This window comes from Arachis ipaensis, chromosome B5 (assembly GCF_059453495.1).
Source record: "Arachis ipaensis isolate K30076 ecotype BB chromosome B5, ASM5945349v1, whole genome shotgun sequence".
In the NCBI taxonomy this organism is placed as follows: domain Eukaryota; kingdom Viridiplantae; phylum Streptophyta; class Magnoliopsida; order Fabales; family Fabaceae; genus Arachis; species Arachis ipaensis.
In genome coordinates this window covers 134,642,654-134,714,035 of record NC_142440.1, presented here as the reverse complement: position 1 = coordinate 134,714,035, position 71,382 = coordinate 134,642,654, and the positions used below count along the sequence as shown (strand labels likewise).

At 33.7% G+C, this 71,382-nt stretch overlaps 8 protein-coding genes and 1 long non-coding RNA gene across 13 annotated transcripts in view; 6 read left to right on the top strand and 3 right to left on the bottom strand.

Moving 5' to 3' along the window:
* The window catches only part of LOC107644027 (uncharacterized), a 7,942-nt gene extending 2,904 nt beyond the window's left edge, over positions 1-5,038 (top strand). Inside the window, exons 4-19 of one of the 5 annotated variants that reach the window (XM_016347798.3) lie at positions 724-830; positions 922-973; positions 1,075-1,159; positions 1,344-1,434; positions 1,812-1,850; positions 1,982-2,049; positions 2,186-2,248; positions 2,367-2,422; positions 2,517-2,590; positions 2,750-2,842; positions 2,936-3,037; positions 3,265-3,345; positions 3,449-3,537; positions 3,647-3,662; positions 4,467-4,577; positions 4,667-5,038. In XM_016347798.3, the coding sequence (XP_016203284.1) occupies positions 724-830; positions 922-973; positions 1,075-1,159; positions 1,344-1,434; positions 1,812-1,850; positions 1,982-2,049; positions 2,186-2,248; positions 2,367-2,422; positions 2,517-2,590; positions 2,750-2,842; positions 2,936-3,037; positions 3,265-3,345; positions 3,449-3,537; positions 3,647-3,662; positions 4,467-4,577; positions 4,667-4,780 (1,241 nt within the window). In that variant the 3' untranslated portion in view covers positions 4,781-5,038. Of the gene's footprint in view, positions 1-723; positions 831-921; positions 974-1,074; positions 1,160-1,343; positions 1,435-1,811; positions 1,851-1,981; positions 2,050-2,185; positions 2,249-2,366; positions 2,423-2,516; positions 2,591-2,749; positions 2,843-2,935; positions 3,038-3,264; positions 3,346-3,445; positions 3,538-3,646; positions 3,663-4,438; positions 4,578-4,666 lie in introns of all 5 variants that reach the window. The other 4 variants (XM_016347796.3, XR_015883418.1, XR_015883417.1 and 1 more) reach the window with 4 other exon arrangements.
* A 6,406-nt stretch (positions 5,039-11,444) lies between these two features.
* On the bottom strand, positions 11,445-12,580 carry LOC107642043 (uncharacterized). The gene is made up of 3 exons (XR_001620587.3): positions 12,441-12,580; positions 11,671-11,748; positions 11,445-11,565 (listed from the first exon to the last, which is right to left on the bottom strand). It is a non-coding gene; the product is annotated as an uncharacterized LOC107642043 (long non-coding RNA).
* Positions 12,581-18,000: 5,420 nt separating this feature from the next.
* LOC107644026 (protein WHAT'S THIS FACTOR 9, mitochondrial) lies at positions 18,001-22,792 on the top strand. Its single transcript, XM_088488691.1, has 3 exons — positions 18,001-18,483; positions 19,469-20,196; positions 21,142-22,792. Exon 3 carries the CDS (start codon positions 21,300-21,302, stop codon positions 22,563-22,565), a length of 1,266 nt encoding a protein of 421 aa, XP_088344817.1. The 5' UTR covers positions 18,001-18,483; positions 19,469-20,196; positions 21,142-21,299; the 3' UTR covers positions 22,566-22,792.
* A 1,330-nt stretch (positions 22,793-24,122) lies between these two features.
* On the top strand, positions 24,123-28,904 carry LOC107644025 (serine/threonine-protein kinase 54). The gene is made up of 6 exons (XM_016347794.3): positions 24,123-24,818; positions 26,297-26,418; positions 27,145-27,341; positions 27,435-27,609; positions 27,932-28,066; positions 28,396-28,904. Exons 1-6 carry the CDS (start codon positions 24,515-24,517, stop codon positions 28,600-28,602), a joined length of 1,140 nt encoding a protein of 379 aa, XP_016203280.1. The 5' UTR covers positions 24,123-24,514; the 3' UTR covers positions 28,603-28,904.
* Positions 28,905-30,830: 1,926 nt separating this feature from the next.
* On the top strand, positions 30,831-32,078 carry LOC148565862 (uncharacterized). The gene has a single exon (XM_088486197.1). It carries the CDS (start codon positions 30,852-30,854, stop codon positions 32,022-32,024), a length of 1,173 nt encoding a protein of 390 aa, XP_088342323.1. The 5' UTR covers positions 30,831-30,851; the 3' UTR covers positions 32,025-32,078.
* An 833-nt stretch (positions 32,079-32,911) lies between these two features.
* Positions 32,912-33,691, bottom strand: LOC107641034 (uncharacterized). Its single transcript, XM_016344542.3, has one exon. The coding sequence runs from the start codon at positions 33,689-33,691 to the stop codon at positions 32,912-32,914; it is 780 nt and encodes a 259-aa protein (XP_016200028.1).
* Positions 33,692-37,501: 3,810 nt separating this feature from the next.
* Positions 37,502-42,340, bottom strand: CYP38 (cyclophilin 38). Its single transcript, XM_016347793.3, has 7 exons — positions 41,969-42,340; positions 40,926-41,216; positions 40,609-40,808; positions 39,580-39,815; positions 38,836-38,978; positions 38,069-38,140; positions 37,502-37,983 (listed from the first exon to the last, which is right to left on the bottom strand). The coding sequence occupies exons 1-7, from the start codon at positions 42,308-42,310 to the stop codon at positions 37,756-37,758; spliced, it is 1,512 nt and encodes a 503-aa protein (XP_016203279.2). The 5' UTR covers positions 42,311-42,340; the 3' UTR covers positions 37,502-37,755.
* Positions 42,341-59,566: 17,226 nt separating this feature from the next.
* On the top strand, positions 59,567-60,883 carry LOC107641033 (uncharacterized). Its single transcript, XM_016344541.1, has 2 exons — positions 59,567-59,587; positions 60,497-60,883. The coding sequence occupies exons 1-2, from the start codon at positions 59,567-59,569 to the stop codon at positions 60,881-60,883; spliced, it is 408 nt and encodes a 135-aa protein (XP_016200027.1).
* Positions 60,884-63,152: 2,269 nt separating this feature from the next.
* LOC107641032 (putative F-box protein At1g67623) lies at positions 63,153-67,349 on the top strand. Its single transcript, XM_016344539.1, has 2 exons — positions 63,153-63,302; positions 66,951-67,349. Exons 1-2 carry the CDS (start codon positions 63,153-63,155, stop codon positions 67,347-67,349), a joined length of 549 nt encoding a protein of 182 aa, XP_016200025.1.
* The last annotated feature ends 4,033 nt before the right edge of the window (positions 67,350-71,382 follow it).

Sequence of the window (71,382 nt, the reverse complement as noted above, 5' to 3'; positions counted from 1 at the left end):
TTGTATTAGGAATATTGCATTAGAGAAAAAAACCTAGTTAGTGTCTTTTATGGAAAAGGTGGTAGAAAATTTTGTTGAAGCCATAGTACAGAACGTAACTAAGATGGAGGGTGTTTAGTAGCTAGAAGCGGACAGAGATCTAGATGGAATAAAGGAAATTATTGAAAATTATTAAATATGTATAAATGGTCTCACCCTAAGTATGATATATGATAGGGCACAATGGGATAAGTCTTTCTTCTTGTTGTTACTAACTATTAACACTAATTAACATATCTCTATCAATAGGAAAAGGACGGACATTGGCGTCTGTGATTAGATAAGAAAAGGATCTTTAGAAGTATTTAATAGGTCTCTCATGAGAGACTGTCAGCAAAGTGCTTTCTTATACTTTTCCTGTTACCACTAAAAGGAGGACTGTTGGAGTAAGCTAATGTTTGAAACTTCCACCTGGTTTGATATCAGTTTTTCAAATTTTAAGTAATGCAGAATCGAAAAGACAGAGAAGTAGAGAGAGAAAAAGAGAAGAGATTGTTTTTTTTTTCTTTCTCCTGACTTTTGTAATATGAAGCTGAAGTCCATAATTGAGTGACTTCTCTGTTTATATACTAGCAGAAGGTAGTTACTGCTGCTAGTTCTCAAAGCCTAGCTGAGACTTTCTAGCTTATTCTATTATTAAGTTTGTATGAACTCTTCAATAGATCAATTTGTTTTGTGTTTCAGGTTTGGCAAATATGGTCTATCCAGGTGCTGTCCATTCTAGATTTGAGCATTCTCTTGGCGTGTATTGGCTTGCTGGTCAATCCATTGAAATGCTTAAAAATTTTCAAGTATAAATTTTATTTTCACTGATTTTTGAGAGTATAAATAGGAATTTTTGAGAGCATACTCATAAAGGCATGTGTATTGTGATCTTTTCAGGGCTTGGAACTTGGTATTAATAGATTTGATATGCAAACAGTTAAACTAGCAGGTATGCAGTGGTTCTTAGGACTGTTTATGATTCTTATCCAATATTTAGTTTTAAGTGATCTCGTAATCTTTTTTTCTTGTTTTCTTGTTTGTTTTTTTTAGGACTTCTGCATGATATTGGGCATGGGCCTTTCAGTCACTTATTTGAACGTGAATTTCTTCCCAAAGTTACTAATGGTTCTCACTGGTACTCTTATTTCTCTCATGTTTATAATTATATGTTCTTGAATACAATAGGCTAATTTAGAGATATGTATTTTTATTTGTCTGAAATCCTTAAAAAAGTTATCTGCATTTCATCTGGTTTTTCTTGATTTCATTTCATGATCATCATTATTCACTCAATATGTTCTATATTTTGTATGTTCTAGGTCACATGAACAAATGTCAGTCAATATGGTAGATTATATTGTTAATGAACATCACATTGATGTTGATCCTGAGATGATAAAAAGAGTCAAGGTATGCCAAATGCCAATATTTACAACGGCCATTTTCTTGTTTTATTAGGTGTCTTTGAATTATTATTTCCAAAGCATCATTACATAAACTAGTATATATAGTTATCTGTATAAGATTTAGTGCTACTTGAAGTAGACTTGGAAGCTTTGCTTTGTACATTTTCGAGACATCTTTAGGGTGTTTTTGATGCCATTCTCCAATGTCCATTCTCTGTGCATGAGATTCTAAGTTGACAGAGCTTCACTTGTGCATGTATTGTTTTTCTTAAATATCTTGTTATCAGCATGAGAACATAGTGCATCACTCATTCACTCCAACAAATAAAAGTTTGGAATAGATTTCTGTCTTTTTCCTTGATGGGTTGTTACTATTGACAGGAGATGATACTAGCAAGCTCTGAATTTACTCTTCCCCGAGTAAGATTTTTTATTGTTGTATTTTAAAATATCTATTCTCAATACATATTGACTGATTTGTTTCTTATAATAGGTGTTAATTGTGAATCTTTCTCTTTTTCTTGTTATCTTTCCTGTTTTGGGTTATCTAGAGCTCAACTGAGAAAGGTTTCTTGTATGATATTGTTGCAAATGGTCGAAATGGAATTGATGTTGACAAGTAAGTACACAGAAAAGTTATAATTATTATTGTTATGTGGTATATATACTTTTTTCTATCCTTCCTCTTTAATGCAGTGACTGTGTGTGTAATGGTTTTTCTTTTTTTTTTTTTAATATATATTATTGACTTGCAGATTTGATTATATTGCCCGTGATTGTCGAGCTTGTGGTCTGGGTTGCAACTTTGAATTTCAGAGGTTTCATGAATTTATTGAAAACAACTTTCATGTCACTTATTAGATAATTTTCCTAGCAAGAAAGTAAACTGAGGTTACATATCATTTCTGGTATCTTAAATTATAATTTGACTTTCAGATTATTGGAGACCATGCGGGTTTTGGATGATGAGATTTGCTATCGTGCAAAGGAATGTTAGTGTATATCAAACATTGTTTTAGTGCCTTTGTTCCTAATTTAATTATATTGTTCTAATTGTTCTGGTCTTTTGGTTGTGTAATTTTGTAGATTTGAGCATCCATAAGTTATTTTCCACTCGAGCTGATCTGTACAGAACAGTTTATACTCATCCAAAAGTAAAGGTATGATATTTTAAGAGGAAGCCAACAGCTATATTTCTTTGTTATGGCAGATATTCTTGCTTTTCTTTGATTTCTCTTGTCCAAGTCTTTAATATCCATAAACATAACTGTATTGGCTTTTACTGTTTCTAATCTCGTCTTGATATTTTCACTTTTCAGGCAATAGAACTTATGGTGGTTGATGCACTTGTTCAAGCAAATGATTATTTGGAGATCTCATCTCACATTCTAAATCCTTCTGAGTACTGGAAGGTGAATAAGCCTGTTTTAAAAACATGCATATAAAATCTTTGATCGAGCCATAAAATATACTTAAATTTATTTGGGAATAAAAACAAAATGCAGCTGGATGACACAATAATTAAAACAATTGAGACAGCACCTAGTCAGGAACTAAAGGAATCTAGAGAGTTGATCCTGCGCATTCGAAGAAGGAATCTGTACCAGGCATGTTTTTACTAGTTAGTTTTCTGTGTTTAAAATTCCATGCAATAATGATCCATTGACGAGTATCTTTTCACATATGTTTTGCACAAACTATGCTAAGTCTTCTGTGTCTGTATCTAAACTTGCATACAGCCTGAAGAGTTAGTGTGGATCATCTATTTCTGTCTATTCAATTGTAGTTACGTGTTGTTGTTGAAGATCAGGAGCTTATCTTGTTCTTTTTGTAGTTCTGTAATGAGTATGCTGTACCAAAGGATATGGTGGAAAACTTTAAGGTGGTCACTGCCCAAGATATTGTTTGTTCCCAGGTACCTAATCTGTTTCAAACTTTCTCATTGGCATATACTTTTGCTTGTTTCTAAATTTCAATCAGTGGACTAGATTGTTTTCGTGTAAATACCATGACAGAAGAGTGGCGGAGGTACACTCAGAGAGGAGGACGTCGCTGTTTCTAATGTAAAAATTGATTTAACTCGTGGGAAACATAATCCTCTTGAAAGGTATTCAATGATCAGCAACAACACTTGTCGAAATACAGTTTTTTGTTTAACTTCCTTTTAGCATCAACTAATCTTCGTCTCTACCTTTTGTTGTGTGTTTCTCTTGCAGCATTAACTTCTTCAAGGTACAGCAATGAACCTTATTTTATTTTACCGACACATTTCATCAATAAGCTTAATATATTTTATTTGGGTTTGGTGGTGCCAAGATCTTTGGACTTGTAAACCCCTTGCCTGAAGGCTATTTGACATTTATAATTTATATTTTCTTTTAGTTTTCTTGCTAGCTAATTAGGTCTACTTTGTATGTATTACTAAATCTGTTGGGATATACACCAATTTAGTTATCCAGCTTCTACTTTGCTCTTGGATGCATTTCTTTTAAATAAATAATTGAAAAAGTAACTTCTGCACAAGTGTCCACATACAAATGTTGCTGTGAGAGCTCAAAAATGTATTTAGTTGCATAATCAGCTTATACTGAATAAGAAGGCTGGACGGACACTTTCATTGTTCAAAGTTGTTTAGCACACTCCTCCCTGAAAGCATACAACTATATGATTTAAAGTCTCTGATTGAGCAAGTTAAGTTGCATATCAAAGCAGTAGGATGGTAGGTGGTGTTTCAGGATTCTTCACATTAATATATTCTTGTACATAGTTTCATGAATGTTTTGTGGGAAAACTTTTCAAGCTTCTGCCAGGACAGAATTGTATTAAATAGTTTGGCAATATACTGGATTTCGGCAAACTCTGTTTTTATTATCATTCAATTCTTTTTTTTTTTAAGTTTTTGGAGATGAGCAATAGTGTTGTTTAATTGAAAGTTTGAAACTACACTTTCAAGTATGGAAATCCTGAAGGTGTATTTTGTCTTTTGCCACCTGCTATATTACATTTAGTCATTAACTTGTTAAGTAATCCATTCAGGATTATGATAGTGATGAGAAATTTACAATTTCCAATGACCGCGTAAGCCACCTGCTGCCAACAACTTATCAAGATATGATAGTTCGGGTGTACGCCAAAAAGCCAGAATTGGTCAGTGGAATCAAATCCATTTATACTCTGATCTTCTTTACCTGTTCAAATCGGCTGTCACTTATGCTCTGCTTTGTGCAATCCTGTAGGTTGAAGCTATTTCAGATGCTTTTGAAAACTTTCAGTTAAAAACATATGGGATCAAAGCACAAGTACACTCAACACCAGAGAAGAAGAAACGTCGATACACTGCATGTATATGAGGTCTATCCACTTTTTTGGCCTTTCATTTTCCCCCTTTATTTTTGTGAGTAAACTGCTGCTTCTCTTCCTTATTTAAGTTTACAAGTACTTACATTTTTCCACAATCAAAATATAGCTGAGTCAATAGGGTCACTGTATTGTTTGAAAGATGATTTTTAATGTTATTTTCATACAAGAAACGTGTGCTACACTCTGGAGACTCTAATTGAGTTTACAAATTAAAGTGTTAATTAATGTATAGCAGGAAATTTCTTCAATGGTTTTTAGTGTAACAATTTTCTTTAGCTGTGAATGTCAGTGGGAGCAATCTTTTCTTGTGTTTGTTAGTTGGCAGTTGCAACTTGCAAATGTTACCAACCTTTGTTCCTGAAAATGGCTCCAATTTTAATGAGTGAGAATGACCAAAAAATATCTGATGACCAATGCAGATATGCATCACTACCAGCTTAGGTGCTAAGACTAATTTACAATTATGTCTAGTTGACAAACTTTCCTGTGATGCTATTACTAGGGTTTAAGTGTCAGATTTATTTCCTTAGCCAATCACGTCATTTCAATTCACAAAACAAAATTATGAATTTGATTCTAATGCACTTAATAGGTCAGTTTTTTTGTTTCATTCATTTAGTTTTATACATAGAGTAAATTATACTAATCGCTAACACCTCTTTATTTGTATTTAATAAAATTTGAACACTAATTGTTCCTATAAACATGACATGATCCCCCATCTTCTAGAGAGCTTAGTGTATGCATGAGAAAACAAAGGGCACTGTATAGAATATAACCTATTATAGGATAGAATTTTGCGTAATTCATCCTATATTTTATATTAGAAAAAGTGTTTCACCTTTATCTCTGAGTGAGTGCATTGACAGTTTAAAACATTTTACACAGTTGTCTAATCACATTCATTTTTTTGAGTGACCATTCACTCAATGTAAAAGGTAGTTATTTTTGTTGATGTGGCGTTATATAATTAGATGCATGTGTAAAACTGTTCTACATTGACAGTGCACTAAAATTAGATTCTTATCTCTATTATCTCATATAGTATAGTATAATAAAATATAATATTACATGACATTACAAAAAAAATTTTCATTGTATTGCATTGCATCGTTGACTTGTTAAGGCAGATAATCCAATTGCATGTGCGTCCTGTGACCGTGAAAATTGTGGTGCTGAAGCTAGACCACAATGCATATCTTACCATATTTGATGTCTGCATACATCACATATGATCTTACGTGAATTTTTTTTGTTTTAATTATACGAAGGTTACTTTTTCCTCCATCACTCTTCTGGAGGCGCCATTGTGTGTTTTGTTGTGAAGGGTTTTTTTGCTAGTGTTTGTATTTTTTGAGATCACGGATGTTAAGTGTAAATAAAAATCGCTAGTGTTTTTCCTTCTATTCAGTTGAAACTTAGCATCGTGATTCATGAGTATGTCGAGGCATCTTTTTGTGGCACATTAAGTCATAAAGTAGGATTTCACGGGCAAGCAAGATCATACCAACCTAGAAATAATAAGCGTTGCCTCTATTTTATCTTAATTTATTTGCACTATTAATGTCTAAATCTTATGATTTACCCACAAACCTATTTTGGTCGACCTTTAAACAAGAGATCGATAAAGACATGAGGCATGCATGATAGATGAACAAATGCAGAACCTGTTTTTCTAAAATATCTTGTTAAAATTTGAAACTCAGTTTTCTGTTTAACAGGATTGTTGACTTCATATTCAAGTTATTAATTTAAGATTGCTTAAATCTTAACCAACTTGTGCATAACTGCATACCACGTATTTTTTATAATGTTATTCTGCATATGTATTTTCTTATACTGTATGTTTGCATAAATTTATATAAAAAAAAAAAGAAGTGACAATATCCATTTCCCAAATTTATTATCGATAATTCATTTGGTGATGTACGAAGTGAATATTAGATTTGAGAATTTCTTTGCTAAAGAATGCTAAATTTGTTAGAAAAATGTGCATTACATATGATATCTCTATTCTTGGGCAATTTACACCTTTAAAATAATTGGAGCTTAAATTTACACAAATATAACATTTTTAAATAGTTTATAATTTGGTTCTAATTCTAATCTATATAAATCGTTATAAGCTAGAGAGTTATTATAATATATTCTTAAAGTAAATACATAAGTTTACCCACATTACTTTTAAAATATATTTTTCTTTCTATTAATGCCATGTCAGCAACATTGCTTACTTGGCAAAATATTAAAATCGACCACTCAATTTTTGCCAAATTAACTATTATTTCCAAATCAGCAAAAATATATATATATATACAAAAATTTGTAATCAAATTTGTAACCTACAAAAATATTAAATTCATATTCATATATTTATTATATCTTACCGTTATAAACAATACAATAAATTTATAACTCCAATAATTAATTTATTAATTTCTATAAATAGCTCATTAAATATAATAAACATTCATATTACAAATGTAATAAGAATATTATTAATCATAATAAATTTTACGTTATAAATATTTAAATTTCATATTTTTTGAACTACTTATATAAGTCTCTTATCACTATTCCTTCAAATGATATCAAATTTAGCACAAGAAATTTATTTTCGAACTACACAACATCTTAAACTTACTCAATGGAGTATCATTCTTTGGACAATATCACCAAACAAAAAGACAATTAGTTTATCAAAGTTCGCATGGTTCATCTATGGGAAACATTAACATCCACAAATGAAAAAGAGTCTCTTTACTTAGAAATGATTATATTAGATGAAAATGTACAAAACAAACATATTTATTATATTTTTAAATTAAATTTACGAAAAAAATACTTTAATTATTTTTGTTTTTTATACTTTTTATATTATTTTATAATACTTTATATATAATTGTATTTTAATATCGTTAAAATTATACTATTTTTAATATGCTATTTATTATTCTTTTTTAACTAATTATGAACTATGATTTACTAGCATTGCAGGGATGAAAAAGTCTATACTATAAAAAATATAAAAATAGAAGATACAAATGATTTGTATAGGCCAATTAAAGGTATAATGAAAACAAACCTTTTACTCAAAATTTTGCATCACTTGAGACATTACCTGACAGAGTGGGTCAAAGAAAAATACTAACAGGTAATTTTATTTTATACTATTTCAATTATTCTTATTAAAAATAATTTATTCAAAAAAAAATCTACACATTTTTGTTCTTTTATTGTAGATGTCATTAGAAAACTACATTAAGAGATTAAGAAGAAAGAAAACCATACAAATTCAAGATACATCTTCAGAAGAAAAACATACATGCAAAGATGGAACAAACAATATAATAGAAAGTGCATACAACTCAACAATTCATAAAGAACATGCTTCACAAAAACCTCGACAGAAAGAAGAAAACAACAATTATAACAATAACTATTAAAGAAAGAGGAGGACGAGCGCCACATAAGAAGACTAAATCTATCAACTAAAACAAATGCAAAAATCAACCTACCAAATAAAAATGTCACTTTGTACAATTCTAACATTTAAATCTTTTGTACTACAAATTATTTTAAACAAAACACCTTTTAAATTTAACTTTAGTTTACACATTCAATTTAATTCCACAAAATATAGCCATTTTTAATATTTATTATATATTATCATTAATTTACCATCCGCACATTCGCGCGGGTCTCATTCTAATTTTTATGTAAACCGTTATATCCTATCGCGGATTACGTGGGAGCATTTTACGTAGCTTATAGTGAATTACATATTGAATATTTTTTGGATAAATTAAATTTTTTAAGTTAAATAATTTCATATTTTTATATTAAATTTTTATCGTAAAAGGTTTAAAATTTAATTTTTGTTATCTAAATAAAATTTAAGATAAATAAAAATAAAAATAAAAAATTTATACATGATTTATGTAGAATAACATATAATTTTGATATATATATATATATCATGTTGAATTAGCAATAAATCATATTTAAATAACTTGATTTAAATTTATTTAATCTAAATATCATACACATGCCTGATCCATTTTTTAAAAAAATGTTAAGATGATTCTTTAAAAATAATTATTTAATAACTTATTTTAAATATAATTATTTAATGTTACAAAATTATTATTGTATTATATTATTCTTTATTTTTTTTTTTAGAGTACATTATACAACTATCAAATTTTTAAGTGTACGATAAATATTTTTATAAATATTTAGAGTAGTAGCATACGGCCTAAAGCTTTTCCTTAATAGAATATACATAATAACGTACTCCAACTCGTACGAGATTTAATGTATTCTACAAAAAAAAAATGATATAATATAATAATGACAGTAACTTTAAATAATTATATAAAAAATAAGTCACAATTATTTTTAAAGAATGATCCTAACATTTTTCTAAAATGGATAAAACATGTGTATGGATTTTCCGATTATTTACATCAAGCTATCTAAATAGGATTTATAGCTTATTCAACCTTGTTTATATATTTCAATAGTATTATTCTAGGTAAATTATGTATAAATTTTTTATTTTTATTTAATCTTAAATTTTATTTAAATAATAAAAATTAAATTTTAAATTTTTAATTATAAAAATTTAATATAAGATTATAAAATTATTTAATTTAAAATTTTAATTTATTAAAAAAATTCAATACGTAATCCACTGCAAACTACATCACTAACTTTCTCATAATCCGCAATATCTTATAGTGTTTTTGTATTCCAGTTATTGTGCATAATCTTTCTTAGGCCTCGCTAGTAATCCGCAATAGAACACGGTAGTTTATATAGATTAGAGTTAGCACTGAAATATATTGGTGTAAATTTGAGCTTTAATTATTTTAATGGTGTAAATTGTCTTTTATTTTTTTTTTTTATTATAAAAAGGATAATATTTATTTTTCGTTGAAAAACATTCTTCATTGTAGCATCCCTCGTTAGATCTATATAGTAAGAAATTCGAAAATAATAAAAGTGAGTTAAGACTTAAAATAGTTCCTCAAGTTACACTCGAGTTTTATAGTAGTCCCTGAAATTAATAGTTATTCATATGTATTTCTGGAGTTGTACTCCGGGACTCAGAGTCATCAGTATTTGTCGTTAACTAGGCTCCACCAGAAAGTTGAGGTGGACTCCCTTTTAACACGTTGGTAAAGTAAGGGATAGATGACGTGGACGAGAAAATATTTTATGAGTAATTTAGTCCATGAATCAATTTTAAAAAACCCTAATCCCCAAAATTAAAGACCCTATTTACATCCCTTTTGCTTCTCTTCTCTAACCTCACATATGTTCTCCTATCCATCTTCAAAGTTATATAGTTATGGCCGGCGCGAGCTCAAAGCCTCAACCTTTTCTATTGTTGTCTCTCGCCGGCCTCCATCTCGTCGCCGCACTGCTCGCTAACCTCTCCGCATCATTGTGTAGTCTCGTTTCTCGTCCTCAATATTGATGCTGTCACTGTTGCCATTCTGGATGCAACAACTTCAACCAGTTGACCTAAATGCTTCTAAAAAAAATATTAATAACTGTGTCCTTTTGCTAGATAAAACTGAAACAATCAATAAAACAAGTTCAGTAATACATATGTTATTATTAACCTAGAAAAGGACTTCCATCTTATATGAAAGAGAAGTTTTTTCCAACAATTCAGAGGATGTTTAATAAATTCTACTCAACGTCCAAACTTATCTTTTTAACAAGTAGACTTCAAATGCAAAATAAAACTACTAACTGACATCTCCAATAATTAGAAGATACACAATTTAGAATCCGAACTAACAAGAATAAATTCAACTACATCAGTTCTAGACAGTGATTTTTTTGGTATATGATAGCAACAACAACCCTGGACAAACTACATTACCAACTAAGAAGATCAAAATTTTACTTTAGCAGAGAGAATTACAATCTAAAACTAAATACACCCATACTATAAAAATTGTATGGAGCTTCTCTCTCAACCCCTCCATTTTAAACTTAAAAATCAAGAATAGTCATGTCATGTTAGAATAATGAATAAATAAATAAATTGTTAATCCAACACAAGATTTCTGATACACTCAAGACAAAATTAAAACCTCAACCTACTACAAATATAAATAATTTTCTTGTACCAATACACTTTAGTTATTTGTGGCTGAAGGCTAAAAATCAATCATGTATTAACTCAGATTACTATATTTTCATATCTATAAAACTTATAATCAAATAAAAAAGTTCACCTCACTATTAATTTATAAGTAAATTAAAAAAAATCCAAAAAATTTATCCAAAAACATTCATAATCCTTAAATATTGATTATTGAAAAGGTAATAATACCCTGTATAAACAAGGGTACCAAAGAAAACCTTGAAAATAAATATGTCATATATAACAATTATTATCATATCCATAGCAATCAAATACGGCTAAACAATTGAAATTAAAGAAAATATCATTACCAGGTGGTACCTATGGTCTAGATAATGTACATGAATCCAATAGACTGTGAAGGATCTCAAGAAACTGGCAATACATGTTGTCCCTAAAATTTGTTATCATTCCTTTAACCGGTATAGGATAATATGTCTAATAAATGCCTTATGAGTAATTTTATACATTCATGTCATAAGAAAAATGTGACCTCATTCACATACAAAGCATACCAAAAGTCCAAGAAATGTTATTCCTTCCTGCTGAACAATATAGGATCGCAAAATATTAAGAACTTGATTCAAAAAGAGAATCAAGATATCTGTTCTGCAACCATCATAATAAGTTCACATTAGAAATTAAACACAGAAAATGCATGAACACCCAAAACTGAATCATAAACAGATCAAGGTGATAAAAGGAAATCAATACCCAATTAACACCAACTTCTTATCTTGACTTTGCAAAGCCTGGGTGATGACATCAAAGACGCCTTCATTCATTAAAACCCTAAAAACATACATAAAAATTAAAAGCTAAGAACCAACAGGGTTCATAAAACCTGCAAACCTAGCTAGAATAAATCAAATAAAAAATAATTAAGAGTTAAACATCAGTGCTACAAGTCAAAAAAGTATTATAAGCGAGTATAATACCTTACTATAGTTGCACATTATTACAATGTGAAAGATTACATAATATCAGTGCTATAATCTTGGTCGAAAAACTCTAATTAGTTACATGATCACAATATCACATGTAATTACCTAAAGAGCCGAAACTGCTGGACCATCTGTAAGCTCTTGCTTAAGGACAAAATTTGTGCAGAAAATATATCTATTTATCCCATAAATGATGCATATCAAGTTTAAAATAAAAATCAGCACCAAAAAAGACAACAATTATTAAGCAATATAGCTTTAAAAAATTTAGGAGCTATAATAATACAAGTTAGGATAATATCCTCACTAATGTAGCATATCAATATATGATAAAATTCAAATATTCATTTAGAAAGAGAAACATCACCCTGATGTTAATATCAATATATTACAAGAAGTAAAACATAAATCCTATAGTCAAACAATAAATGAATTTCAACCCTAAACCATATTATCACTAACACAATAAAAAAAATTGAAACAGGAATCAATCAAATAATCCTAGTAACTACTAAAGAAAAATAAAATAACAAGATTTACCACAAACAGAGCATCTTCTATGGCTAGACAGATCCCTTTTGTGTATCTCTGTTAAAGAAATTCTTTTTTGAAAACACTCTCATAAATGACGACGAAAAAGCCAACTGTGGAGACCAGTCGAGTTTTGAAGGAAGACACTGTAGCAGCCTCACTCAGAGCAGCGCCATTAAAGATAGGTTTTGAAGGAAGACGTTTGTATCTGTTTTGGAAGGAAGAGGAAACATTGAGTTATGCTTCTACCCATGAAAACGACGTCGTTTGGCCCAAATTAGGCACCAAACCAACACTGTGTCGTTTTGGGCTTGCCAACATGTTAAAAGAGAGTCCACCTCAGCTTTCCGGTGAAGCCTAATTGATGGAAAATGCTTGAAGGACGGCTCTGAGTTTCGAAGTGTAACTTCAGGGATGCATATGAGTATCTATTAATTTCAGAGACTATTATAAGATTCGAATGTAACTTTAGGGACCATTTTGAATCTTAACTCAAAGTTGTATGTAATGTTAAGTCATGTTCTCAAAAAAGTTAAAATTTGAGGTTTTTATACTGTGAAGTAATTATCATAATCAAACAACAATATTGTTGTCATCATAAAAGTAATTCTCATAATCAAATACCTAAAATTTTGTTGGCAAGCACTAAGCAGTACACGAATTACTACTTTCTCTTGGAAATAAATATCATTTTTCCATTTAGTATATTGAAAAATTAATGTTGGTTTCTTAAGGGCATTTGTTCTCCCTATTAGTAAAGAAAACAGCTAAGCTTTTATGCATTATTGAATTTTATCACTCAATTAGTGTTATATTCAAAAGTAAAATTCAAATTCTCTTTCCTAATGTGCTTTTTGTTAAAAAAGGTGGTTTTATAACTAAAAGAAATGAGCCATTATTAATTTTTTTATACATGTTGAATCATTTTTTTTAAACAAATAATCATCTATTCAAATCGTTAAATTTATTACTATACAACTCTTTTCAGCTACCTTTATTTTTCAACAATTGATTCTTCTGATACGTTTTAATAAATGCCAATTTATCGTGAGATTTGAAATGGATACACTATTGAGTGCAATTTATGTAAACTATCGTTGAAGCATAATCCAGTACAGGCTTTATTCAAGTTCCTGATACCTTTTACTCACCCATGATTCCAGTGTGTAAGACACCGACTTAAGTGATCATTTTAAAATTGAAAGCATCTTTAGGGGAAAAGGGGAGATCAATTTTTAAAGTAATCATTGGTTATGGTCCATCCACATAAGCATTTCAGTTTTCAAATCAATCATGATGATGATGATGATCTAATGTTCTGTAACCAACTCTTCTATCAATGCCATAAAAGTTAGTTTGATTCTTGCAATTGCAACAACCTATTTCTTTTGAGACCTTGAACTTTATCGTATGTGATTTCACAAGAATAACCTTCCTTATTACCAGTATATGATTTTCTATTTCTTAAGCTAACATAGAATAACACATTTAGTGGCTACAATTTACAAAGTACTTAAGATGCAACCTTCCCCAGATGATTTTTTTTTTAATCTTGTCATTGAAATTCTATTCACCCAAAATAAGTTTTTTCTGTTAATCAAGGATCAGGTGCCATGTTTCTCTTAAATTAAGCCAGTGCTAGAGAGACATTTGGCATGTGAAGCCAATGCAGCATGATGAATAAAACACTGAAGAAACTAAAATTGAAATGTACAATAGGAGAAAATGAAATTATGAATAAACAATAATAAGTAAAATAAAAATAAAAAAAAAATACGAATCTGCATATGTCACCTGAATGGAATCATTATTGTCTGAGAACTGAGGACATTTATATTAGCAAGTGGACTTTTATTGAAAAATCAATATTAGCAAGTGTACAAGTATATATGTTACTATTTTGTTTTCTACAGATGAATATCATTGATATTCTATTGTTTATTTTATCTATGGTCAGAAACTTGAATGTCTCAGTCAGCAATTGCCCATAGTTTAATGGTGTGATGCCCCATACATATTCCTGAAAGTAATGATCTCATTTTAAAAATAGGTACTACTATAAAGACACTAAAAATACTTTTTTTAAACATTTATATGGGTTATGATATTATTAAAAATTTTTATTAAATTAATTAATAATTTATTTTTTAATAAATCATAACAAAATCAATTTATTATAACAACAATAATAAACTCAATTATCTGTATTATAATTATTAGATCAGATTTGGTCCGATCGATTTACACAATATAAATCAAATCATGTTTAAATTTTTTGATAAAAAAATAAATATATCCTTGATTTTTGTTTTTTAAAAAAAAAAACCTATAATTCAATGAGTTATATAAATTAATCAGTTTGACCGGATCTAATTTTTTTATTGTTATAAAAAATTCGGTTTTATTCTAATTTATTAAAAAACTAAAAAATTACCAATTTATTAATACGTCTAATAATAATGCAATACATAAGTATCTTAATAAAAAGGCGTTTTACTTTATGGGAGCATCTTCCTTTCAAAATAGCTCGTCACTGATTTTCTTTTTTCAAAATAGCTCGAACAGTGCAATATATACCGAGAAATATCTTAATATGTATTTTTGTAAATGTGTTTCTTTAAAAAAAAATCTAATAATAGTAGCGCAACGAGTTTTATTGTGAGGGTTTCCTTATTTGTTAAGAATATAAAAGTAAAATGTTTTTTTTTTAATATAAGATTTTAGAATATATAAGGATTTTAATACACTAAAATTATCTTTTACATAAAATTTATATTTATATTCTTAATAAGTACCTTGGTAAAATCCTTTTTATTATTCCTTTAAAAACGTACCAGTTTCATAACTACGATTTCTCCTCACCAAGTGATACAAATGAGTAGCTGACACTAACTTGTGGTTTATTCTTTACTTCTTTAACCTTTAAGTAGGCTTTTTTAAATGCATTATTGTGTTATAATTTTTTGGTATTATTGCAATTAAGACAATATTTCGATATATATTCTAATTCCATTTAATTGGCCAAGCAAAACCGATGGTCATAACAAGATAAATATGGGAGTGACACCAACAGTAGCAATGATATTTGTATAAAATTTAATTTTGTTAAATAAATAAAGTGATTACTTTAACCCAGATATCTTTATATAAAAAATAATATTATGAATTGTTAAATAATTTAATATATTTTATTAAATTATATAATAATTCATAATATTATCTAAATAAATATGTTGAACTATTTAATAGTTCATAATATTATTTTTATGTAAAAATATTATCATAAAAATAACCACACTTAAATAATATTATTTCCAATCACGTATTATATTATACTTACTATAAAATGAAGTGGGGTATTTATATTTTAGTAATTACTTGTAAAATTTATTGTAAATAGTGTAAAATTTAAAAGTATTAATTTTTTAACTAACTAGTTATCTATGAAAATAACTTCTCATTGTTCGTATCTTCATATTCAATTCTCCAACCTTCGTAGGGTATTTTATATTTTAATAAATAAAATAAAGGTAATATTTACCGAAATAAATATTTTTATGGAAATTTATCGATTTAAATTTTTTTATTATACCTCGTTTATATTGTAAATAAGATGATTTTTTACGTATCTCGTTTACAGTATGAAAAAAAATCAAATTGATATGTATATATCTTGTTTACACTATAAACGAAATATATATCTATATCTCGTTTACACTATACATGTATTTACAGTGTAAACGAGATACATGTATTTTTTTTAAAAAAAATTGAAAATAATAAAAAATATTAATAATATCAATAATCTAAACTTTTGGCATGCAATTAGTATATAAAAAGATTGGTAGAAGAGATTAAAATAGATATGTTTCATCAATTTTAATTCATTTTAAATGATAAGGATTAACACCAGTTTAATTGGAAATCATTAAACTCCTTACTATTAATATGGTTACCTCTTTTTTAACTATCAACTGTTTAAAAATTTAAAATATAATTTAAATACACTTAATTTATTTAATGACCTAGTTAATGCATGTTACTATTTATTGGTATATAATATGAAATATTTTAAATTAATTATATAATTATTTTTACTTTTAAATTGTGGATGTTTTAAAATATGTTATAAAATATTTGAATGAATTTATTTTTAATGTATTGATAATATAAAAATAATTATACGATTATCTAAAGATTAGAAGCAATAAGTAATTATTTAATGCTTAATATGATATTGGTCATTATGATAACTACGTGAGAATTGAAACGGCTCACGTAGTTATCATCATGACCAATATTATTGTTTCTTGTTAGATAATTTCTCTTTTTGAATACTAATCAATCAAACATATTTATTTTCATCTCTTCTACCAACTTTTTTATGTACTAATTGCATGCCAAAAGTTTAGATTATTGATATTATTAATATTTTTATTATTTTTAAATTTTTCTTTTTTAAAAAATTACTCTGTAAACGAGATACATGAAAAATCATCTCGTTTACACAGTAAACAAAATATGGCAAAAGAATTTAAATTGATAAATTTCCATAAAAATATTTATTTCGATAATTATATTTATTTTATTTATTAAAATAAAAATTCCACCTTCGTGGGCATGTCCAGATTCTTTATTATGGAATTGAAATCCAATATTCAATTAGATTTATTACGCATTTTTTCCGTTCTTTTAGAATTAATGTGTACTTTTTTGGGGGTTGTTTTGTTTTTTTTAGTTAATTTGTGTCTTTTATGACATGTTTGTGTCCTTTATGGGATGTTTTTTTACCTTATTAGATTAACACTAATTGCACCTTTTGTATAATGTTTTGTACTCTTTTACCCTAATTTGTGTCCTTTCTGAAATGATTTTGTAGGTGATTGCAAGCTATATTCACTCTACAAACACGAAGAACAAGAAAAAGAAAAGGTAAAAAACAAGAAAAAAAGATTTAAAGTTTTATAAATATTAATTTTCTATAAATTTATATTTTTTTTCTCTGTGAGATTTAAGATTTTGATATTGGTTATATTTTAATTTTATTGGAGAATTTTAGCTTCTTATGTTGCTGATCTTGACGTCTTCTTATTTTAATAAATACATCTTATCTTTAATTAAAAATTATTATTTTTATGTTTATTGTGTTAAATAAAAAAAAACAATTTTCATGGATGTTGGTCTGCTAGTTATATTAAAGAGAAAATTAAAAAATAAAAAAAATTATTTATATAACAATTTTTAACATTTTACAAATATTTTACCCAAACAAAGTCCTTGCTCTCTCCACGTCCGCATAGTAATATGGTCAAAGAGAGCGTTAAACTAACGTATGAGTCTGATACCAAACCAAAATGAATTTGATTATGTGAAGTGTTGGAAGTTGGAACCATTGTTCTAAAAATCGGACCGAATTGACCGATTTAACCGATTTAATTGTGAATCGAAAGTAAACGGTTCGGTTTATTCCTAAACCGTTTTTCTACGTCGAAGCGACCGGTTTTTGGCCGGTTGAATCGGATAGAAAACCGACCGGTTTAAAAGAAACGGCGTCGTTTTTGCCAAATTTGCTTACTTTCACTCTTGGTTCTGAAGCTCCTTCGTTTCTTTCTCCCTTTCTCCCTCCCTTTCTTTCATTCACAGAAACTCAGCCAAAAAACCCTAGCACTGTAAGCCTACACCACCGCCGCCGCAAGGAGTGGCATACTGCCGCCGTCCGTCCGTATCTAGCTTCCCTCGTGCTCCAAGTCTTCAACCCCCGTTCGCTGTCACCGATCGCAGCTGCTTCCTCGAGCTCGGCGTCCGTCGTCTTTGTCTGCTCAGCCGCGCTTCCGCCGCCGTTGGTTGCCGTTAACGTTCGCGTCTTCGTTCAGCCGTCGTCTTCGTTCGCGTTCTTCGCCGTTCAAGTTTGCTCGGGGTTCACCGTTCGCGTTCACTCGCCGTTCACCGTTTGGGTTCGCGTTCGTCTGGAAGCCACGTTGCCCTGCTTCAAACTCTGCGACCAACCCGCGCGCTCCACCTAGCCGTCGAACTGCTCTCTTTTGTCGCCGCCGTGAGTTCCCTAAACCCACCACCAGACAATACACTCACACAACACCAATACTCTGCTTCAAACTCTGCAACTTATTTCTATTACAATAAGTAACTATTTGATTTGGCAGTGGTTTGGATTTTTTTCATAGACTGAATTAAAGTATACAATAGTTATGTTCTCTTCTCTATCACATTGATACTAAGCTTTGAATTCTCTTATTTAGTTTCAAGTTTACCGCACTCAACATGTTTGATGAAATGCTTTAACCATATTTCGGGTTGGTTTTTATCATTTCTAGCTTTTAGAAACTTAGTAAGTTGATTGCATGTGAAATTAGAATAATTGGATCTTAGTAATTAGGAAATTTTAGCTGCACAAATAGCATCTTTGTAGAAAATATATTAGCATCATGATTCCACTTGCATTAATGTTCTTCAGGTAAATTTTAACTGTTAGTGTGAACTTGTTAATTTGCTAATTGTTCTTGTGTTGTTGTTCTGTTGTTCTTCTGTTATTTTTATTTTATTTTTTTTTGTTGTTGTGATTTTTTGTTCTTGAACTTGTTAAGTTGATAATTTGCTAAATTGTTGGGCTGCTGTTGTTTTAATTTGCTAAATTGTTAGGTTTCTGTGATTTAATTTGTTGGATTTTCTATTTAGGTCTTGTTCTTGTTTATTTGCTAAATTGTTGTTGTGTATTTACACGTTGTCTTTGCTTGTAAATTTTATTGTATCAAATGATTGAATGAGAGTAAATTGTGGAATCTGAGGCTGGTTTGGTGTCCATTTTCATTTTAGTGTTGATTAAGTTTTCTTTTAACTTTGGACAATTTCATTTTGCGATCACCCGATTTACATAACAGAGCATTTTAATCTTGGCAGAACTTTGTCACATAAATTGATTGCTATCCAATTTAGCTTGTCGGATAAGTTTGGATTAGTTTGTGTTAATTTTAATATGTTTGGCATCAAATTTTGAGTTATATACCTTACTTTATATGCAGAGCAAGATGATTGATAACTGTAATATTGAAGCAGCAGAGATGTCTGCTACTGCTAGTTTAAAAAGACTTTAGTATTAATTTTACTTTTAAAAAAATATGATTTGAAAATTGAATTTCTAAAAACTGATTTTAAAATTGGATTTTTGGTTAAAAAATCTGGTTTTGAGATTAAAAAATCTGGTTTGAAAATTGGATTTCTAAAAACTGGTTTTAAAACTAGATTTTTGGTTAAAAAAATATGGTTTTGAGGTTAAAAATCTGATTTTAAAATTGAATTTACAAAAAAACCCGGATTCAAAACCGGTTTGTATATAAAACCGAATTTAAATATTAAAACCAGTTTTTATTTTTCCAAACCGGTTTCCTTTTTTAATCTGATTCCAATTTGGTTTTATAAAACACAAAACTGGTTCTAAAGTGAATGCAGTTTGGATTTTTAAAAATTCAAACCATGCCCACTCCATATAACATAAAGGAGTATTTTTGGTCACGGAATGGGCCGGACGAACCCGACCCATAACAGAAACAGAGATCCGGATCAACCCAACAAACTCTAACACTAAGCACAGTAACTGAAAACCCCTCCAAAGAAACCACCGAATTGAGAAAACTCTCTGTTCTTGACGTCGTTGCTGTAGTCGACGCCGTCACTGTCGCCGTTGTGGCAGCAGGTGGCTGCGATGTCCCTCTTCTCAAATCGTCACTGCTACGCTATGTGTCATCCCTCCGTAAGTCTCTCTCTGTCTCAGTTTTATTTTCAACTACTGCTAATGCGCTTGAAGTATTATATTTGTTCAATGAAATGGAATTCCCAAGAGAAGAACTTATTTGTAAAAAGAATCATGTTGCACTCTTTGTGAGAATTTCTTTTGGCTTTCAGCTTGTTGCATATTTAATTGTGATTCACTGAATTAAGATAAATAGGATAGCTAGATATGATGCACTATGATATATAAGTGGTGACTATTTTTGCTTTGTTACTCATAAGAATAAGGTACTCTGAAATTCATGTATAAGGGATGATAGATATAGGGTTAGGTTGCATTGATCCGTCTTACTTTTACGAGTGGATCCTTAACTCTAGAGGATTGGCTTTATCTAGTTGTACCATCAATTCTTTTTTTCTTTTTTTTTTGTCTAGTTATGATATAAATGAATATGATAAAGGAGTGTTAAATCATATGTATATCTAGTTGACTTTTGTACTTTGGTTTGTTGTATGTTCTATATACTATAATATAATGCTCTTAAGTCTTACCTGTGATGTATTTTGTAATATGATGGCCAAATATTTTTAGTTAAGGCAAATAGTGCATGATCTTCTTCTGGTATTTTCTAAATTTATATGATTTCCTGATATTTGATGACTTATACGTAAATCTCTTTGTTTGGGTGATTGTATGAAACAATAGAGGTACAAATGTTGTTGGTGTTTTTGAATGTTGCAGGAATGTGCTTTATTGTCTTCTTTGTTATTGTAACCAATGTTGACAAGTTAGAAATATTATCAACCATCAATGGATAATAGGTCTTGGCATCATGTTAGTTTTGGTGAATGGCTAATTTAGATGCTTTTTTTGCTTAAGCTTTAGATTCACGATTTCATTAATTTTTTGAATACTTATTCTTTACATTTCTGGCTGAATCATTTTCCTTGCTTTTATGATAAACAGGTTAAACACACTCTTTCTCTCTGTCGTTGTAGTTGGTTGGCTCAATACCAAGCTTCCTTAGAAAGATATTATCAATCAAAAGTTTGAAACCAAGAGTTCCCTTTTTCTCCTGGTTCATTTACTGGCAAGTACTCCTGCTGCTAATAAGCTTTCAATCAATGTTCTTTGTCTTTAACAAACCTGCAGTCAAAACAATCAAAAAGTTGCTTGGGCGCTTTGGAGAATCAATTATCTCCTTTGATGGCAAGGTTTCTGTTAATAGTTTTTTACATATCCAGAGGTATAGTTATGTCAATGTGTACATGAAATGGAAGAATGATTCATACTATGACTCGATTGAGGACATTCACCAGTCCATTCTGCTCAAGCCAATAATTGCCCTAAAAAACTGCATTGCTCGGAATCCCAATGAGTGCATCCCTATCTCCGATGTGTCGAAGAGGGGATTACAATTGGATGTGCCCATGAAGGTTGCCAGATTTATGAGACAGTATCCATCCATCTTTGAGGAGTTTACAGGTCCTCAATACAATCTTCCTTGGTTCAGGTTGACACCAGAAGCAGCCGAGATTGACAAGGATGAGAAGAGAGTATACAAAGATTGCAGGGAGGATTTGCAATCCAGGTTGAAGAAGATGATATTGATGACCAGAGAGAACGTTCTTCCTTTAAAGATAATTCAAGGGATGCAGTGGTATTTGGGCTTGCCTGATGACTTTTTGCAGTATCCAGAACGAAATCTTGATGACTCTTTCAAGTTTGTGGAGATGGAAGGTGGATTGAAGGCATTGGCTGTTGAAAGAAGAGAAAAGATTTTCTCTGTAATGGAAGAGAATGCGATGAAAAAAGGTTTGATCTTTGGGGGAACAATGGAGGCCATTGAATTTCCCTTATTCCCATCAAAAGGTTTGAGGTTGAGGACAAAGATTCAGAATTGGCTAGATGAGTTTCAAAAGCTTCCTTATATTTCACCTTATGATGATTTCTCAAACTTGGATCCAAACAGTGACATAGCTGAGAAACGACTTATTGGGGTTCTTCATGAATTGCTTTCGCTTTTTGTTGAACATTCTGCAGAGAGGAAGAAGCTCTTTTGCCTCAAAAAGTATTTTGGGTTGCCACAGAAAATGCACAGAGCATTTGAGCGGCATCCTCATATGTTTTATCTATCTTTTAGGAACAACACTTGTTCAGTTATTCTTAAGGAAGCCTATAGTTTCGATAGATCAGCTTTTCAGAAGCATCCTTTGTTGGGTGTTAGGAAGAAGTATATCAAGTTGATGAAGAAATCACAAGTGATTTTAAAGAACAGGAGGGTGAATAATCGATTTTCTAAGAGTAGTTCAAAACAGGATTTAGATTCAGATAATGTTGATAAAGAGGAGCATGAGATTGCAGCATGCTCTGCGGAACAGGTTGTATGAAAATTTAAAAATTTATTATGGGAAAAAGAAAAACAGATCAAACGCCACACTGTTCTTCACTGAATGAGAATGAAATGGCCTATTAGCTATTTCAATATGGATTGGTGGCAGATTTAGTTGTATTATTATTGTCCTAAGATATTTTCAGTTCCGTATCTATTTATTAGAAAAAATATTATCACTCATGTGATTAGTGTTAAGTGACAATCTGATTAACTATATTTGATTCTTTAGCATTGTACTTTGGGATCTCAAATGTTTTACACAGCATCTCAGTTATTGGTGAGCAAAACCCAATTTGCAGTCCAAGTTACTTTGTCATCACCTTATAATATTAATGAAGAAAATAAACCTTGAATATTAGTAGGTTTTTTTTTAATTAAAATGAAAATTTCAACAGCAAATGAAATATAAAATATTCACGAGTCTGGGTTAGGTTTTTGGCCCGGGTCCGGAACGGCCGGTTTGACGTTCTCCTCCGGTTTTTAGAGAAACGGTTTTGGGGGCAAATAGGACTGTGTTTGCTTCCGGTTCAAGGTTAAACCGGTTGAACCAGTTGATTCGGTCCGATTTTCAGAACATTGGTTGGAATACTCTCAGGGGCAGTTTGTCCAAGTCACTAATCATATACTCATATGATTACAGTTTATGTATTTATTTATTTGTTTGTTTGTTTTTGAGCCTTTAACTGTTTGCATGATCACCCATTGATGAAGCCAAAGCTTCTTTGAAAGAGATGGTATTGTGCAAAAAAGGTACAATGACCGTGAATCCCATAAATGTCACTTTTAATTAAAAAATGGAAACTAAAAAGAAAATAGGAATAGAACCACAAAACAATACCCTAAAAAGGGAAGAGCCACATACACAGAAAAGAGAGATGTTTGGTTTCAATAAATTAAAAACAAGAGATAGCAAGTGGAGGCGAGATAGGTGGAAAAAACCCAGCATATTTTTAAAGTAAATTTAATTTTTTTAAAGAATTTTTTCAGTAGATGATAGTAAATTTTAGTTGAATCTTGGATATGCATATAAATTTTAGAATAATATCTCAAATTAATTTTTAAAAGAACTTTATTCAAATACTTTAATTTTTTGTAAATTTTAAGGACTAAATTAATTTATAAATTTTATTATATTAAAAAATTAGTATTTACATTAGATTTTTCTATCTAGTAAATTTAACCGAAATAAAAAATGCTAAATAAATACGAAAAATAAATCACTATTATATATATTATTTATATATTTTTATTGTATATTTTATATTAACATATATTTTATATAAATAATTAATTTAATAAATAATTTTTATATACTACTAACACTTTATAATAAATTTTAAAATTAAAAAAACAAAAAATATTAAAATTTATTATTTTTAATTAATAATTTAATTATTTTAATTTAATAATCTAACAGCATATTTTACATCATATTTTTAAACAATTCACATTAAATATTAATAATTAATTAATCACTAGAAATAATAAATTCTCACTGTGCTATAATATTTTTGTAAATTCTTATATATATGTAAAAGAAGAGAGAAAGAGAGAGCAAAGTGGGTCAGAAAACACACGTCGTGTTCAGGCAAAATCCATGTGCCCACATGGATGATTGAGAGAGAGAGAGAGAGACTGTGGTACATGTCTTTGTACACAACACACAGCCCCCATTATTTATATTTATGACCTCAACATCAGCACAACAACAAAGAAGCCAAAGAAAGAGAAGCAGCAGTGGCAGCAAGCACCATTACAACACAACATTCACAAACACACATATATAGACCCAACAAGGAAACACTGCTCAAAAACTGAACTTGATGCCAAAGTTTGTAACTTTTCATTTTTCCTAAGCAACTTTACCATTAAAAACGGTAACGGGTGTGTTGTGATTCTTGCTTTTGTGAGCACTAGTGAAGAGAAGAACTGATAGAGAGAGAGATGAAGAAGAATGAGAGTGGTGGTTATGTAAGAGCGGATCAGATAGATCTGAAGAGCTTGGATGAGCAACTACAAAGGCACCTGAGCAGAGCATGGACGATGGAAAAGAACAAAGAAAAGCAGCAGCAAGAAGATGATGCTGCCATGGCTGCTGCTGCTGCTGCTGCTGAAGGAGCAAGGTCATCATCAAGAACAAGGCAAGAATGGGAGATTGACCCTTCCAAGCTCCTAATCAAGTCTGTCATTGCTCGTGGAACTTTTGGCACTGTTCATCGTGGTGTTTATGATGGCCAAGATGTTGCAGGTAAAAAAAAAAGAAAGCAGTGTCTTTCTTAGGCCGTGTTTGGCAAGTGTCTCAAGAGTCATGACAGTAAATGCAAAAACAATGGTATAATATAGGCAGAAAAAGTTTGTGTTTTTGTTTATGTCTTCATTGTCTGCAGTTTTTATATGAACAGAAAATCAGGCTAATTTTGTTAAGAGAGAGATTTTGCTAATTTTTTTAATATCGGTATCCTCATTAAAAAACAGTTTCGTGTTTCTCATTATTGCTGTGTTTCTGTTCTAAGACAACTGCACAGGAGAATCTGAAGTTGTAATGTTTGTTCTCATAGTTAACTGTTTCAAGGTAGAATCATGCACAGCTTAGTTCATTACCCTTTTCTGCGTGTTTGTTTTTTTTTTTGGGAGTGGCAATTTCGGTATTTGACTTGGAGAAACCTGATGTTTTTTTCAGCTGACAATGTTGCATGTGTTGTTCTAATGTCATCAACCTTCCCTCTCCCTTTTAATGAAAATGTTTTAGTAGGTTGATGAGTTGCTAAGCTCTTCTTTCATGTAAAATGCCAAGATTCCTTACACATGTTTTAAAAACAAAAAGAAAAAAAAAGGGGGAAATGTACTAATACCTTTCATCAAATTTATGCAGTTTCTAGCTCTAAATTTTATATGAAGTTTTGTTGAACATGATGTTTCAGTTCAAAGTGTGACACCTATGTTACTTAGCCAACAGATCCATTGATTTTAAGCTTTTCTGGTTCCTCAAACTTTTTTCTTTATACTTATTATTTCATCAGTTTGTAACTTAATAAAAGTGTTGGACATGAGTCCATATTTCGTTTCTTTTTTTATTTCCCTGAGTTCGTTTTTTAACGAGCAATGGAACTTTGTAGATCTAGATTTACTGAATCCGTGATTCACAAGATTGTGTATCTTTTACTTCTTTTTTTATTATTATTTTTGTTATCTAGAATTCACAAGATCCAGTTGACTTGGTAGTTATGTGCATGAACTTTAATATTCTTCTTATCTTTTTTTAAAACTTTCATGTGTTCTTTCTTGTTTGTTTCTGATATGCACCTAATTTTACTACTTTGAGTCAATGTAAGGCTGAGAACAAAAGTAATAATAATAATAACAATAATAATAATAATAATAATAACTGAAACTTGTGGATGGTAATGGCCGGTTATTATGCTGCCACATAATAAATTTCTCTGATTAGAATAATAAGAATAATACATTTTTTTCTCCTTGGAGTTAGCTACAAGTACTCTTCAAGTTAAAGTCATCATTAATGTTAGTGCCCTTGTTTTAGTTTTTCAAATGTTATATTTTAATATGGTGAATATTTTATCCTTAATGATTCATGTGTGCTGAACTCAACCCTGTAACTTTCATCTGAATTTGAATAAAGAAAAATTCAAAGTAAGTAGTGAAGACAGTTCTCCAACTGATGTAATAACGAGCAATTTATCCATAATTTTCATTTTGTTTTGTCAGTTAAGCTTCTTGATTGGGGGGAAGAGGGCCATCGTTCCGAAGCGGAAATAGCTTCTTTGAGGGCAGCTTTTACACAAGAAGTTGCTGTTTGGCATAAGCTTGACCATCCTAATGTGACCAAGGTAATGTTTAGGTCCTCAATCCTCGTTATGTTCTTTTATGTAAACCGATTCCCGGTTGCTTCCCATTATAGGTTTCTAAAACCATGCCATTTTCTACTATGAATCAAATGAGATAAGAGAGATCAAACAAAGAAACATAACTAAATGGGAAAGATAGTTGATGCATAATGGCATAAGAATTGGATGTTCTAGGAGACGAATATCATCTTAAACTCGGACTATTTGCTCTCGCCATGAATGTATGTGATATCAAAACGATTTTGGATCACATTTTTGCTTAATGAGTTTCATTAATGCTTTTTTTTTTTTCTGTTGCTTTTTCTATTATTTTGGGGGTTGGGAGCGGGATTGGCCAGTAGTTGGGTGGGCGAGGACAACATTATGATCCAAACTGTGGAAAAATACACAGGGCTAAAGAGTGATCCAATCTATGGTACATTAAGTTTTTGCCATAGTTAGAGATACAGAATAAAATTTTCTGTACTTGTATATTCTTCTTCATGGACATTGTTGTTAGTGTAATTACTCATGCATTTTTGATCCCTTAATTGCTTACATCATTTGATTACATCCTACTTAGCATTGTATTGTATTATGGAAGTTAATTGTGTAAAGTGCTTAAGGCCGGAGGAAATTGCTGTCATTGGTTTTTCCTTCTAGAATAGATTTCAAATAAAAAGCATGGGATTTCTCTTACTTATTCCTCATGTCACATCCATTTTGCAGTTCATTGGGGCGACAATGGGAACATCAGATCTACAGATACAAACAGAGAATGGTCACATAGGCATGCCGAGCAACCTCTGTTGTGTTGTGGTTGAGTATTGTCCCGGAGGTGCGCTGAAGTCTTATCTCATTAAAAATCGGCGAAGGAAGTTGGCTTTTAAAGTGGTTGTCCAACTGGCACTTGACCTTGCAAGAGGGTTTAATCCCTATGCCTAATCTTTGTTATAATATTAGACTGTTTTATAAACTTTCTTTCTGAGCTGGCAACTTTTTTTCATTTTACTTTTTAGGTTGAGTTATCTCCACATGAAGAAGATTGTTCACCGAGATGTTAAAACGGAAAATATGCTTCTGGACAAGACGCGAACCTTGAAGATAGCTGATTTTGGTGTAGCTCGCATCGAGGCTTCCAATCCTCATGACATGACTGGTGAAACCGGAACTCTTGGTTATATGGCTCCTGAGGTATATACTTAAAAACGTTTCCCACGTGTGTTAAAGGTGCATTTGAAGTATCTGATAGTTGAAAATTGTTAGATGATTTGATATGTTACTAAATTGTCATTTAACATTTCTCAACTATGAACTTCACATTAAAACAACTATATGTGATTCTAACTTTGAAGCTACCAAGAATTATATCATTAAAAAATGTGTATATTCAACTTGGAGTTTAGATACATGATCCTCAGCAAATATATCCTGCTATATTTCTAGAATCAATTAACATGTATCATAATTGGTTCATGTTGAGCTTAAACATATCTGAAGAAACTCTATTGTGCAGGTTCTAAATGGTAATCCATACAATAGAAAGTGCGACGTGTACAGTTTCGGTATATGCTTATGGGAGATCTACTGCTGTGACATGCCATATCCTGACCTTAGTTTCTCGGAAGTAACATCGGCCGTCGTACGACAGGTATATCGAGCATACTAAGTGTGGGCTTTTTTACCAATGTGCCACTTTTTTCCGAAACTTATTACTAAAATGTCATTCTCTTGAAACTAATTACTCAGATGTTACTCTTTCTATATTTACTATAAACAACCATGAAATGAAATATCAAATCAGTTGTCACTGGTAAAAGGGTAATAATTAGTTACAAAAAAGTCACATTTTGATAACAAATTTCGAAAAATGTGACACATGGGTAAAAATTCAACTAAGTGTCTCTACTGCACAAATTTGGTGTTTCCCCTTTTGTTCCCAATTGACCATGCGTAGTGGTGGACTCTATAAAACTGCAGAACCTGAGGCCGGAGATTCCGCGTTGTTGTCCAAGCTCTCTGGCAAATGTGATGAAGAGGTGCTGGGATGCCAATCCCGATAAGCGGCCGGAGATGGACGAAGTGGTGTCGATGCTGGAAGCTATTGACACCTCGAAAGGCGGAGGTATGATCCCTCTTGATCAACCTCAGGGTTGTTTATGTTTCCGGAGGTATCGAGGACCTTGAACAAGATTTTTCATACTATCAAGGAATCTAATCGATTGCAAGAAAGGGAAGCTATACAAAATCAGTTTGTAATTTGATTTTCATTCAAAGGATAGGAGAAGAAGAAGAAGAAGAGAGTGAAGAAGAGTGTGAAAGGCATAGGTAAATGAAGAAGAGCTCTAATATATACTTTTTGTAAAGCTAATTTGTGCTCTCCTCATTGCATCCATTTTTATGATATATTTTCTATGTAAGTTCCTCTCATACACTCTTGGAAGTAGTAGCACTCCAACACCAATATCAAGGATGGTTGGTTCAGTTCATGATTTTTCTTTTGCTTGCAAAGTGATTTTCGTTTAGTTTTCTTATGTTTTTCTCATGAACAAATGAGTGTGACATGTGATAATGGTAATTAAATTAGTATTAAATAATAGAAAATAGAACAGTTTATACATAGCCAAATGCTTAAAGGGAATATATACAATTACTTTTATAAACTTATTGTTAGCAAGATAAGGACGTGAGCTTTTAAGAAAATATTTTTTTAAAGTTATTTCTTTTAAAAGAATTTATAAAAAAATAAAAGTAATTTATATTTAGATATTTTATGTCAAAAATATTTTTATTTATCAATTATGTTTAGTTATAATTATATAAAAATATTTATTTATTTATTTATTACATAATTTTTTTTTTTAAAAAAAATTAACAAAAATAAATTATAATTTCTCAAAAAAAGATATTTTTTATTTTTTTAATGTTTTATTTTTATTATTAAAAATTTATCAAATACGTTAAAAAAATATTTTTTTATTAAATTTTTTTATTTTATTAAGTTAATGACACCCAAATAAATATAATAAATATGATAATACAAAGAGAAATTCTTTAGTATGGATCACATGAAACATCCATACATATGAATTTGTCGTGGCAGTTAGTATGTTGCGACGTGTAACTTTCTTCTTCTGTAGTACATGGAGAATTGCACACCTAAAAGAGTGGCAGTGCTGGTGGTGATTGTAGCAAATGGTTAGCAGACGCATAACTTTCTTCTTTTGTGGTACATGAAGAATTGCACACCTAAAAGAGTGGCAGTGCTGGTGGTGGTTGTAGCAAATGGTTAGCAGAGTGTGTCAACTGTATATATTAGACAGATCAATGTGTGTGTGATTGTGGTTTTTTGAAAAGTAGGCTTGGGTTTCTTTAGGGTTTTTTGGTTTTTTGGTTTTTTAAGATAATATGGAGTAAATACCCATAGTAGTCCTGAGATGCACGTAATTACTCATAGTAATCTCTAAGATTCTGATTTTCCTATTGTAGTCCTCCAGATAGAGTTCCGAGCACTCAAACTAGTCCCTGACTATATTTCAGGTGATGACTCATCACTGGAGCGCTGAGGTGGCATCGGATTGCCACGTGGGACGTGTCCAAAACGAGGTCGTTTTGGGTTTGGCGCCCTTGAAAGCCAAAAACGATGCCGTATAGTTGTTACTTATTATGAAAAACAGTTTTCTCTCCCAACACAAACACTTCGTCTCTTCTTCTTCCACCCTCTGACTTCTTCTTCATCTCCCCATCAATGGCGTAGCCGTAGGGTTGTATTTGCTGGGTTTACGAAAATTTGAGAGAAGAAGTCATCTGGTCAGAAGTTGTTATCGATCTTCCCTTCCCTTCCTTCACCACAAACACGAGGTTCTGACGTTGTGATCAGACTCAAGGTAACCTTCTTTTTTTTTTTTACTTTGCATTTTGAATACATTGTTGGTTGATGATAGCATTGGTCAGTGTAGTTGAGGTTTTGGAGTTTTGGTGTCATTGTAGTGTCTAGGGTTTGAATCTTGGTTGGGGTTTGTGGGGTTGCTGTAATACCCGAATGAAACAGGGAAGAAACAGGGAGATGTATGGAGGTTTGGAAAAATATGTTTTCTTGTGGTGATTATTTTTCCTTTTTAATGCATGAGTAGGCTTTCAAATTCTCCCTATATATTGTAAAAATTTTAAATTTCTTGCAGATGGAGGAGAAGTTGGACATCATGTTTCATCATTGGGGTGACTTCAAAAAAAATGCAGAAGGGATTATAACATATTCTCCGGACAACAAGGCCTGTTTAGGTGATCTAGACACTGATACTCTAGATGTCTTCTACATACGGAACTAACATAAGGAGCTTGGGTACAATGACATAAAACAGTGCTGGTGACATGTTCCTGGAAAAGGTTTGGAGAATGGGTTGAGAAATGTAAACAGTGACAAAGAGATAAGAGAGATGGTGAATTGTGCTAGGACAAATGAGGGATTGATTGATATATATTTCGAGCATACAGTGTCAGTGCCGGAGGTGTTAGAGGGAGATAACACAGTTGTGTACTTGGATGATCATGGTGGAAAGGGATGTAATGCAGGTACAGATACTGATGTGAGTCCCCCACTTACACAGACTCATGCACTCATAGTTGCTCCTCCTATCCCTAAGGTTGCACCCAATACTTCTTGCAAATCCAGTCCCAAAAAAAACAAAACATCTCCACGGCAATCACAACCATCACACTCCAAAACTGCTAATCCTTCCAAGACAACCAAACCTCTCAAGAAGACCAACTCCCCAAAAGCCACCAAGCCCACCAAGCCCACCAAGCTCACCAAGCCCACCAAAATCAGCCAGCCCACGAAACCCAATCAGAACACCAAATCAGATAAGAGCAACAAGCAGAAACTGTCCAAGAGACCAAGTATTTCCAGGAGACCCTGTACACGGTCTGCTGCTAGAGGATTTACTAGCAAAGTGTTTAACAATGAAGTTCCCTTTGATGTATCTTCTGACTCCTCTGACAGTGAAGAGGATAGCATGTTTAAGTCAGGTCCGGATGAGGGTAGTTCCTCTGATTCTGAGGCTACAGGGAATGATCCTAAAACTGGGAGTAGGATTAGGAGAAACATGACACATGCAGCGGTGGGTAAGAGAAATATTAGTCCACTAGGTAAAGGGAAGGAGAAGATATTACATGAAGACGATGATTTGGTGGAGGAGGTGAGCGACGCTGAGGTTGACCTTGGGTTTGTGGGTTGTGTTCATGAAGGGGTAGAAGATGGACTAGACCCAGGTGTTGATTCAGATGGCACCAAGTCTTGGCACTCGGAGGAGATGAAGACGCCTCCAAACTCAGAAGATGAGCTGGAGGAAGGAAATGAATCTAAAGAGGCAAGTTTGCTGTTTAGGGAGGGTGCAAGATTTGGAGAGCTGCACCTTGAGGTAGGCATGAAGTTTGAAACTAAATGGGAATTTAGAGAAGCTGTGAGAGAATATACAATCCAAGAGGGTAAAAGCATAAAGATAGTGAAAAATGATAACATAAGGTGCCAGCTAGATGGGGAACGAACAGAGCTTCCACCTGCAGTGCTACCTCCACCCATCATCGACATGAGTAGCAGCCCCGGATGAGAGTGCATGAATAGGAAGAAGTGTATGGAAGAAGAAGAAGAAGAGGTGAACAAGACGAAGAGGAGAGGTGTATGAGAATTTGGGGATTTAGGGTTACATATACTAGGAGGGACCAATCTGGGTAAAAATTGGAACTTAGCCAGCTCAGCTAGCCGTTGGCAGCCCTCCAGCGTGGCAATCCTAGGCCACGTCAGCGCTCCGGTGATGAGTCATCACTTGAAATATGGCCAGGGACTAGTTTGAGTGCTCGGAGCTCTATCTGGAGGATTACAATAGAAAAATCGAGATCTTAGGGATTACTATGAGTAATTGCGTGAATCTCAGGGACTACTATAGGTATTTACTCGAAAAAGGAATTGGAGTTGAAGGAAAAAAAATAAACGTTATGAGAATCTTTATTTTTTATTCTAAATAAATGTATATTATAATTAATCATATAAAGTTGAATGGTTTTTTATTCTGATCTTTGAGTGTGAGTGATATTTTTCAGGGTGTTAAAGAACATTTAATGATATAATTAAGTTTTAAGAAATCTTTCATGACTTAATTGTAAGGTGTGTAAGTGTTGATGCATTTTATTTTATTTTATTTTTTTTGTCTGCTTTAGACCGATATGATTTTTTTTTACTTTTTTTTAGTTTATATAAAATGTTTTAAACTTTATAATTGTTTTGTGTAAGTATTATAATGTTTTAAACTTTATAATTATTTTTTTAATTTTTGGTTAACGAGTACATATTAATTAATGTTTATCATTGTTAGTGGGTCGGTGAATAAAATGGAAGAGTAAGGAAAAAAATAGTAACAAAATTGGAGTTAAACCCCAAAGTGATCTCTGAGATTCACAAAATGCACCGATTTAGTCCCTGACTTCCCAATTGCACTAATTACATTCTCCAGATTGTAAAAAATGCATCAATGTGGTCCCTCTCAAATTTTTCATTCATATTGCTTGCCGGCAGGAGTGACGTGGCGAATGATTGCCACGCTGGAGGATGAGAAACGTCGTCGTATTGGCAATCATTCTTCTCCCGCTCTTTCTCGTGCTTCTCCCTCTTCAACCTCTCTTCCCTCAACTCCTTCAAAGTCTTCCTCCCATTCTTCTTCTTGTTCTCATTCTTCACTTCCCCATCACTATCATCCCCACCGCCTTTCTCATCGGTGCCATTACGAATCTCAAGATGCCAAGGCATCTTCACACCCTTCCCTGCTACCCCATACCCTAACCTATACTTCTCATCCTCGGGACCCACCACCACCCCCGAGGACTTCCCTTCTTCTTTCTTCATCCTCTTCTCCTTCTTCCACCCTTCCCTTTCCCCTAACAACTCCTTCCTCTTCTCGGTTTCTCGTATAGGATCGAAAATCTTAATCCCCTTGAACAAGTTAATGTGTCTGTTGTCACCTGAATTCTTCAATTCTGGTTGTTCTTCTTCTTCCTTCCCCTTCTCTTCCTCTGCCTTGGCCTTAATGAGAGGATCCAAACCCCTGGCGGTGTGGAGGCGCTCGAGGCGGAGCTCGGCGCCGCCCTTTCTGACCTCGTCGCACTTGATCTGCTCGTCTCTGGCAGCTTGCTCCTCGTCGCGGCGGACCTTTTCCCTGTTCTCGTAGTTGTAGATGTTCCACCGCTTCTGCGGGAGAATGTTGAGGCCGCCATGGCCTCCCATTTTCGGTAGCTTAACGATTTAGTTTGCTGAGGTTGGAGATTATTGGCTATGAAATTCATAATATCGATGAACTATGAGCTTGATGATAGGCCTCTTTCGATTTTCCCAGCGAGAGATACGATATTGATAACAAATTTGCAATACTTTGTTGTGAATTTAGTTTGGAACACGTTGTGTGTCCGCGGGTGTAATTGGAAATTCTGAAAATCCTAAGACAATACTGTAAGGGGCTAAATAGTGATAGTACAAAGTAACCTATGCCAAATCAATATGATCCTTCTTCTTTGTCTTCAATTTGTGTCGCCTCTCCATGTGGCTTCCTGCAACCAAGGAGATGGAAGGTGAAAAAAATTCAATGCCGGAAGAACAAGAACAAAAAAAATTAAGAAATTAATTAAGCAAATTAACAAACGAATACAACGCAGCAAGAACACAGCAAAGAGAGGACTCACCTACTAGAATTTCGGCGAGAACGGCGAGAAGCAAAGCAACACAGAAAGACCGCGAGAAGCACCGTAATAGGCAAGAACTACGAGCATCACGGCGAGGAGGGTAAGAAGTTGCTCGGCCAACATGGACAGAAGGGGATGACAACTTTAGAGTTGGGGATGATGGCTTGGGTCTCCAGCGTGGCAATCATTCGCCACGTCACTCCCGCCGGCAAGAAATATAAACAGAAAATTCAAGAGGGACCACGTTGATGCAGTTTTTGGAATTTGGAGGACGTAATTAGTGCAATTGAGAAGTCAGGGATTAAATCGGTGCATTTTGTGAATTTCAGGGACCAATTTGGAGTTTAACTCAACAAAATTGGCCTTTTAACTTTCGTTGATATCTTCTGTTTATTGGTCTTTATTATGACTACTTATGGTTGGTTTCTTTATTCGTTCAATCACTATTTATTAGACAGTACAAAAAAATTTTACTGTCTAGAAAACACAACTCAAAATCCATAGGTATAGATGTTTCATGTGATCTATATTAGAGACTTTTCCTAACACAAAAGAAGGGCAATGCAAAGTATTTTGGAATATGTAAAGTCCGAGAAAAGGCTCTATTCAAAGGATGTAATGTACTCGACCTAATATGATAATTATAGTTTGAATTTGTGGTCTTAAGGTTATACAGAAATAACTATTGTTTAAAGATTTTTTAGTATTCATATTTTTCTATGCATTACATTCATAATTACATATTTATTACGTCCAATATTATTAAATTATTCTGACAATAATTAAGAATTACAAAATAAGATAATTTAATTACTACAAAAAATTATCAGAATAGCGACCGATTTTAGAGACTGAAAAATTTGGTCGCTAATAGCGATTCATTTAGCGACCAATATAAGATTTCTAGGACCAAAAAAATGTTGGTCACTAAATCGGTCACTAAGTTTCATTCAGCGGTCGATTTTAGCGACTAACGAAAATGGTCACTAATAGCAATCGATTTGGCGATCGATAATATTTTTCTTTGATCAAAATGGAGTTGGTCGCTATTTTTAATTTAGCGACCGATTTAACAACCAACAAAGAAATAGACTAAAATTAGTTGGTCACTAATTCGAACGCTAAGCTAAGTTGGTGATCGATTTTAGTGACCAATTATAAAATACTATTTTAAAGATGTTGATCGCTAAATTGGTCGCTATTTCTAAATTTAGCGACTAATTTGATGACAGAAATACGAAAATAGTGTTATAAGCTAATCACTTGCTAAATCCATCTCTAGTTTAAATAAAAGGGAAGGTACTCGGTTAATCTAACCCTATCCTAGTCGGGAGTGGATCCTCTCTAGTGAGAAAAAAACTGGATGGTATCCAGTGTTCAATCTAACCATTCATTGTTCTCTCTCACTTATTTATTTCTGGTCCCATTCAATCAAAGGTGATAGATAACATTGTATTCTATCAATTGTTAAAAAAACTGGAGATGATCCTTTTCCATCCTAGCCACCCTATCCTCAGATTCCTCACACTTCTCACTAACCCTAATGTGACCACCGTTGGAAGCACAACACCCTCTCCATTTGGGCCGTCGTTGCCGTAGCCGTCGTCGTCTGTTGTCTAAAGCCTTCAACCTTTTTTGTCATTGGCTCACTGTTTCTCACTTTCTTTGTCGCTGGCTCACCGTCTCTCACCTTCTTCTTGCTGTGAAACTCTTACGATTTCTCTCACCTCGATCTCACTCTAAAGATCTCTCTCACCTTGATCTCGATCTCACTCTCCGCTGCTGCTTCTAACTCACATTGCCTTTCCTTATTGCTCTGCCCCAAGAAGGTATTCTCTTCTCCCTGTCGATTTGAGTTTTGCTATGTTTCATCTGTTTTTTGTATGTAATTAATGTTTCTATTTTTTACTGATTTTGAAATTAAACTTCGAATAAAAGAACAAGCATATAATTGTTGTTGCAGAACTTTGTTTCTTGTTGTTGCATATAATCTGAGGAAGGACTTAGTGTAGCATGGAGAATATGAGTGCTTGCTGAATACTATGGAAGCGTGTGTCATTGATATCTAGTCTCAGTTGGTAAGAAGTTAAGAGATTAGGAGTTCACTACTAGCCACTTAATATTGATTATTAATTAACTAATTAATTAATTGGATGTTTCTTTAGTTGAGGATAAAGATTGAAGAGTATTATGGTTTGTTGAAAAAGAATGTTGTTAATGTATAACTACAAATTTCCTTCGTTATTGTTTGCATAATCACCTAATTTTGGTTATACTTATTTTAGTATTCTTTTATTGTAGTTGTATGGATTTGTTTGTTGCCATTGTATTTATCAATGGTAATTATATTGAAGCTTAATATGAAAAATTACTTAACCAATTTATTTTCCTCTGAGAGCATGGTTTTGCAGCACACATGAATATTGCTCTCATACCATTGGACTGCTTTATAGTCCACCTCCTTTGCTGTAAAATAATATATCATGATCACAAGACTTCTCATTCAAATTTGAGGTACGTCAATTTCTCCATTTAAATCTTGATTTTAAATTGGTCTACAAAAAGCCTTTTGGTCTTCTAAGAATAATTTTAAGGTAACAAAATATATTACCTTTTTCATGACACGATTTATGTATTTGATTTTGTTTTTTGTTAGAATATTTGAAAAATTATTTAGAACATTTATAAAAAATAAAAAATCAATCTCAGGATATTTTTCAAGCTTATTTTTAAAGTTTTTGCTATTCACTTAAAAGTCTTTAAAAAAATTCACTCAACATGACATTATCAAATTTAAAAGATTTAATACTTCTTTTTTTGTAAGTATACTTACAAAAAACTGCATTTTCCAGGTTTTTTTTTTTGAATATTTTCTTGTATTTAGTGCATTTTTTCAATTTAGAGTAATTTGAGAGAGCTAAATATGAATTTTTTTTTCTACATTATTTTGTCAAAAATTGAATTTTTTTTCATGGTCAAAATAAATGGTTGCATTCCAACCTTCCTGTTCTTCCACAGGTTCTGACACTACCCTTACATTTTGATAATAGCCATCAGAGTTCAACTTAGGTGAACTTTGAATGGTTCAGTTATCACTTGGTAGTGACTAATGAGTATAGTTCATCCCATCCTTATTCAAGTTTAAATTATAAGATAAAATAACAACGACCTCCCTGAAGTTAAATTAAATTACAATAGTAGCCCTTGATTTGCCATGTGTAAGTGTCATAATAAAGATTTCAATGTCATTTTATAAATACATGGATACTGAATATCAGAAGATAGCTCATAAGTTCCCCTAAATTTGAAATACAAAATAAATATATCACATCTTAATCATACGAATAGCTCTGGTACATGGATGCAAGAAATTGTATGGCCTATAATTTCCTCATAGAACAATCATTGTTTTTGATTTTTTGAAGAATTGGTTGAAACAAAGCTACAATGGTTTCTGAGAGAACAATGAGAACAAACTTGGGAGTGAAACTATGCAAATGTTACATCCTGGTTTTCCCTAATAGCCTTGAGAAAGCTAAGTTCCAATAAACACTCATGTGAAGTATTTAATTTAATAATAGCAAAAAGCACATAAATTAAATTAAAAGACTCTTAGCCAGCAATCTTGTAGCTTGGATTAACCAAATTATCAAGGCCAGACACTACCTGCATTGATTCTATGACATCACCAACCTTGAGGTCCGCCAAGAAATCCTCGTTTTCTGTTACATAGCCGAAGACAGCATATCGGCCGTCTAATATATTGGCGTTGCTAGGAGTTAACTCGCTTTCTTTCAGTAGCCAAAATATCTGGCTAGATCCCGAGTTGTTCTCGAATTCCTGCTCAACAACACGAAAGGAGTGAATAAAAGTGAAAAGGATTGGAATACTTAAAGATTAGTAATGTTGAAGAATAGATTCTTACATCTCTTGCCATTGCCATTGTTCCAAATGCATTAAATGGAAGCTTTGTTTGAGCCTTGTATAGACCAAGCTCCTGCGCAAACCGGATCATTATCAACAACAAAATATCAAGTTTTCAGCTGTGAGGTTTTAACAAGATAGTTCCATTTAAAGCAAGTATTGTTTAAGCCTCGATGGTTTCATATTCTTGTACTGCTTTGCTCAATTTGGGTGGGACTTTTCAACTTTGAGACGATATGTGAAAGGTTTGAAATGGTTTCACAAAGGGTAATAATTTGAGAGAAAAAAATGGGGATGCACTTCGGCATGTTATAATTTATCTACACGTAGTAATAAATAAAGGGTTTAGCTAATGTGTCCTAAGGATACATGTTAAGATTATTAGTAGAAATTTTTAAACTTTTTACTTTAATAAATGCATAACAAATGCATTGAAAACTTAACCTTTGTCTATTTTCCATAAAAGCTTTCTCAATCGATAACCTTAACATGTACCCTTAGCTAAACCCATAAATAAGTTAGCTACAAAGGAGCAGATAATTAATGAGTGTGATGTGATAATAGCAAATATTTAAGATTATCTTATCACTTAAAAAAATCAGAACATTATATTTTAATCCAATGACCCAAATTCATCTATCCCACTCTCACAATTAGCCACTACTGGACTCGCAAACACTTACATCATTGATCATTCCTGGCCTGGCTTCTTAACACAATAATAAACAAGCATATAAAAAGCACTAACATTAATAAGTTTTAGCTTACCTCTAGAGTTGCTCCATAAAATGGTTCCTTTTCCCCATTCACCATAATTTCTAAAGGTATTGTCCTGGTTTTCTCTGTGCTTGGATCAATAAAACCCTCAGCAGGGCCTTCAGGATCACCAGTTTGGACAACGAATCCATCGGCTGCAGCAAAGGGGGGGAAAAATGAAAAAATTCAATAGCGTGTCTAGGTGAATGGAAGATGTAGCAACTAGCAAGACAGAAATGCTCAATTTGAACATCTTACAGATTCAAGTGACAATACAATATCCATGCAAGTTCAATAGAAATGAAGTGCTGTCAATAACATTTCTTAATTGGTAATAGTGTTAATTTACATAGAAGTTTCTTTTTATGCTTGGGTTTTCAATATTCTAAAACAAAGACCAAAAAGATTTAACATATTCTTACTAAATCACATTCAATTAGAAGGGAATAGTATATGTACATGATACATGTTTAGGATGGCATTTTCGTCATTTTAGAGACAAGGGGAAGAATGGTAATCTTGTCATGTTCAAGAATCTGAATACTAGAAGAATTATACTATGCCGGTATTGGACTTCAAGGAGATCAAGAATTCGTCTTGAAAACACTGTTGGGCTTCTTGCTCCAAGACCAGCGTAGTATAATTCTTCTAGTATTCAGATTCATGAACATGACAAAATTACCATTCTGCCCTTTGTCTCTAAAATGACGAAAATGCACTCCTGAACACGTATCAATACAATAACAGATTTATTACCTCTCTGGATTTCCATGCCGTCGTAGAAGTGCCTTTCTACCAAATCGACAAAATTTCCAGCAGTTACGGGGGCATTATAACCGTCAAGAACTATATGGAAAACACATTCCTCAAGATTTGGATTGTCCTTGATCTTGACCTTCATATCCACTGCTGCTCTCCCCTTCAACAATGGCATATTTCGGTATTCCTCGGGAACTTCATATGGGAATCCATTGACCATGTCTTCTTCAACACTGCAGAAACGCAATGCCCCCTCAGCTGCAGTCAATGAAAGGTTATATATGAGAAAAAAATCTTTCTCAAGGAGATTAACTTTCCAAGTCTGCCTCAACTTCCAATTTTTTACAGAGGATACAGGCCACTAAACTAGTTACATATCTGACTGCAGCCATGCCATTCACTTAGCAACTTGATGAACTCGGAGTCGAGGCCAGCCAGTGTACTAATTGGACTGAGATTACATTCTCCCAGCCAATAGTAAATCAAAAGCAAGTTTTCATCACCCAAATCAGCCCCGATGGATCATCCTATAACTCATAGGATATGTTGTTGTCTGTGTCTAAATAAAAGAAATGTATCAATATACAGGTTGCAAATTTTGTTTGCAATTAAGGTCACACACCCTTTTTACATGAAATTCCTCGAGTCCTAGACCGAGAACTCTTTCTAGCAGTTCCTATGTTGGCCCACTGGTTGGACCTAAGGCTCAGCTCATTTACAGGGTCAGGCTTTGGTCCGGGCTTAGTAACTTGCCCCATGGACTTAAGCTAAAACTAGATACTAAATAATATAATTGAAGCAACCAACCCTTGATAGAGACCTCTTTTGGAAAGTTAGTTACTATGAATCTATGACCAGAATAGGGAACAAGGAGTGCTTTATGTTGTCATATCATCTATATAAAATTTTGAAATCCTAAATTCTCAGAGTTTCAGATTCTTAATAATGGACAGATAGAGCGAAAACTGATGCTGAAAAGCATCTTGTGGTGAAAACAATTAGTGATACAACTGTGAAGATACTCACCCGCCAACGTAATTAAGTAGCTCCTTCTGTTTCGGTGCAACAGCATCTCGATTCCTATCCTGTATTATCAGTTCAAGCTCATCCATACCAGCTTCCAGCTTATTAAGCAATTCGATTCCGTGTTCTTTCTTTGATTCTGCTAGCCCTGTTACAATTAGGGTCTTCCCTTGCTTGAGAGCTCGAGATGCCTGCCTCACATTCTACATTTCAAGTAATGTGACTCAATTTCTACCCTTAAAGGTAAAAGAAACCAAAAGTTCAAAATCTGAATTAGCACTACATTAAAGATCAAGAGAATAAAAAAAATTATGTCTTACTCTTTCAACAGAATCAAGTGCTTTGACTCCAGCAACCTTAAGACTATCTGTAATATCTTCAAGTGGTTTTTGTACCTCTCTGATTGCCTTATTGTCAATGGGAAGAGCATATCTCAATAATGCCCCGGGATCCTTGATTGGTGGTCCAGATATCAACACAGCCAGATCAGGCAACACAGGGCTAGTTGTGTGAGCATTGGCAGGCAACCCCAGTGCAGGAACTCCGGTCATCAACCCAACTGCAAGTGCTATAGAAATCGCACACTGCTTTAAGGAAAACGAATTCCCTTTCTGTAATAAAATGTAACAAGATAAGCATTATGCCCCTAATCATACATCACAACTATAATCATGCTTTCCATTTTTGGTCCTATTTATGTCTTAATGTCTTAAAAATATCTCAGTCTTACCTTTTCGGCATTCAAATTATAAAAGGACAAACTAATATGAAGGTCAGGTTGTAATTGTAATGTTAATGGTTGTGTTCATTATTTATTTGAATGTGATCATATTGAACCGTTTTGAAGACTGTAAGGATGAAATAGAACAAATGAAACTGCTAGAACAAGGTCGAAATTCATTATAATACTTGAAGGACATAAATGAAAAGCACATAAAATGTTTCTATTGAAAATTACAAAAATGAGCAAACTAGTAATGCATATTATTCCCAACTATTTACTATGTAAGTATGTAATAGTACTACAGGACTGGATACTGAAGCAAATCAACTAATCAAGGTTCATACTCATAAGGACACAAATAAGTCAATTATTAGTACACTTAGTTGCTTTGAAATATTTGAGTTCATTTGGGCAATTGCAAGGCCCTTTCAATCAAATTTGGTTTCCAAGTTCAAAATTCCAAACTTCTACTTGCACGTTTTGAATAGATGATATACTACACTATATTGATGTGCACATAATAATGAGAACTTCTTAGTCAGAAACATCAATTACGAACAAGATTAAGCTCAGAATCTCAAACAAAATGTTAGTGGGGTGTCATATTTTCACTAAAGCTTGGGTTTTTAAGAGACTTACATCTTTACTCTGAAGTTCAGAATAATGGGGTGGTGGTTGGTAAGAGCAACGAGCAGCACTGAAACCTCGGAATCCTCGAGCATTGGTAAGAGAAAGAGGGTAGGTGAGACGTTTGGAGTGTGCATTATTGGAGATGAAGAATTTGGATGTGGTGGCTGCAGAAGCATAGTAGTGGCAAGGAATGGTGGCTGCCATTGAAGTGATTGGAGAGAAATCAAAGGAAAAATCTCGTGAAAGAGAGAGTAGAAGTGGATGGGAGATAAGGTGTTTGGTTTTGGGAGCGAAGTTTTGAGGTGTTTGTGTGTTGTGTGAAAATGTGACATGATTGGAGAACATCATCATCCGTCCATCCGTCTTGATGCTTCGGATAAGATAACATTAAAATGAAGATGGTCCCACAGAAAGTGCACACGTCGTAAGGAATAAGGATTAAGGATGGAATATTATGGGGTTTAATTACTCTGGTGGTCCCTATAGTTTCGCAAAATTTTCAATTAGGTCCCTATACTTTTTTTTTCTTTTAATTGATTCCTTGCACCAAAATTATTTTTTCAATTGGGTCCCTACATTTTTTTTTCTTTTATTTAGGTCCCTGTACCAATTCTTTTTTTTTTTAGTTGGATCCTTATAAAATTAAGCTAATTACTACTAAGAGGGACTTAATTGAAAAAAAAATTTGGTGCAGGGACCCAATTAAAAAGAAAAAAAGTATAGGGACCTAATTAAAAATTTTACAAAACTATAAGGATCAACAGAATAATTAAACAAAAAATATGAAAAGAAAAACTATAACTAAACAATGAAAATACTAAATAACGTGAATAATGAATATATTTGATGTTTATTTTATTAAGTATATGAATAATTATTCTAATATTAAAATTTAGATAAATAATTTAAAAATATAGTATATTTTTATTTTATTAATAATTATTTATGTTGTTTAAAAAATCATTAATTACTTAATATAACCCTTAATAAAAAATAACCCGATAATATTAATTTGACCAAACAAAATATATATTAGATATGTATTCTCAAGAATTTTATACCAAATGAATTTTTGTCAATGGCCAAAAGTTTCTTATAAAATGAAAAAGGTATAAGCATATAGCAATAGAATTTTGTCTTTATTTTTGCATTTTTTTTCAAATAATTATCTAATTAATTAAAAATCTCGATTACATGCACAAGTAGTGAATTTTTTATTATTTTAATCAAGTTATAATATTATCTTTTAGAAACTTTTTTATTATTTTCATCTTTTGGTTATTTTTATAAGCAATCATTTTTCATATAATTTTGATAGTTATCCACACATAAAAATGTTGAGAATCTTTCATAATTTTAAAAATTTAATTCATGATATTTTTTGTGATTATTTATTTTTAAAAATACTAGTAAAATTATTCTAGGAGTTTAATCGGATTTCGAGTTATCCGATTTATCCAATTAATTTAAATCAATATAATTTATCTATCTCATAATTTATGGGATAATCAAATCTAAGAACCAAGCACATTGAAATAAAAATAACACATTGAAATAAAGGTGTTATTTTCTAATTAATAATTTGTGTGTGCAGATTTTTGAATTAAGGTGTTATTTTTTAATTTAATTTGATGATGAACAAACATTATTAAAAAAATTAATTATAAAATTATTAATTTGATTTTAAATCATATTTGCTTAATTAATAATTTTGTGTATGCAGATTTTTGTGTTGGGCCGAAAAGAAAAGAAAAGAACCTAAGCCCAATAAAATCAAAATTTCAGCCTTGTGCAATATCATCATATGAATGATGGCTGAAGTATTTTATTTTTTGGGTCAGATTGGATTATTGCTGCTACAAGCCCAATTACAATCTTTGCTAAATAGACCAAAGCTTGGTCCGAAACTATTAAGCAAAGAAAGCAAAGTTTTATTGCTTCCAACGGATCTCATTTTTCATCATGTGATGGAATTCAAATTTTATTAAGAAGAATTAATGCAGACCTTAAAACCATGAGAGAGAAATTGTAGTTGATTTGATTGATTGCCTTAATGAGGCACGCTACCTAAAGCAAAGGGAAGCAATTAATTCATTTTAATTCATCAAATCTATTTGATTGCTTCTCTTTTTACTCTTTCTACTATCTCATCTCTCTCTTTTCTTCGGTCATATCACAGAGGAAAGCTTGGAAGCTATGGCTAGCTACCGAAAAGAAGAAGAAGCACGCTACAAGACCATCACAATGATGGCAAGAAAAAGAAAATTAAAAGTATGTTGTGGCTGAGATTTTCATCATTTATGGTAAGATTTGGTGAAGAGATCTTAGCTTCTCCATACCAAAAATGGAAGAAGAAGATTTCGGTCAGTAGAGAAAGATCTTTGGAGGGATGGCTTGTCTCTGATTTTGCTCAACCACCACAGGAGGTAGCTACAGTGGCTACGTGATGGAGGAGGCAGAACTTGGAGCAGATGAAGCTGTCATCATCATAACTCATCAAGGGCTAGGAATCCGTCTTGGAGAACAAGGCAAGATGGAGGGCTCGGATTGATGAAGAGTGGTGACCAAGGAAGGACTAGAGGTAATTGCATGTTGGATTTTGCATTTGGTTATCTCTCCTCTCTCTCTGGCCGAACCGTTTTGCATGAAGAAGAAGAAGTTTAGCTTGGTTTATTTGGTTTCAACCATGGAAGCTTCCCCCTATATATAAGGGAGAACAGCCAGGGCTTGAAGCAAGGAGTGAGAGTGCAAGGCACAGAGTTCTCATAGCTACCTAAACTAACAGAAGTTTTTCTCCTTCAATGTTCTTCATTTTGTAATTTTTTTTGTTTAATTTTGTCTGTCTTGAGTCTCATAGAAAAAGGCAAACAATGAGGTTTGTAAGAAAAAGTCATAGAGTGAAAAAAGAAAGAGAGTGAAAAATTAAAAGAAAAAGCCATAGATGTCCTTAGAGTTCCTTTATACATCTGTGTTGTGTTTCATGATTTTGTAGGAATCCCCTTGCAAGTTGGGTTAGCACTTTGCAGTTGGAAGCTTGGCAGTGACCAAGTCAAGTTCAGGATTGGGATTAGATTCTGGACTTGTCCCGGATAGGAAGAGTAGTTCCTAGGAAGAATTGGTGTTTGTAATCAAGAATGATTATAGTGAAATTCTATTATTGTTGTGATGGAGACTGGATGTAGGCTGTCTTGTACTTTGCAGCTAAACCAGGATATATCTTGGTGTAATTTTCTCTCTCTTCTACTCCATTTCTATTTCTGCTGCCCAGGAGATAAAACTGAAAAATATCTCGTGCCGGGTGACGAGACAAAAAGAAAAAGTCTCGTGGTTGGGTACGAGACAAAAATAAAAAAGTCTCCAGAAGTTGTTTCAAGGACCAGCAAGTGTTATTAAGTGAAAAAGGGGCTAAGATTCAACTCCCCTTCTCTTAGCCACTGAAAACCATCACATACTAAAGAGATCGTTTTTAAAAGGTAACCTATTTATTATATTTTGGGTGCGCTTTAAAAATGATGCCAAATGTATTTAGGGCCAAATCTTGACACTTACTGAAATTTTTTCCCTATTTCCCTCCTAAAGCACGCACACACATACACCTTTAATTCGAGTAACCCTTTCTCCCCAAAACCTTTCGTGCACACCCCTCAACTTCGCAATTCTCACCTTCGACACTCATCACCTATGACACTCATCACCTACGACACTCATCACCTTCGCCTTCTCACCGTCGCCATTGACCGTCGCCCCCCAATCACCACTCACCACTCACCACTCACCACCAGTCACCACTCACCGTTCACCATCGACACTCATCACCTTTGCCATTGTCACCACTGCACTGACCGTCGCTCTTCTTCCCTGTCTTGCACTAATCGTCGCTGCGTCACCCTCACCGTCGTCATCTCTGTGCAACTCATCATCACCCTCTTTGTGCTCACATCGTTGAATATGTATGTATTGATTTCTATTTGGTTCTAAAATTTCAGAGGTTTATGGTTCCAATTTTAGGGGTTTTAATTTGCTTTTAATCTATGAAATATGGGTTTGTAAATTGTGATTTGATAACATACATGCTGTTGTTGATGAAGATGCGTGGTATTTTAGGGTTCTTAGTTTGGAGTTTTGGGATTGATTACAACGTGCAAATCTTTTTTCAAGTGGGTATAAACAAAAAAGAAAAAAATTGGCATGGAAATGATGGTTATAGTAAAATATGAATTAACTTTGGAAGTAAGAACTAACTTCAATAATTTGAAACTGAGGATTGGATTTTGATGGCACACTTAGACACTGTTTGGATTTTTTTCTATAGAGATTGAGGGACAAAGACAGAAAAGAATATTTCCTGGCCTCACTTTTAGGAAGTACAAGAAGATATAAGAATTTTCTGTCTTGGAGGATAAATTTTGTGTTTCTGTCCCTATCCTTGTTTCCACAACCAAACAAAGCTATATGTCTATTTTCTCTATTTTTTTTTAGTTTGTGAGACTGAATCCAAATGTAGCCTTAATATCTAAGTATGTTGAGGACAAAGTTTTGGTTCCAAATAGTCCTAAGATACAAAATAGGAACTGGGAGTTGGAGAGTACCTTTTGTTGACCTGAACTGACTTCTTGCTATTGTAAACTTCGTTGCAAATGAAAAAATATTTCTGTCATATCAGTTAACTAAATTTGCAAAATCATAATTAAGAATTTATACTAAAACAAAGCATGTTTATAGGATTAACTCATAAATGTAATAGGAGATTTTGCTTCTCCCTTTTCTATTTTAGCAAAATTAGAGTGCCTTGGACTTTTCTTATTACTTTGTACTGGTAAGAGTGGTATTTTCTTTTAGTTTCTCTGAGTGGCTCCCAAAGTAAAAATTTTTAGTCAACGAGAAAATATTATAATTTTTATTTTTTATTTACCTTTTGGAGAAAATGAGAAGTATGATTAACAAGAAGAGAAAGATGTTACAGTTATACTCATGGATAAGAGATACTCCTTCCAACAGATTTGGAAAAAACAAAAACCAAAATCAATAGGATTGTCTCCTCCTTTTGTTTGTTGAACAAGCCCCTCTTCAATCATAGCCTTAGATAGTTAATCCACATCAGTCTGCAACCTTTTCCATTCCTTTGTATACCTGTATGCACATGTAATTGTTTCTTGATTACAAGGGAAGCTACAATTGATTCCAATCAGAAAAAGAAACTTAATTATTTCTATGATATATCAAATTTCATGAATGGTGTTAAATGCTAGAGAAGTCCATTGTGAGTTAACAAAAGTTGTTTAGTCATAGTTTCTTTGCATGTTTCATTTTCTGAGTGAAAGCTTGCCATGTTATTATTTGATGGAGTATTTCTTTGGTCTTTAAAATATTGAAATTGATATCACAGATTTTTAAACAAGTTTTTGACACTTATTTAATACTGCTAAATCAAGTTGTTGGCAACTATTATTGCTAATTTGCTATTCATCTTATTGGTATTATGTTGATTTGGTGGAAATTTATCATATATCCAAGAAAATGTTAGTTTTGTTTAACCTTTTTAAAATTTTAGTTTGAGTTTCCTAACATTAAATTATCATAAATATTAATGTTAAGGTGTGAGTGAAGGGTGAATTAGTTGAGAAAAGCAGCTCAATTCCGAAGCAATGTTGCTGTGGCTGATATTGAACACTGTGTGCGCCTTATTGGAGACAAATCACTTGAGTATATTGATTTAAAACCAGGTTGAGATTTTGAAATTTTAATTGGTACCATTTTTTTTCTAACTGAAATCTTGAGGATTCAAGCTCCTAATTTTAGTTCACTTCTATTAAGTTAGCTTCTTTTGAGTCTTGAGTGCTTTATATCCAGTATTGAAAAATTATTTTGCTTTGTATTTTTCTAATGATATTAGTTAGGAATAAAATTAATTTTTTAATTAATAAATATAAAAATTTAACTTTGTAATAATATTGAATCTAGTAAAAGAATTTTAATAGAAGAGCTTGTAATAAAAGAATTTTAATTTTATATTTTAAAAATATATATTTACTATATGAAAAAATAAAAAATGTCTCTAAAATATTCAAAAAAAAAAAACTAAAAGACTATATTAAAGTATATTATTAAATTAATAGACTAAATAAATTATCATTAAACTATAACCTTTATATTATGTGATTTGGCCTAATCTCTAATTATGATTATGGTCTAATCTCTTGGAATTTTACTTGGTAACAAACATATTGAAGTTTTTAGTTAAGGTCTTTCCAGCAGATTTTGTCAAAACGTTAATCGTATCATGGCAAGGTACAATGCATGCTTTTTATTCTTTTCACTTTATGATTATGCTATTAATTCATGTGTAGCTCCACCTTAATTTTTGTGTTAGTTTTAAAGTTGCAATTTAACTTATTATATTTGTACTATAAATTCTTTGTTTTCCTTTATTTTTTTTACTTCAATGAGTTTCTAGTAAAATGCTTAGAGAATTACTTCTAAGACATAGAACTATTTCCTAACCTAACTACAAGGCTATGAAAGTCCTTTTCGTTGCCCATTCCCGTTAGATTTTATAATACCCTTCCTCCTCTATTTTTGTTATCTTCACTTCGCGACCGTTGATAGATTTTTCTCCTAAAAAATTTAATAATTATTGACTAGGTTTTGTAATATGTCAAAGGATTGGATGGATCTACCAAGGTATAGCAAAAAGTATATCAATGGTGTTAATAGTTTCTTAGACTTTGCATACTCTGAGGGAGAACCGGATGGACAACAAATCCAATGGCCTTGTAAGAGGTGTTGCAACATTGAGTGGTATAGAAGAGATGTTGTATTTGACCATTTAGTAGCCGATGGATTTGTTAAGGGGTACAGAACATGGATTAATCATGGGAAATGGACAATCCCGATGGTGGTTGGTAATGATACAGATGACGAAGAAGGTGCACGCGATGACATTGAAGGACTGCTTAATGATGCATTCGGAGATGTGCCTCACGCTAAGGGTGTTATTATAGGTCAAAATGAAGAGGCTAAAAGGTTTTACAATTTAATAGAGGGGGCAAGTCAAGAGTTGTACCCGGGTTGCAAGAAATTTTCTACATTATCTTTTATCATCCGTCTATACTTGTTAAAGTGTTTTCACGGGTGGAGGAATGCCTCCTTCACTTCCCTTCTTGAGCTATTGAAAGATGCAATGCCTGACATTAACATACCTTCATCTTTCAATAAGACGAAGGCTATAATAAGAGATTTAGGTCTCGATTATAAAAAAATTGATGCTTGTCCTAATGATTGCCTCCTATATAAGAAAGAACTAAAGGATGAAAAATAATGTCGTGTCTGTGGAACTTTTCGATATACTGAAAATACTAGTGATAATAGCGAGAACAACCTCACAAGAAAGGTTGTCCTATTCCTGCAAAGACTTTGAGATACTTTCTTATAATTCCAAGACTTTAAAGATTATTTATGTGCTTAAAGATGGCAGCTAGTCTGAGGTGGCGCGATGAGGAGTGCGTTAAAGATGGGATGTTAAAGCATCCTGCTAATGGCCTGGCATGGAAGAACTTTGATGAAATTTATGAAGACTTTGCAAAAGAATCATGCAATATTAGACTAGGCTTGTCAAGTGATAGGTTCAACCCATTTCGTAGCATGAACATTGCATGGACCCGTGATGTTGATGGTATACAACTTGCCTCCATGGATGTGCATAAAACTCGAATATTGCATGCTTTCTTTACTTATTCCTGGGCCACAATCACCTGGTGAAGATATTGATGTGTATCTACAACCGTTGATATAATACTTGAGTTATTGTGGAAAATAGGGGTCAAAACTTATGATGCGTCAAAGAATGAAACCTTTCAAATGCGGACAGCTCTTTTGTGGACAATCAATGATTTTTCTGCATATGCTATGTTGTCTGGGTGGAGTACAAAAGAAAAATTGGCTTGAACTTGTTGTAACAAAAATATCTCTTATCTACAACTAAAATATAGTCAGAAGACAGTTTATATGGATCATCGTGTCTTTTTACTTATGGATCATCCATGGAGAACCAATACAAGGTCTTTTAATGGGAAGCACGAATTAAGACCCCCTCCACCTGTTATAGAAGGAACGAAAATTTTTGAGATGCTACAAAATATTAAGAATATTTTTGGGAAGAAGCAAAGTACATCAAATAGTTTCCCATAGAATTGGAAAAAAAGATCAATTTTCTTTGAATTGCCTTACTGGCATAAGAACCCGCTGCGTCACAACTTAGATTTCATGCACATAGAGAAGAACATACTTGACAGTGTAATTGAAACTCTCTTGGATATCCCAGGCAAGACAAAGGACCATTTGAATGCTCGATATGACTTAAAAGATTTGGAGATTTGGAAAAATCTTCAACCAAAGGAGTTGAATAATGGCAAGAGAACAAAGTTGGCAAAGGCATGCTTTTCTATGATTGCTGCAGAGAAGTCAATTTTTGTGATATTTTGAAGACAACAAAACTACCTGATAGTAGTACTTTGAATATATCATGTTGTGTACATCTAGGAGAAAGAAAAGTTTCTGAGTATAAGTCCCACGATGCTCGCTTTATGCTACACTATTTACTACCAATACCGATTAAAAGCATCCTTCCTGATCATGTGGCCATTCCGTTGATTCGACTAATTTCCTTTTTTCGTCGCTTATGCAAAAAATTCATCACACTGGAAGAGATAGATCGACTGGAGTTAAGGATTGTGGAAACATTATGCCACCTTGAGAGGATCTTTCCCCCTAGTTTTTTTTGACATAATGGTTCATCTTCCCAATCATTAGCAAATGAGGTGAGATTGGGTGGTCCGGTGTAGTTTCATTGGATGTATCCTCCAGAAAGGTACATGTGTACATTAAAGTCATATGTACGCAACAAAAGTTGCCCCAAAGGTTCTATTGCAGAGGCATAGCTGGCTGAAGAGTGCTTAACTTTCTGCTTAAGATAATTGCATGGAGGTGTGTGAACAAGACTTAATAAGCGACCTCAAAATGATGATGATCCTAACGAAGACGAAATTGTAACATCAAAGTTATTTTCTAACAAAGGTCGTTCATTTGGAATGGAAAATGGAGAACCAATTAATCTCGTGACATATCAAGTGCTCAAGTCCATGTGTATGTATTACACAATTGTGAAGAAGTTGTAGATTATGTTAGGTAACTTAACACAACTTATGTTTATTCACTAAATCAAGTGCATTTATATTTTTTTCAATCAAACATAACTATTATTAACTATAGAGAGCATGAGGATGAGGTTAACAATCAGCGGGAAATAAAATGGAGAAAAGCAAAAGTTCACAGTAAAACCTTCTCGCAATGGTTTGAAACTCATGCGAGGGATCCAAATGTGCCTATTTGGCTAAAAGAATTATCTCGAGGTTCAAGCTCTGTTGCAAGAAGATTTTCTGGATATATAATTAATGGATACAGATTTTCCACTGTGGAGCGTAAGGCAAGGAGAAAAACACAAAATAGTGGTATCACATTAACTGCTTTAACTTCAAGCTTTGCAAGTGCTAAAGATAAAAGTCCAATAATTCAAGACACTGTAGCCTATTATGGTAGGTTGTTTGAGATAGAAGAGTTAGACTATTTTGGGCATTTTAAAGTTGTATTATTTCGGTATGAGTGGTATGATGCTGTGAGAGATAAGTATGGTCTTACATTTGTTCACTTCAATAATTAATGCTACCAGAATGAACCTTTCATACTAGCATCTCAAGTTATGTGCAGGATCCATATGAACATAACAGATGTTATGTTATGAAAATTGTCCTAAGAGACTTATTTAAAACAAGTGACGAATCTGAGTCTGAGGCCCGTAAACCTTCTATAGTGAACAACACGAGCATATAACGAGCCTTGCTATACCAGCTGATGATGGTGAACTTACTTTGGAGAGGAATGATCTACGACCTACGGTTATTAAAACGGTTCCCCAAGTGCTTTCGCCCAAGAATATGAGGCAAATTTCATTGGAGATTCTAATTCTGATGGGTCATCCTAAGCAATTTATTGCTTAACATATGTATACCTAAGTTTTCTTCTTCACCTTTTTATTTGTAAGTCATATTTTTGTTTTAATTTCTCATTTCGTTAGTTTTTTCTTATATGATATGTCACTTTATGGCTTATATTAACTCGAGTTAACTAATTTATTTGTGTAAGAATAAAGAATTTATTGATCTTAAAGCAACATCAAGTAAGAATTTGCTTCGACAATTTGAAGCCAAGGGACAAAAGATTGTAAATAAATGCTAGCAATATGAGATACAAGGTGCAGCACCTAATGACAAGGAGGACACTATGCCAAGGTTGGATGTAGTCAAAGGTAAAAAAGAGTTGAGTGCAACCAAAGGAGTGAAGAAATCTACCTCAAAGAAGCTGGATTTTACTCATTTACAAAGCACACTCGATACAATCAGCAAAAGGACAAATTTCACGCCTAAAACCTTGGAAGTACAGCCGAGCATTCCTGTGGAATAGCCAGAAAATAAAAAAAGAAAGAATCCCTTGACTGTGACTATGGCTGAGAAAAAGAAGCATGGAGTGCAAGGTGAACCGTCAACACAAGGCTTGAAAAATTCTAAGCTTACAAAGATGGATGCAGATGAACTTAAAAGGAAGCTCGACGCAATTCGTAATATGAATAATAGTGTGCCAACAAGTGTAAGCTAAGAGCGGAGTTGTGCAAATTCTACTCAGCCCAAAATCAACCAAGGGCAGCAGCAGATCATTCGAGTCACACATGATATGACTCAAAAAAGGCAACGTGACACTACTTTGCCTAGTTCAAACACTACCCCACAAGCTGAAGATTTAATGTCAGAGCAAGATGAATCAAGAAAGGAAAAGAGCAAGCCAAGGTAAGATTAAGCGATTCGGGATGCTTAGAAGCAGTTCAAGGGAAAGATTAAGCAAAAGCACTTTGTTCCCTTTGATACTATCGAAGATATGGTGAAAAATCGACTAACACAAGTACCAGAAAGTCAATTCATAAAATTGATCTATTATTGGAGTCATCCTACAATTCAGGTAAAATAGTTGGTACTTTAATTGCAAATATATTACTGTTTGTTAAGACATAAGAAAAATAATGAAAATTGAATTGATAATGTGGGAGAAGTGAAAGTATATATATGGATAAGGGCAGCACGTGATTACGGGGGATATATCATTGAATATTATCTTGCATTGCATTCCTGAGTGATGATGAGATTTTCTTTTTTGCATATTAAGAACGTTCTTAGTCATTGGATATATGCCTTGTTCGAATCCACGATTATTCTTAGTATGTTCAAATATGTCCTCTCTCATGCTATACAAACACATATCTATGACAAATTAGATATTTAAGCACATTCTCAATAAAATTAGATAGTATTAATTTTGTTGAAGATACATTTATTTGTTCCTAGATTCCGACAATTTTATCAGGAGCATATATATTAGTTAAAACTTTTTAAAAAATAATTAGTCATCCAAGCATATTTTTTCTCTTTTATGGAGTGAGACTGACTTTTATATGTGCACCTTTTATATGTATGCTAATTTAATTTTGCATCTTGATAATTTGAGCCCCGATTTCTAAATTTTCTAATTTGCTTGTATATGTATCTATTACACTGAACTGACTTGATAATCAATGTATATGGGAAAAATTTAAACATATATTTAAAGAGAAAGGGATTAGAGGTAGGTTCCTAAATTGAATTGAATTTTCTTTGGAGATATTGCTAAATTAAACTATTATGGCAGGGGTAGGTCGAATTAAAGTGCCAATTCCATTCTGAATTTCTGAACTTCTGGTTTTACAACTCTATTTTTGGCAAATTTGTTTGTTGTAATTTTGATTTGCTGCAATTCTATTTTCTGTAGTTCTGTTTTGTGCAATTTTATTTTCTGCAATTTTATTTTGTGTAATTATATCTGCTGCTATTTTGTTTACTATAATTTTATTTTCTAAAGTAAAATTTAATTATATTATTCTCTATATCTATGTGCTAACTTTTTATTCAATTATAGTCAATAAGTGAAAAGAATAAGAAACATAAAGAACAACAAAAGTTTCAACATCGCAATCAATTTCGGAAGAGTACGAGTGGCTCTGGTATACTTATTTAATATCCATGCTGGGATTTGTTTAGTTAATTTTAGTTATGTTGTTATAGTCTTACTTATTTAAGACTTTATTTTGTAGCGCGCAACAAAGGGAACAAATGAGAAACCAAAAAGGTTTGAAATGTTCATTGCTACTCGAACAAGTCAGAAAAGGAAGGAAGTTGATTAGGAAACACAAGATGCAATTGTATGAGAGTTCATTGAATTATTAATGATTATAAATCAAATTTAGGATATGGTAACTAATTCTATTTTAAATGTTTCTTCTAATAAGGAAGACTTCCAAAATCGGCAAGCTGCTGGTGAAACAGATGAGTAAGCTTTTGAGTCTTTATTTGAAAAAGAACAACCAGGTCGGGTTAGGTGCTATGGAAGATCTGTTACACGACGTGACTTAAAATAGCATGCAGAAATTTCTAAAATCAAGCAGCAGCACCAAGAGGAAGCCACATCTTTGAAGGTTGAACTTGGAGACATGAAGCCCAAACAGCAGCACCAAGAGGATGAGCTTCATGGATTGCAAAACATGATTAAGTTACTAGTTCAGCCATCTGAACCTGAAACGAGGGCAGAAGAAATTGAAGCTTTGTTACAAAATGCCCAACACTCTCTAATTGATGTGAATAGCGCTCATGAATCAACTCATATTCCGAACATAGATATGGTATGACCACATTTTTCTTATTCCATAATTTTTTACTTCGATGCTGAGTTGATATTCAATCAATTATGTTTTTCCAAGAAAGAATGCATTTGTTTGAATTAGGTGACAAAAGTTTACCCAACATATATATAGTTAATTGTAATTAGGATGAATTAGTGACATGGTTGTTATTCTGTTAGCTACTGCGTTTGTGTATTAAGCTACACTTGGTATAGTTCAATCCAATAGAAGATTAATATGTTAATTATTTTTTTCTTGTTACACTTTTTTCAAATTATAATTATTTTTCTATATAATTATGCAGGATAATTCTGGAGATGTGAAGAAAGATTGAGATGTTTATCATGATGGTTTATTAGTAAAGATGGAGTGTTGAAAATTGAAAGATGTATGGTTGATGATGATGTCTTTTATTAGAAGATACATTTGTATGATATAATATTTTGGTTTTTTCTAGTTTATTAGTAGTAAACTCTAAGTGGTCTCATGCATATTTTGATATGAGTATGCTTATTTTAGTGTGAGATATATGAATACTCAAAATTATGATCATCCCAATATTTTTGGTTCATTATATAAATATATTTTGTTTCAGGATAATTTTTATTATTTAAAGATTATTGTATGGTATTATTATATATTTATTTTTATTTTATAATAATTAACTAATTTAATTAAAAATACAGGATTATATATAATTATATTCTTAAATATTAGGTTTTAAATAAAAAGATTATTAGAAATTTTTGTATATATATATAAACAAAAATTTAAAAAAAGATAAGGAACAAAAGGCTACACTTATATAGAGTAGCTTTAAGTATACTATTTGTTATGTTTATAAAGTGATGCGGTAGCCTTGAAAAGTGTAGTCTATTCTTTTGATCCTGAACAGCATCAATTAAAAAGTGCACCTTATTCTCAAAGACCAGAAGTGTAGTCTTTGATACAGAAAAGCGTAGTCTTTGAGAATAGACAATACTGGTATAGGCATCCCCTACAAAAGCGTCTCCGAAGCCTAAAAAGCGTAGCCTTTGCTTAAGGCATCATTTTTTTTTATTTTTGGCTACACTTTTCAAGTGTACATGAATGAGTATTTTTCTTGTAGTGCCATTACCAGTATTGAATACTATCTTACCTACGATTTTCAACGTCATCATCATTGAGGTCGATAGCATCTTATTGTCGAAGGTTGGCAAAATCTGAATATTGCAAATTTAGACTAGATTGTATCGGACTCTGAAGGGATGAGTTAGAAGAGTCACCAACACCAGATGAGTCATGTCTCGATGCACTGAATTGAGTTAGAAATAACAAGGATGTTGGAGTAACATTTCCGATAGAGAGGTTAAATATGGATGAAAATGGATAATGTGGTATTTGTGAAATTTGATTATGTGGTTGAAAAATTATTATTATTATTATTATTATTATTATTATTATTATTATTATTATTATTATTATTATTATTATTATTATTAGGACCTTGAAAATTAAAATTAGGAAGATTTTGTGGATTTGGACTTTGAAATGTATTTGGTAGTGTAAAATTTTGATTTGAAATATGAGAGTTTGAAGTTTGAGATTATTGGGTATTTGGAGTTTGAGAAAAGTTGTGTAAGTAATTGAAAAAAGAGTTTAATTGATTTGAATCCATTTTTCCGAACAAAAAATCATATCAGTAGAACTTTGATTTTGTAAATTTAAAAGAAGAATGAAAAAGAATAGAAAAAATTGTGAGAATAGAAGTATATGTAAGTAATATATATAAAATAATAAAATATTAATTTATTAATAATAACGGTAATATAGTAACGATCATATATTTTTATTAATATATATGTTATATATAAATATATACAACAATCATATATACATCCCTAACACACACACATATATATAATATACAACGGTCAAAATAAACAACTTAAATTTATTTAGCATTTTAAATTTTGTAAATAAAAATAAACAACTCACTCAAAAATTATTTTGTACTATGTACAAATTAATTTTATTTTTTATGTAAATAAATTTAATTAATTATGATTTAATATACCAATATAAATAATGTTCAAAGTATTTCAATAAGTACTTCTGAGAATTCTTTCACATCTTCCTCTACTATATCTTGATTTAATTAATTATAATTTAATATAATTATTTATTTTTAAAATAACTTGTCACATGGCAAGTTATTATTGACTATTCAAAACTCTTTTAAATTGAAGCTCTTTTCTCTCGATATTTGTATTGAGGGGCACGGAGTCGGTGTGCCGAAGATGTTTGGCTGACCAGTGCGCATAGCACTTATCTTCGGCTGACCGGTGCGCCTGGTGATGATGGCCGTTGGATCTTTTTTGTTTTTCAATCCAACGGTAGAGATCACTTTGTTGCTTCCTTCCTTTGATTGGATAGTCAATGCCTTTTGTTGCTTTTGTGTTAGAGGGGCTATTTTACAAAATTTACTTTATTCCTGGTTATTTTTGTTAGATCTAAAAACTATCTGGGTTTATGTAGAATTAGTTAATGATGTTTTGAGATAAAACTAATTGCAGCTAATGATTATGTATTACGTTAAATCAGAGGCGATCGATTTGGGCTGGGAAGGAAGGAGATGTGTCGTGGACGTCGTTTGATGCATACAAGAATTAAGTTGCAGGGAGTTTTCCCCTGCGGAATCACAGTGCAAAGTTGCCTATTCTCTGAATGGCGCATCTGCCGCAACTCATTCGTTCGAAGGATGATGAGACGTTAGTGTCATCGCCGGAACGGGATTCAATCGCCATTTGATAACAAGGAGTGTTTTTCGGGTAGATGTATGGCTTTGCCGGAGATGAACAACAACGAAGGATTGAAGCGGCGTGGAGATGGTGGACGAGAGACTGACGAAGGAGAGGCATAAGGTATTCCGGGTCAGGCGGGTCATGTTGGAACACAGTTGGGTTGAACTTGGTTGCATCCTGATGGGCCTGTATAGTATCATTTTTTTATATGGAGTTGCATGTTTTTTCTGAAACGAATGTTGGGCTCAAGTGTTCGTTTATTAATAATGTTGTTTAAACTAGATCAATGGTTTAGTATGGTCCTTTTTACTATACCAAAAAAAAACCTCACATGGCTGAACAAAGAAGAGAAAAACCAAAATAGTTATTGTATGTATAATTAGTTGTTAAACAATTTAATAGCAGTATTGAATTTTTGTAGGATATAATAATTAAAATACTCTGTAAAACCAACTTAGCTGATTAATGTAAGATTTTGTCATAGGTGCAATAATAATTGACGATGGTGTATAAAGTGAATAGAAACGTTGAATAATGAAGATGCATATATGTTCCAATTGAACACAGGATTATATTCGTACAATATAATTGGTTGAGAGTTTGAATACTTGTCCTTTAAAAAATAGAATTTCCATTCATTTTTTAAAGAGTTTTGATTATTTAATTGCACTAATTGTTTTATTATAACCTGAGAAAGAAGTACTTTGATTTTGTTTAAATCAGTGCCTTCGTATTCTTTGTTCATCCAAGCAATCTAATTGGAAAGATGTTTATCTTCTATAATTTGACATAATATTAGTATATGCTAAAAATGATACTATGTTTACATTCCTTTATTTTATTATCTAGTATAAAATGATGGTATGTGCCCTTAAAAGATATATAACTTTTGTTTGAAGGAACCCGTAAACATTCTTGACAATCAAACGCGCTTCTTGTGGTGTAATACCAATTTGCAAGAAAGGATAAATCGATAAACAGGTCTTTGATAACGCACATATAAATAGTTGCCGAAATGTTCTGAAATCATGATTTGAAAATGGCATTTGGCACCAACGCAATGTAAATCCCTAATTTTGTGTCAACCGCCCACATGACTTTAGACGTGTGTTTTAATATGGTTGATTTATAAGTAGAGGGTCTGAGTCATGAGTAATTTAAAACAATTCCAGATAAACAAACATTAAGAACAAACCGATGAAAGTAGATATAATTATATTAACCGAGTTTTAAGTAGCATTACAGAAGATCAAAAGGGAAACAAAACAAACAAAGCAAATAAAACATTCGTACAGGCCTCAACGGAAAACAACATGACATAAAGATATCAAACATGTGTAGCATGTCAAACACCCCTGACCCCGTCTTTATTCTGCCCGGCTAGCTCCTAATCGTTGGAGTTGTGTGTCGTCTGCGGCGCTTCACGACCAGCCTGACGGAGCAAGAACTTTGGATTGTTATCCAAAACGTCGAGCCTGCGTTCCAGGTCACGCCACGGTGGCACCTCATGCTGTTCCCGTCGACGAAGCTTGGCGATTTCTACCATCATTTTGTTTGCTTTGTCATCCATTTGGCAAATGGTCATTTCATTCTTTTGCCGCGCCATGTGCAATATCGTTTCCAGGCATCGTCGTGCCTTTTCTTCTTCCTCCAGTTCATCCTCCTTTGCCTTTAACCTGACCTTGGCGGTAAACCTTTGCGCCCTCGCCTGTCTGAGTTCTTCTTCAGTCATTTCAAGTCTAGCCTTCAAAATCTTCTCCCTTTTGACCAGTGTAGCCTCAACGAGGTCACAATCTGCGCACTTTTCATCTTTACGGATGATGTCGATCAGAGCGGCAATTGACAGCTCTGCGAAGTCGTCGGGACTAATGGTGTGGTTCGTGACGAATTCCTGCGACATTTTCTTAGAAGAAGACGGCGACATATGGCCAACGACGAGGACCCTTCAAGCAACAATTTTTCTTCCGGCGACGACGGTTCTCCTCTGGATGGGTCGTTCTTAGGCATGCGATGTGGAATCTTCCTTTTGAGGTAAGTTTGAGAGTGCGTAGTGTACGCCGTGAGATGAGATGGGTGTGGCAGTCTAGCAGAAGTTGGAGAGTAGAGGAGGGTAGTAGAAAGAAGGAGAAGGAGATGGAGAGGCAGAGAAGTTATATATATATATATAAAAGGGATATTTTTTACATTTCCTATGCATTAATTATTTGACTGTGTGTTACTTGTGTAAAGTGAAAAGTTGTTTCGTATTCTTTTTTTGTACTTAGCTTGTTTTAAATTTTTTATCGAACATTTAAGTTTTTTAAAAAATAAATTAATCACTTTTAACATGTTTAAATATTGTACTTCTTTTATTTTTGGAAAAATAAAAGATTAAATTAAATTTTTCGGCAAAAAAATAAGAGATAACAGTTATTCAATGAGTAATTAAATTAAACAATTAAATTAAGAAGAATAGAACCCTAAAGTCGATTAAACCATTCAATACATGAACAGTTAGTATTAAATTATTGCTTTGTAAAATCAAAGCATTTAAATAGGATAGCACAGTTATTATTAAATTAAATTAAATTAAATTAACTACTCAACTAGTTAATAATAACGATCATTTCTCCTCTATCAATTAACTGGTCTTATCCTGAACAATCGGTAAAGAAACGTACGAGGCACTGAACCATAATTTGAAATGACAGTATATAATAACATTAAAAAGGATATAGTAGGAACACAAAACGCGTTGGTGGTCCTCTATCCTCTTGATATTTTCCAAGCCCCCTCCCTCTAAAAGTGTTGGAAATGGCTGGAACATCCAAGAAGAACAGAAAGAAAAGGAACGTAGTCATTGCGTACAAATGTTTGAGTAATATTCTTCCTCGCGATATATGGGTGAGGATTGCCATGAAGGTTGCATCAAATTCGATTAAGGATTTGTTCAACATGTAGGCGACTTACAAGGTGTTTTTGGGTGCAGCGAGGTCCGGCGCTGTTTATAAGTACGCGTCGATGTTGGAGTTACCGATTGCGTCCTTTTTATATTACTATGACAATCCAGAAAAGAGTTTCCTAGATTGTTGCACGGAAACAGGAAATCCGGCTGCTCTACTCCGGGTAGGGATGATTGATTTCATCTGGAGTGGCCACTGCATCGGTGGAATGGACACCTTGACTATGGCTGCAACGGGTGGCGATGTTGAAGCCTATTACTTGTGTGCGATGCTGCTACTGTCTCATGGCAAGGAAGATGAAGGGAACATGCGAAGGGAACTTGAATTTTTTGAAACTGTACGTGCTTCTAGGGTGGTCAAAAGGTGCAAAGAGGTCTTCAGGTAGGTATTTGAGCCTCGGTAGGTGGAGGTTAAACCGTCAAATCCTGGACAGTCCGAGGTTTGTCAGTCTACCAGTTGCCCTACTCGAGGCACCATAGGTGTTGTGGAAGATTTGTCCTGTGTTTCGTGTGTGCAATGCATGGTGGATTATGAGGTGCAGGGGTTCTTGGAATCGTTTGTATTCGAATGAAAATATCTATTTTGTGATTTGTGTTGTTCAAGCTTGTTGTTTATGCTTTTCGTATATGATATTACAGTATGTAGCATTATCTCCTCTTTTGTTAAGAATTTATGCATGGTGATCCTCATATGGAATATATTTTTATTATGTTTTTGTTTTTGTGCGTGGATAAATCTAAGTTTGATCTGGTATGAAAGATTTGTTGGATGATGATATAACATTAAGTCTGCGCCTATACACAAATTATTACAATTCGTGGGGAAGGCAAACGGCACATGTGAAATGATCCATTATTACTATGCTTTAAAGATGCACAGATGCATAACCTTTGATAAAAGCAGTATTTCATAATTCCTTAGCTAATAGGCCAAGCCGAAACAAACAAACAGTCCTGAACAGTACAAGACCATAACGCGGGGGAGGGGTCGGGTTACGGTGTCTCCATCCCGTTGCGACACTATCCCATATTATCTCGGGCTTGTCCTCTCCAACAAAATATTGGCCAGCTGCTGCATAATTCTCCTAGTTGAGTCTTGAGGTCCCCTTTCTCTTTCTCGAGTTAGGATACATGACCTTCGATTAACGCAAGGTCTCTCGTAACTACTCAATCGATGGACCAGCTGCAATGGATATAACTTTGTTAGCAACACACTGATAATGATGCAAGTTACTAGATGTGGAGACGTCGCAGGAAGACAACTTCCACTTACCATGTGCACCTAATCCCTCCGCGCGAGTCGATGTCACTGCCGTATCGTGCTGTGGTCCACCAGGAACAATTCGATTGAACTCCAACACTGGGAGACTGCGCAGTGCCGAAAAAGGTGACGCAGAGACGTGAAAGCATTCGTTCCAGGCATTCGTGGCCTCTTCGTAACTTCGGTAATGGAGGAGCAGGTTTCGGGGAAAGCCATCCACCTAATCCGATGTAGCTTCCTAGGAAGAGTAAATTCTGGGTGTCATCCCTCTAAACATGACATAGCATGCACCTTCTGGCCGAATTGCCATCCGTCTGTTCGTTACGCTTTCCCTAACGTGACTGGCAACTTACTGGGGAAGGATCTATCGAGGAGATCTGGTTTTTTGTTGCAGGGGGAGGGAGGTTAAGCTTGATGGTGGAATACGGTTTAGGGGTTTTCTCTCACCTCGAGGCTCAGAAATGAAAGAGTAAATTGAGGAACTCCAATGGTGCAATAGTAGTAGAGGTGTACTTACATGCGGACCCTAGGTTCTGGTGTACTTGCACCCACTAAGATAGAAAAAAGTAATAATATTTGTTCTATCCATCAATATATTAATTTCACTGCAATTAATTATGTTTTTATCTGGGCTCAAATTTTTTAATTTGTATTTAGAAATTCATGTAACAACCACTCAACGAGTTAATTGTGAAACTTTAAAAATCTGTTCTACAAATATTGTTATGGTTAATATTATGAAGATTTCAGATAACTAGTCCCGAATAATTAGTAATTATTAAAAAAGTATTTAATTTGATAAATTAATTTATTTTGACCATTTATGAATTTCTTTAATCGAGTTAGAAACCTTTAATTTACACAATTTATACATGTATTAATCGTTTCATTTGATGATTCCCAATATTAATTGTTATCGAGGTCCTTAATTAAAAAAAAAAATTGAAAACAACCAAGAATCATTGACGTTTTCCATTTTCGGATTTCGAGGCAACTTGGAAAATGAAAACGGCACTGCCCGTTTGCAGAAGAAAGACACTTTTACTTAATAGTATATAGTATATAGTATATAGTATATAGTTTATGTATGTATTAATTATCCGGTTTTATCCAGAATGTTAGGTAACGAAACATGTGAGACGTTAAACCTTAATAATTAATGCCAGTAATATATAAAATATTAACTTTTATATGATAGAAGATAATTGTTGTATTTGATCACAAAAGCAGTTAAATAGGATATATACGTTTTGGAATTAATATAATTGTACTATCGCGATAAGTTTAAATAATAATATATAATAGCTAACATTTTGTCCCTTTATTGGTGGTTGTCTCTCCTCTTGATAATCTACAATAATCCCCCAACCACCCCCTCTACCAAGCCCTTGCAAATGGCTGGAAATTCCAAGAAGAACAGAAAGAAAGGAAACGTATCCGTCGAGCACGAATGTTCGCTGAATCTTCTTCCTCGCAACATGTGGTTGAGGATTGCCACGATGGTTGCATCGAATTTGATTCAGGATATATTCAACATGCAGTTTGTAACACCCTACCACACAGTCTTATGCTTAAGTCATAAAACAGAGGTGGTGAGGTATTACGACCTTTAAAGATAAATATAGTACGTGTAGTATTGCAAAAAGGTTTATAACTAGGAGCCTTTGAAGAAAAGTGGGTAAATCAAAACCGATAAATCAAAAGCGCAACACTCCGATCGATAACGTAAATGAAGCGGATTTAAGATAATCTAACATGAAAAGCCATACAGAAGAGTGCCAACAATATATATATTAAGGCTCAGGACTCGGTTTGCAAAGATAACCAGTCCAAGCATACAGTATACATACATATATAGTAAGGAAATCTCAAAAGACAACCCAAAAGACAATATATAAATCCCGTTTCTCCAAAATAACCTCTAAGAGGAGGTAATACAATATATATATATACAGTGGACAATATAAGTATCTAACAATTATACATGATCAAAATAAAACCCAAAAGACTAAGGATCTCCGCCAAAAGGAAGTCTCCAGCATGCCTCAGCGAGGGGCCTCACGTCCTGCATCTAAAAATTACAAAATCCGCATGGGTGAGAACCGGAGGTTCTCAGCATGGTAACAGTGCCCAAATATCTAACATGTAATGTCCTGGGAAAGCCAAAGGCAATCCTAGAACTTCCAAATTATAATCAAAGTGCATAAACATAACTACCATAACAAATGTAAATAGGCGACTAACTTAAGGATCTTCGGTCTAACTATATATTCCCTTTCCAAATCCTGCGATCCTCCCAACCGCCAACAGTAATGGAAAAGAAAACACAAGTATATCAAGCAAAGAATGCACAAGTAGGAAGCAGATAAGGCAAATAGGCAATTAGCAAGTAATGATGAAATCACTTAGGCAATCCAAACAAATCACATATAATGCATATGATGCATGCCTGTCCTAGTGGCTGATGAGTCTCATCTGTCAGTTGCAAAGCCAACCCGACATGTCCTGGTAGCTAACCATTGGACAGAACATTAAATACGGAGCAAGTGGGACAACGCCTCAACCCTTGCATCTTACCCACGTACCCGGAGCAAGGAACAACTTAACCCTGCCTCTTACCCAGGCAGTGTTACATTTTCGGCCCGGAGCAAGTGGTAACAAAACACAGCCCTTGCATCTTACCCGCAACCTCATTCGGAGCAAGTGGATAACACCACTGCATCTTACCCGAAGTCACATACAAAAACACACTTTCATTATCATTACCATTCATTCATTCATTCATTCATTCTCAAATCATACCCGGAGCAAGTGGATAACACCACTGCCTCTTACCCGGCGTTCTCACCTCTTACCTGGAGCGAGTGGTTATTTCCCACCGCCTCTTACCCGACACCTCTATCTCATTCGATTATACGCGTATACATAGTCCATTCTAACATATAATTCTCCTTATTCCTTCACCAATAGCATTCTTATTAACAATTATTAATCATCAACAATACTAACCATTCTCGACAACTATAATAATTCTCAACATTAATCATAACTCAACATAATATCCCCTTTCTTCCTCTACAAGTTACCCTTCCCCTAGCTTACTCTCATTCACTAGGCATCCTATATCAATTTAATATTTAAGGGATGAAATTGGGGATTTATAAGTGTGAAATAACACCTTGGAAGGTTACAAGCTTGTTGGGAATGTGAAAGACTTGAAAACAATAGTTTTAGAAAAGGACTGGGTCACGTGCGGACGCACAGGGGTGTGCGTGCGCATGCCCAGAAATATTTTTAGACGTGTGCGTACGCACAGGTCTGTGCGTACAAACAGAAAGCAAAATCTTTAGGGTGGGGGGGCGCGCACAACGTGTGCGTGCGCACAGGGTGTGCTGGCACTGCCACCAGCAGCCCTGTCTCTGCGTGTGCGTACGCACAAGGCTATGCGTGCGCACAGGACCAAATTCTCGCCGAGTGTGCGTGCGCACAAGGCTGTGCGTCCGCACACAAACCAGAAATCCCAAATTTTGCAGAAGCCGCAGAATTCAGATTTTTAGCCTGAACTTCCAATGATCATATCTCTTTCCACAAAATTCGGATTTCAACCAAATTTAAACCATTTTGGAACTTGTGAAATTATCTTTTCATCGATATAAAAACCATCAAATTTCAAAAACAAAAGCTCAAGATATGATCTGTTGAAGTTCACCAAAATCCCCATTTTCACCAAAACTTATAAACTCCCCTTTTTAAAACATTCACTTACCAAACTCATTCAAAACCAACCAAAACCAAACCTAAGCCACACCAAGTTCCAATATACTTCATAACATACCTTTTGTGCCATAAATCACCCTTTTACACTAATCAAAACTCAACCATTCACATCAAGCATATTCCAACTTCTCAATCCAATCCACAACTCAATAATTCAATCTCAACACATAGTCAACATTCATATTTCAACAACATACAAAACACTCCATTTCACTAACCATCAAACATACACCAAGGCATACATATCTTGCATACCATATCTTATCAAAACTCAAAAATCAATAACCACATACATAATAATGCAATCCATCTCAACCCATTCAACTCATGTCCATCAACAGAGTCTCACCATTATCATCCATCAAGCATATTAACCCACATCACATACAACTTTCACATATTGTACCAACAATTATTATCATTCACAATTACCCAACCACTACTCAAATACTCATCTCAAACCAATAATCACATAATCATATAACAATTTCAACAACCAATTAACCATCATCACAAATTCAATTCCTATCCTATGGGTCGCTAGCCTAAGTTTTCACACCATATTACATTTTAGATACAGGAAACCGAAACCATATCTTGGCCGATTCTCCACTCAACCCGGAACACTTTCAATTTCACTTTCCTCAAGCCTTCAAGGCTCCAACACCTTTCAAATGGATCTTCCAGCACCAAAAGTCCACTCCAAGCCTTTCCAAGACTTCAATCAAGCTCCAATTTGATAATTTCAACTCTAATTCAACATAAACTCAACTAGTTCATACAATTGAACAATTTTAACACTAGGGCACATGAAATTGGACAACCACAAGGGTTTGGAGTTTCTTTACCTTTACCCACTGATCTTTGAGCAATACCCACAAGGAATCAAGTCTAGTGAACCCCTAAAACATGAAAATCATCAAGGAATTGAGTTCCTCAAACCTTAAACCCGAAATGACTTTACCAGCAGAAATGGAGCTAGAAAAATGCAATTTACTTACAATTTTGTTTGGATAGAATTGAAGAGCTCGACGAGCCCGACGCATGGCCGCAAACGGCTCGTCAATTGGAGCTCCGGATCAAACGTTATGGCAACTTGAACTTGGAATGAGGGTTTGGGAACTTCTCCTTCTTCCCCTTTCTAATTCAGCGTGTGTGTTTGTGTTTTGAGGGAGAGAGAGTGCTAAACTCTCAATATTAATGAGGTTTGGCTGGGCCTTAGGCCCAACTTGGGTCTGGTTGGCTCGGTTTGGCCTGTTCGGGCCAATCTTGGGCCGATTTCTTTAAAATTGGTGTCAAAATTTTCGTTTTAAATTTCTCTATCACATTAAACCATAAAAACTTCATTTCTCACTTTCTAGAATATATTTTAATTTATGGGTTAATTAGTCACTAATTAACCGGGTTTTACACAGTTGACTTGTAAGGTGTTCCTGGGTGCAGCGAGTTCCGACGCCGTATACAAGCATGAAAAGATGTGGTATATACTGTTAGTGTCTTTTTTATTTTACCTAGACCGGCCTGAAAGGAGGTTCCTTGATCGCTGCGTGGAAGTAGAAAATGTGGATGCTATACTCCGGCAAGGGTTGACGGAGTATTTCTTGATTGCCTGCCGTGACATTCGGATGAAACTGCTTGCTAGGGCCTCAACGGAGAACAGCGTCGAAGCCGGTTACTTGTGTGCCATGCTGCTACTGTGTGATTACGAAGATGAAGATGAAGTGCAAAGGTGTGTTGAAATGTTTGAGGTTATCCGTACTTCTGGTGAGGTCGAAAGGTGCAGGGAGGTCTTCACGGACATTTTCTGGGAGTGATGGGTGGACGAGAGACCGTCGAATCCGGGACAGACCGTGGCTTGTCGGTCCACCACTTGCACTACCTGCGGCACCATGGCTGATGTGAATGACATGTCCCGTGTCTCGTGTGTGCACTATTTGGCGGATGAGGTCAAGGTTTTCTTGGAAATGTTTACATTTAAGTTAACGTGGCTGTTTACCACTCTTAGTAATCTGCCCTTAAATGTGTTGTTTTGGGTTTATCTTTATGTTATCTACCAATACAGTGGCTAGCAAATGCCAAATTGTTATGAACGATTATCCTTCATTAACCCCTTGCTTTGTGTTTTGATTCTGTATCTATTTTTTTTTGTGAAATAATGTCATTGATCCATTAATTTAACATAGTTAACAGGCATTGTTGTTCATCGTCAACCAAAAAAAATATCTCTATTCAACGTATATCGACTACTGTGGATGGCACAGAGGAAGCAATAAATGCATATATTAGTTAGAACTTAGGCCAAATCATGCTTTCTTTGGGAGTGGGATTTGACATGCACTTTTTCATTACCGAAGTGACGTCTGAATAGACAGAAGACTGTTTAATTAATTAACCTTTTGACATCCATTTTTGCTTGGGACTGTGTAATATTTTAGAATGTGACAGTGAATTTATACAAAACTGGTAACTTAGATAGGCAATGGGAAGTCATCGAAAGGGATAAGGTAATTAATGGCAACAAAATTTTTTCTTATAAATAAAGTATTGAATACGAAATGTCAAAACACATATAATAGCAATGCACAAAATGACTTTTTAAACCAATATTATGTCAACTTCTAAATACGTGTTTTACGTATGTTTAAATAAGATATAATGTATTTTATGAAAAAGGAACTTAATCTATGTTTACTTATGAGTGTTCGAGTGAAAAAAAGTACTGAACATCAAATATTCCAAGTGTTAACGTGGGTTAACTTTTTCACAGTCCCCAAGCGGCCAAAGTTTGAAATTTTTTAGTAATTCATTTGATTCGACTAAATTTGAACAACATATAAAAAAGATTTAAATAATGCATAAAACTTGTTTGACGATATATATAATTACATAATACATATATTAGATAAATAAGAGTTATATTGCCTAATAAAAAGAAAGTTGAACCTAATCCTAGCAGTCGAAGAGGTTGGCAAACATTATCAACTCATAGTCGGCCTGATAATGTACACACAGAACATGAATAGCACCTACATCACCGTCGTTTACGTGCCACCCTCTTCCATGGCGTTGATAGTCGTAAATAGCACCCATGTGGCCACGGCTTGGGCATGTTTGCGAAACACAGACTTGATTCTTTCCATTTAGTACATGCACACGATGCTAATGTGTCCACGAACGTTTGATAACATCTTGGAACCCCAATCTGCAGATTGTTAGGGCACTGGATGCCTCAAGCTCACAAAACGTTTCCAATCCCTTGTTCTTTGTTTCCTCATCATCGTTACGTAGCATCAGCATCATTAACATTGTGTACTGGGCGGCCAAATGGTTGTGGGCTGCGGCAGCGTGCAGCAATTCCATCCCCACCAAACGATGATCGCGAATGAAAAGGTCTTCCACACTAACCCGAAACAGAATTTTCGAGTGTTTGCTCTGCCTGCATCACTCTAAGAAGTTCCATCCCTGCTGGTGCTCACGATACGCCTTCCACCAGATTTGTTGCGTATATGGAATAGAGACATGTTGGTAGGGGTGGCAACGGAGCGGGTAGGGCCGGCTTTTGCTCTACCCAACCCCGCCCCGCCGTACAATAACCCGCATAGAACCCACCCCGCTTTTACTCGTGGGTAGTAAAACGTTGAACCCTAACCCGCCCCACCCCTACCTGCTCCTATAATTATTAAAATCCAATAAATAAAATTAAATTTCAAAATTTATATAACTATCATCACATACATAACATAAATTAAAGTAAAAATTTAAATATGATACAATATTATTAATTATTTACTAATTATTTTACATATATTATACATATTGTATATTAAAATTATATATATTATATATATAGCGGGGCGGATAGGGGCGGGTATTACTGAAACCCGACCTCGCCTCGCCCCTCCCAAGAACTCGCCCCGCTAAAAACCCGCCCCGGTGCGGGGCGGATAATTACCTGCTTCGAGCGGGTAGGGGCGAGGTGGGTACCCGCGGGTTCAGGTGGTATTGCCATCCCTACATGTTGGTACACAAAACCCTTGTCCCCTGCATTATGTGCAGCGGTGCACATCCTGAGACTGCACAAGTCCCTCATGGAGTTTGCTGCGGCCCTTATGGCAATTAAAGCCCAAACATCATGGGGAAAGTTGGCCGTGTCTCTCGGATGCTCCATTTCTGCTCCCCTGATGATGAATGCCCGATACGGGAAAGGAACGGGGAAATAGGTATAAGGAGTGGATTACACAAGGGACCAATTAGTACTGGCAATGGTTGTTGTTTATGGTGTCTTTATAGGCTCCCGGCACTGTTTGGGATGGTGTCCCATCGGTTGTGTATGGTGCCACCCCCCACCGATACACATATCAATTTAGTAACATGCATCTTCACTCCCCCTCACCTCATATATGGCTTCTTTAGCAACCATGTCCCTTTGTATTCAATTTATTATTATTTTTTAATTTTTTAGTGTGGAAACTCTTAATTAATAATATAATAAAATGGAGGTGAATTATGTAAAATGTGGTGTCCACTTACTAAAATAGGTTATAAATCAAAATTTATAAAATTAAGTTAAAATTTATAAAATAATTTACTAAAATTTTTTAATATTTGTCGTTCGTTTTTCCATTTTGTCGTTTTAGTTTTCTAGTTTTTGTTATTTTTGTGTTGTAGTATTTGATCAATATAAGTATGGATTTAACCAAAACATGGTTTGGCTATTATTTGTTGGGATTTGGTTGGTTTCAGATTTATATACGAGAAATCGGTTAGATAATATAAATCGATGTCAACTATTTTAGTTATGCAGAAGTTATATGACACATAAAAAACATAACATTCATTATACGATAAACAACAAAATATTCATTATATGGCAACCCTAAACTCTAAGAGTTGATTCCTCAACCACAATACACCAAATGGATATGCGAACCCTAAACCGTAGGTATGTCAACAAATCATTCCAACTCGTAGTCGGTATGACAGTGGATGCATGGAATATGATCAGCACCTCCGAAACCATGGATGGAGCCTCACTCTACTGCCTTTTGGCGAAAGTCATACAGAGGACCCATGTGGCCTCGGGTCAAGCATCTGGTCGAGTCACGGACCGGATGTTCTTCTCCCGTTTCCGGCATTTGGACTTCATCCGACCAAGAAATTATGAGAACGTCAAAGCAAGCTAAATAACACGTGGAGAGTAAACCATACGATCAAGCGCGTGAAATAGTTCCATCCCATTCTTTTTTGGCTCGTTGTTGTCTCTACGAAGGAGCAACTCCATTGAAACTGTGTACTTGGTAGCGTCGTGCCCTTTGCATGTGGCATCTGCAACATTTCCTATCCAACGGCATGGTTTCGTCATATGTAGAGCTCCTGTAGCGCCTCCCGAAACAGAAGCTCTGGGTGGCCAATCTCAAAGCACCGGTCAAAAAATCTTATTGCTTCCTGGTCGCAGTGCCACCACCACCTCAAGGCATAGGGGGTGGGTTTTCTTTGTCTTGTGCCTACGCGGATTCCATGCTAAGGCTCTTCCACCTTCATTGGATGGCCCCTCGGGTGGAAAACTGGTGTCGGCTGCATCTTCGTTCTCGAAGTGTTTCAGCATCAGCATGGCAATGTCACTTGAAAACTGGAACTTTTCAGTGCTGTGACATGCAATTTTGCACACTCTTCGATACCAATCCATCAGGCACCAGTGTTGCGTTAGTTGTACAAAATCCTAAACTACGCCCATTGAATTCACCGCCACGACTTTTGCATCCTTGGTCTATCTCGGCAATATCAGAGACCTTAGGATCACATGAACATTGTTAAGAACAAGCACCGCAATTATATGTTCGCAAGGGA

Bases quoted from the DNA above. Each gene is read 5' to 3' on its own strand.
- LOC107641034 (XM_016344542.3), bottom strand. From the start codon at position 33,691: ATGGGAGGCCATGGCGGCCTCAACATTCTCCCGCAGAAGCGGTGGAAC.
- CYP38 (XM_016347793.3), bottom strand. From the start codon at position 42,310: ATGATGATGTTCTCCAATCATGTCACATTTTCACACAACACACAAACA. The intron at 40,809-40,925 runs GTAAGACATAAT...CTTGAAATGTAG, and splicing joins CACTTGATTCTGTTGAAAGA to AATGTGAGGCAGGCATCTCG. The intron at 38,141-38,835 runs GTAAGCTAAAAC...CGGTTTGCGCAG, and splicing joins TTTATGGAGCAACTCTAGAG to GAGCTTGGTCTATACAAGGC.
- LOC107641032 (XM_016344539.1), top strand. From the start codon at position 63,153: ATGGCTGGAAATTCCAAGAAGAACAGAAAGAAAGGAAACGTATCCGTC. The intron at 63,303-66,950 runs GTAACACCCTAC...GGTTTTACACAG, and splicing joins ATATATTCAACATGCAGTTT to TTGACTTGTAAGGTGTTCCT.
- LOC107641033 (XM_016344541.1), top strand. From the start codon at position 59,567: ATGTGGAATCTTCCTTTTGAG. The intron at 59,588-60,496 runs GTAAGTTTGAGA...TTCAACATGTAG, and splicing joins TGTGGAATCTTCCTTTTGAG to GCGACTTACAAGGTGTTTTT.
- LOC107644026 (XM_088488691.1), top strand. From the start codon at position 21,300: ATGTTCTTTGTCTTTAACAAACCTGCAGTCAAAACAATCAAAAAGTTG.
- LOC148565862 (XM_088486197.1), top strand. From the start codon at position 30,852: ATGGTGAATTGTGCTAGGACAAATGAGGGATTGATTGATATATATTTC.
- LOC107644025 (XM_016347794.3), top strand. From the start codon at position 24,515: ATGAAGAAGAATGAGAGTGGTGGTTATGTAAGAGCGGATCAGATAGAT. The intron at 24,819-26,296 runs GTAAAAAAAAAA...TTGTTTTGTCAG, and splicing joins TGATGGCCAAGATGTTGCAG to TTAAGCTTCTTGATTGGGGG. The intron at 28,067-28,395 runs GTATATCGAGCA...ATAAAACTGCAG, and splicing joins CATCGGCCGTCGTACGACAG to AACCTGAGGCCGGAGATTCC.